The sequence below is a fragment of the Cajanus cajan genome, chromosome 11 (assembly GCF_000230855.2).
Source record: "Cajanus cajan strain Asha chromosome 11, NIPB_CcT2T_4, whole genome shotgun sequence".
NCBI lineage: Eukaryota > Viridiplantae > Streptophyta > Magnoliopsida > Fabales > Fabaceae > Cajanus > Cajanus cajan.
In genome coordinates this window covers 29,601,188-29,667,283 of record NC_138527.1, presented here as the reverse complement: position 1 = coordinate 29,667,283, position 66,096 = coordinate 29,601,188, and the positions used below count along the sequence as shown (strand labels likewise).

Sequence of the window (66,096 nt, the reverse complement as noted above, 5' to 3'; positions counted from 1 at the left end):
ATCTATCTTAGAAACCACAATTACTCCTCTCAATTGATCCATCAAATCATCTATCCTAGGAAGAGGGTATTTATTCTTTGTGATAAACTTATTTAATTGACGATAGTCTACACACAACCTAAACTTCCATCTTTCTTTTTAACTAACAAGACAGGAGCCCCCAAGGTGATACACTAGGACGTATAAATTGTTTTCCAAGCAGCTATTTTAATTGTTTCTTTAACTCAACTAATTTAGAAGGTGACATCCTATAAGGTGTCATTGAAATTGGTCCAGTTCCAGGCATTAAATCAATTAAAAATTTAATTTCTCGGTCCGGTGGCAAACTAGGAATATCATTGGGAAAAATCTCAGGAAAATTTTGAATAACAGTTATGTTTTTCAAATCAACTTCCTTTTTAGCTTCCATAGAAGATAATATTAAATATCCTTGAACCTTACTCCATGAAAATTTGTTTATTGGATTGGATAATGAAATCGATAGGTCCTTAGAATTATAGAATATTACAGACTTTTTTGCACAGTTGAGAAGAACATGATTGGAAAATAATCGGTTCATACCTAAAATCACATCTAATTGTGATAAAGGTAGGCAGATCAAATTTACAAGAAATTTTCTATCATCAATGAAAAGAGGACAATCTAAACAAACTTTATTAACAATTACAGATTTGTTTGTAGGGGTTGAAACAATTAGGTTAGTCTTTAAAGAAGTGACTGACAATTGAAGGTGTTGAACGCAATCATTGGAGATAAAAGAATGAGTTGCACTTGAATCATACAGTACATTCAAAGTTTTACCTTTAATGAAACATGTACCTTGTATTAGATCATTGTTTTGAGCAGTTTCAGTTCAAGTCAAGGTATAAACTCTCCCAGTTGTAGGAGGTCTTGGTTTGGGTCCAGAAGTATTTGCGCGTGTCTTTGGTTTACCACAATTAGAAAACACATGACCAGGCTTTCCACACTTGAAACAGACAGGTCCTTTGAGATGACAGTCCTTAACATAATGTTCATGTCCACACTTAAGACACTTAACCTGATTATTCATAGGTCTACTAGAATTTCTTGCAAATTGAGAAGATTGGGGTTTTCATTGAGGTTGATCATAAGGTTTTCCTTTATTATTCCTTTTCTTATTAAATTGAGGACCAAAATTTTTTTCTCTATTATCTTTATTGTGATCAAAACCTTCCAGAAAATGACACTTGTGTATTAATGTAAGAAAATTAGAAATTTCTAATATCCCTACTGTCTTTCTTAATTCTAATCTAAGTCCATCCTCAAATTTTATACACTTCATTCCCTCATTAGGATGATAAAAGAAAACAGAATATTTTCCTAATTCCTCAAACTTAGAAGCATATTCTCCTATTGTCATGTTCCCTTGTTTTAATTGCATAAATTCTATTTCTTTAACCCTCCTAACATCCTTAGGAAAATATTTTCAAAAAATTTAGCTGTAAATACTTCTCATGTAATAATTATTCCTCCTCCTTCTAAAAACCTTCTAGTACTATCCCACCAATATTCTGTTTCTCCTACTAACATAAACACTGCATAATTTACTTTTTGGTTATTAGGACAATTCATGGCTCGAAATATCTTTTATATTTCCTTAATCCATAATTCAGCTTTTTCAAGATTATATCCTCCGTTAAAATGGGAAGGTTTATTTCTCCTAAACTCAACCAATCCCTATGACTGCCCCATTCCTTATAGTCTTTGATTTCTTAACAACACTGCAGCCATGTCCTTAATAGCTTGTACAACCTCTGGCAGTTCTGTATTTCTTCTTCCTACCATTTGAATATTTTTTTAGGTTAGTTTATCATACTAAAAACATGGTTGGCACATTTGCCCAAGTTACACATGGAACGTTGCTCTAATACCATTAAAATGTAATATCTAATTATATAATATTAAATATATATTTTCTTAGATGTTATTATCACAATTATATTATTAATAGTATTTTACATAAAGACAAAGAAGATTTTGTAAACTTATTTACAAATAGTTAGCTTATAATTACATTACATACTATTCTAAAAAATATTTACAACATCATACTACTATACACACTATTTATTTCTCCCACTTCTACTATAATATTTACATTGATGGTGGAAATAAATTTACAATTGGATTAGCATGGTTGGCGAATGATAAAAAAAATTACTATAATAGGTCCATCAATAATAGTGGAGTTTTCTTGGTAAAAAAAAATATGAAGATAATCATATGTCTTGAAACATAACAGAGTTGGAAACAACATTCACATTCCAATTCCTTCTAGGGAAGATAGCAGTAATAACAACTATAAAAAGACCTGGAATCGCGGGTAGATCCATCTATTTTGTAATATATTTAATTTTAAAAACAAAGAAAATAAGGAGTGAAAACAAATATCCAATAAATACAAATAATTCAATAGAATGTACAGAATTATTTATAATCAATATTAAATATATATGTATATATTTATACATATAAATATATTTTAGACTTTCTTGTTACAATAAAATTTGAATTATTTTAGTAGTGACTAGTCAGTATAAATGAGCATAATAATATCAACCAACAAAAGGATATTTCACCTTAAGTCCCGACTCATTTAAATCCTTAAGGTTAAACCTCCAACTACAAATTAATTTAAACTTTATTTCTTATGGCCATAGAATAACATTTATCTTTATAATATATGAAAAAATAAATAAAAAATGAGCTTAGAATATTTTAACAAAGCTATATTATAGTTAGAATTAATATAAAATAATTATGCTAAATAAGTTTAAATATTTTTAATTATTTAAAATTTAATATAATATAGTTTACAAAAATGGAATGTATTAAAGAATATTAATTTATTAAATGACATTAATAAACATCATAAAATAATTAAACAACATAAACTAAGAACACCTCATTAATTATTAAGAGTAAAAAATATCTTAGATTAAGCAAGTAAATGAGGTTAGAGATACCTCACTAAATAAATATACATAAATATAACATAAATAAACAAACATAATAGTATATAAAATTTTAAAAGGATAAAGATCTCCTCCCCCTTACCTTAGTAGAAAAATGAAATGACTTAGAGGTATTCTAAAATTATATATTTCTTTTCTCCTTTCTCTCTTTTCTTTTTCTCTCTTCCTTCTTAATATTCTTTCTTTTCGTAAGTTCTCTCTTTCTCTCTTCTCAAATTTTTGTAGTTCCATATTCCCCCACCACATGGCCTATTTATAGCAAATTTGGTAATGATTACTTAGTTTGCATGTAATGATATGTTTTTCCTTTTTGGTTGATTTCCAACCATTATTTACTTGTAGATAGAATCTTTTTACTAATGGATATGTTTCATTACATAATCTTACCCATACATTTAATGTAGATAAGGTATCTCTCTCTCTTTTTTGTTTTTTAACCTTCTTTCTTTTATAATAATTATTTATATTAAACATTTAGTAATTTTAAATATTTATTTTTCATAATAGTAATTAAAATATTATTCTGAAAAATATTATAAACAAGGTTTTAAAATTTTATAATGTCATTATATTTTATATATTTCCATTTTAGTTTCTTGGAAATATTGTGATAAAAATTCTAATGCTTTAAAATTATATAAAAATATTGTATTTAATTTCTATTTATTTTAAAATATGACAACAAAAAATTTAGACTATTATTTTAAGAATAAGATAATAATAATAAAATTGAGAGTATTGTATCATAAATTTAGGATATTACAGGTATCACTTCCATCTCTGTTTTTGTTACAAAATGTGAATCTTTATGTTTTTTTTGTTTTTGTTTTTTTTAGTGTTTCTTTCTTTTTTATCATCCATTTCGGTTGTTTTGGAAGTAAGTAGTTTGATAATTGAAAAAAATTTATATATAAGGAGAGATTCATTAATATTTATCTTAAAAGTAACTTTTGATAAATTTATTTCATTTAATAACCTATGTTTTATATAACTACTCAATATATTTTTAGAATTAGTATAATTCAATTATTATGCTACTATAAAGTTATTAACTACATTAAAATTTTCATGTAGCAATCACATGTATATTCATATAATATGTATATATAGAAAACAAAAAATAGTTTAGGGTTTAGGGTTTCAGTAAACATAAAGTCTCTTATGAAATTTACATATAAATCATGTACTATGGTTTTAAATTGTGATTGTGGGTATTATAGTCATTGCAATGCGAGTTGTGACTATTGTAGTGTAAATTTATTAAATATATGTACACTAAATATAAAAATAATATTACTATTAATGTATCTAATACCTTTTCTTTATAAGGTTGTGTACATTTTTTGTTAATTCTTTTATTAAAAGATTTATAGTAAATTTATTTTTCCCTCTTCCATTAACCCAAAATTTTTACCAGCAACCCAATTTGACATCTCACAACTTCCTAAAATCCCTCCATAATTTAATATTTTTCTATCATTTTAATTAAAATAAGAACTTGAACTCTAGGTAATAGCCTAACTCACGACACACACATAAGAAAAAAATTAAAATATAATAATTAAGAGACAGATGTTTTGAAAGAATAACCACAAAAAAGGTATCTCTTTATGTATCGTTAATTTTTTATATGTTAATGAATAAAATTATATTTAATTAATATGGTATATATTTTTATAATGGTAAATTAATTTCCTTGTTACAAATATATTAAAAATTGTTAAATTTTTTTAAAAATATAAAATAAAATATTCCCCTCATGGTTTATTATTGTGTTATATTATGAGTTCACACTCTAATATGGAGATCAGTGCACATATTTAGGCTTGATTTATGATTGATTACACCTCTCTCAATTACTTTATAGTATGATATTTTGCTTTGTTTATAAGAATCAAATACTGCGTTAACAAAATTTAGGATACTGCTTTATTTAAACAAATGAGTTAGATCTTCTTTATTTTATAGTATGATGATATGAATGATAATTGTGTATTATAATTAATTATTTTATTAAGGAAAAAAAAGGATTTAAATTAAGTTTTCTAAGAAGGGTGAAAATTATGGGTGTTTGTCTATAACTCGCCGCAAAATTCTTCGAATAGAGAAATTAAGATAAACTTTGAAAATTATAATTTCTAGAAATAATGAAAATTTATTTAGTTAATTATAAATAAATTTAAAAGTATTTATAAACAAAATAAATACTTATTATATTAAAATTTTATTTTTAATTCGAGAAATTAACTTTCCACCTCTCCGTCAAGACAATTTTATGGAAAACTTATCTAAAAGTTAGCCCTGAAAAATAATAGTATATTAAATTTTGTTGAATATAAGAAATTAACATCTTAATATTTTATTTTTGAAAAAAAAAAAAACTTTTCGTTTATGAAAACGTGCTGTTAAAGTCACCTATGTTAAAAACTTTTTAAAATAGCAGCAAGAGGACCAAATCTAAATTTTTAATAATTGAAGACCCTTTATTTATTTATATAGAAGACAAATAGTTGATTACACATTTGATATACACAGGTAATCTAACGAGTGAAGCCGTGCACCCTTGTGCACTCTAGAGAACGCCACCTTCATTATATATAAACAATTATGACTATATGATTTCTCTCTCACACTCTCATACTCTTAGTTTTTCAGCTTCACCACATCGATCCATCAACACGTAATGGAATTTTTCACCAAAACCAACGTCGTCAAGCTGCGCAGCCACCTCGACAAGTACCTTGTGGCCGACAACGACGGCGAGCGCGTCCGCCAGAGCCGGAAGGGCTCCGGCCGCCGAGCGCAGTGGACGGTGGAGGAATCCGAGGGGAACAAGGTGCGCCTGCGGAGCTGCCACGGGAGGCACTTAACGGCGACGGAGACGCCGTTTCTGTTAGGCATGACGGGGAAAGCGGTGCTCCAAACGGAGTACGAGGCCGGCGTGGATTTCAAATACGAGTGGGAAGTCATACGCGACGGCTTTCAGGTGAGGCTCCGGAGTTGGAGCGGGAAGTTCCTCAGGGCGAACGGAGGCACGCCGCCCTGGAGAAACTCCGTCACGCACGACGAGCCGCATAGTTCGGCCACCAGGAATTGGGTTCTGTGGGACGTAGAGGCGGTCCAGGAGTTTTCTGCTGAGAGCGTCGTTTCGTCTTTTGCCTCCGATGATCTCTCCGTCGACTCTGAACCGGCTTCGCCGATGTCGGTTTTCTCTCTCAGCTCGCCGCCGGCCAGGCGGAACTCCAAGCTGTTGCTGCAGGTATGTTTTCTTCAATTGACTTTTCCATTCCAAACTCGTTTTCGTGCGTTGATTTTATTTTGTGTTGATTGAAAAAGAAGTCTAATTTCTTCTAATAGATTCTACAATTTATTATGTACTTTTTTAATTAATTTATTAGATTATAGTTATTTTCTTTATTTTAAAATCATTTTTACTTTAATTTAGCAGTATTTGATATGATAAACTATTAGTTGTTGTCAAAAAGCGTATATATTATTTTCTAATTTTTTTTAGTTTTAAGCTTAACTTAAATTTGAAAATATTCCTGTATTTCAGGGAAAGTTCCTAGTAATTTTGTTGTAGAAAACTACCTTGATTTAACTGCATGACTTGTAGAATGTGGTGTTTATTTTTCTAAAACAACTATTTGGTCTCGATTCCCTTGACTAAACTGAAAGCCCGTTCTACAGAACAAACAAAATTATTCTGCCTCCCCTCCTCTCTCTATTCAAAAGTCTAATCATATGCTAAATATACCTAAACAATGTGTTTTTAAGTTTAATTTTAATATAATTATAGGCATCACTTTTCATTTAATAAACTTCTTTCACCTCTTTAATGAATTTTAATCAATTAAAATATAGTTTTAAAGAATGTGTTTTTAGCACTTTTCAAAATGTATTTATAAATGCATTGTTTTATTTTAAGATTATAAAATAATGGGTAATACAATACTTGTAGTGTCATCCTAGAGAAAACCTTTTGCAGTAAAAATACACATTGGTTTGAAGTAGCTTGTAGATAAAACGATTTTTCATTAATTTGAAATTTTTTTCTTCGTATATTTAATTTTTAATTATTATATTATATATTCTTTTTATGTATTTATTTATTTTAAATTTTGATCATTAAATGATAGTTCTTACCATTATTGTTATTTACCTAAATAAGTGTCCTATTTGAATAGTCTAAAGTCATATCTTTTTAATTAAATAGCTTTTTTTTAAAAAAAAAAAGTCTTGACTTATTTAATAAATAATTTGACCTGATCTCTGCAACGTAAGCTTTATATCCTTGACAAGTTGCCTATCCTATTCCGTGATAGTAATGCACATCTTTAAGTACATTAGAATTTTAATAAGAACTTTAGTAAGAAGTTAGAATGGTTTGTTTAACATAACAGTCGATTATTTAGTTAATTTCCAAATTCTAGTAAAATATGTGGCCTCATTTGTAGTAAAATATTTGGTTTTTTTTTTATACAAGTCCAATGAAAATTTTGGACGTTCACAGGCCTAGTGTTTCTTAGACTTCCCCTATTTGAGCATGGGAGTCCACTATGAATTGATTGCCACTTGGTAGGATTTGAAGCGCTATGTCTAATGTCTTGCTTCAAGACTTCACCAACTTTTCTCCACCAACAAAAATGTCATCACACACTTCATTCATAAACAAATGCTTTCACATTTCAAATTCCAAACTCCAAACCCACTACTGAAAATTGGTCACTCGTGCGTAGCAAGATCTTTGCTGGGTTTTTTTTTTTTAAATACAAAAAACAATAAAGCTTCTTTGAGGAAGAAACTGAAATAATTGCAATTACGTAATGCACCTTTAATTCTCGTAATAATTTATTTATATAACAAATTAATTAAACAGAAATTACTTAATTTCCCAAAATATTTCATAAATCAAGGTGTGCTTGATAACTGATTTGATTCCCCTATCTTTCTTTATAAAAGTTTATTTAAAATTGATCCTTAGCATATCGCAAAGTTGTTGACTTGTTGGTGCTATATTTTCTTGGTGTAGAAGAGTACAATACTATTCCCGCAGTCAATTTATTTCTCCAACGTCCCCAGTCTTTTCTTTTTTCTTTTTTGTTCTTAAGATCAGAGTGCATACATTTGAACTTCTGATCCAACAAAAAAACAAAGTTCAACTTGAAATGAGGTCATTGGATGGTTGTGTGTTTCTAATTAATTAATAACTTGCGAAGTGATTTAGTAACTTGGAAACGTACTATGTATGAGTATAATAACATTGATTAAAGATGTCGATAGGCTGCTTATTCTTATTAGGAGTTATACGTCTACGTCAAGATAATTAATATACATGAAAACATGTATGGGTGAGAGTAGTAGGATATTGAATAACTTTTATGGAATATCTCTTTTTCTAACTCATCACCATCTCATAATTTTTTTTACTATTTTTTTATATCTTATTTCATATCATATATTACATATATCACTTTTTCTCTCTATCTTTTTATATTTTTTTTTCCCGTCTCAATCCAATTTATAATGGAATGAGTATAAATCTTTTTGAAATGGATTGAGATGAAAATACGCGAGATATAGAGAAAAAAAAAACAGAAAAAGAAAGTGATAAATGTGCTATATGATATAATAAAAATATTAAGAAAGATAAAAAAGTGAAAATGAGACAGAAATGAGTTTAAAAAATGAGATGTATGATAAAAATTACTTAATACTTTACCGATAAGATGGTTAGCAAAATATTAAATATATAGAAATAGAGAAAAGAGACTTTTTCATGCGATTTAATGATTTTGTCCGAGGATTAGAGCATATTCATGCGCGTGGGGGAAGGGGGTTGGAAGTGCATATTCATTTTATCTGACTTGATAAGGACTGGAGCCAAATGTGGATATTTTATGGTGAGTTTTTAATAGTAATTGAGAGTAGAAAATGAAGAATATACAACTTAACATTTTACTTATTTATACATGAAATCAATTCAATACACCATTGTCCATATGTCCAAGACATCTTGTGTAGACGTTATTTCATACTTTTGAGTGGCTTTTGTCTCTATGCGAATCTCCACAACTTCCACCCCACAAATTTTTTTTTTTTTTTGTCTTCCTTCTTCTATTGGTCTATCTTCCTTTATGCTTTATTTATTTATTAATTTCTTGTTTTTAGATTGAGTCTGCGAGAGGTGCCTTCTAGTAAAAGACCGTGTTGATTCTTTTTTGTTATTTTCTTTGGTATCCCCAATCACGCATCCATAGGATGCCGAGTATATCCAATATCCAGTGACTGATTGTGACTCTTTATTGAATTGGGCTGAGTCATCAATTCAACCCAGTTGCCATGGTATATCCAATACCCAGTGATTGGTTATGAATCTTTATTTAATTGGGCTGAGTCAGCAATTCAACCTATCTCCAGTGGTAAAATGATTAGCTGGATTGGGCTGTTACAAATTTTGATGTGCACACGTTGCGGGGGAAAGTTGTGCGTGAAAGAACATTTTTTTAGGATGAATCAAAACCAAACTTTCAGTTTTATGCTCAATGTAAGTCAATTTATTTAATCAAAGCCACAATTTAGATATGCTTGGTCTATGTTCGAAAATCTCTAAATTACATTTTGGAAAAAGTTTGTCTTATACTTAGTAATTTAAATTTGATGTATTGTCAAAACAATATTTTTAAAGTATTTCTGAAAAAAAAAAGTGAAGGCTACTAAGTCGGCTCGATTGATGACGACAATAATTGCGAGTCGTGTCATTTCATTTTCATTTTGATGATATGAAACTTAACTGATGAAGCATTCCCCTAAAGTCGTAAACCCACATGTGAACGTTAAATGTCCATGATCCCACCTTCACCTCTTTTTCCATCTAACCTAATCCCTTAGAACTTAGAAGCACCCAACACGTAACTGATGAAAAGCAAGACATGAACGCGTGCAGCCAAACGCGTTGTCCCCAAGTCGCCACTGCTGACTGCCTCTCCCCATTTTTCACCTCCCACAGCACAAACAACCGGTCACCGGTCACGCACACTAACTCTTACCCAACCCCCAACATTATAACTTTCAAACCATAATAATTTAATTTCACAATGGCCCTCCTTCACGTACACATATAAATACCCATTCATTTCTTCTGCACTTAACAAACAACAAACATACACATCTTCTCATATTATTCCACACATGCAGACGTTAAGCTCCAACAAGTTCCGCACCGGCATGGACTTCTTCCACCGCGCCAAGGCGGTGCGCCTCCGGAGCCACCATGACAAGTACCTCCTCGCGGAGGACGACGAGGAGTCCGTCACGCAAGACCGGAGCGGCTCCTCCAAGAGCGCGCGGTGGCTTGTGGAGTACGTGCCGGAGTACGAAAACATAATTCGTCTGAAGAGCTGCTACGGCAAGTACCTCACCGCCTCCAACCAACTCTTCCTCCTCGGCATGACGGGCCACAAGGTGCTCCAGACGCTCCCGCCGCGCCTCGACTCCTCCGTCGAGTGGGAGCCCGTCAAGGACGGAGGCCGCGTCAAGCTCAAGACCCGCTACGGCAACTTCCTCCGCGCCAACGGCGGATTGCCGCCGTGGAGAAACTCCGTCACGCACGATATCCCGCACAGGACCGTCACGCAGGATTGGATCCTCTGGGACGTTGATGTTGTTGAGATTTATGTGGACTCGCCGGCTCATGGGAATAGACCCTCTGCTCCACCCTTGCCTGTCACGGACTCTGTTCACACATTGACCACCGCGCCGTCGCCGCCCACCGTGTCTGCTAGCTTTTCAAGGCAACAGGTATGTGGGTTTTGAAAAAGGTTTTATATTTTTATCTGGGTTGCTTTGCTTTAGGAATTAAGATGATGATAAGATAGAGTCTGTTTGTTTGAATAAACTTCCAACAGAAGTATTTTTAGGAGAAAAAATGAAACTGGCTTCTTCATGAACTAAAATTAGCTTACACATGAGTTAATTTGTAATAACTTTCTGGGTAGAGTTAATTAGTTTTAGGTTGCAGAGAAACTTCTGGATAAGCTAATTTTAACTTACTGAGAAGTTTGTTTCATTTTTTCAACCTAGAAGTGCTTTTGGAGCTGAAGTGACTGCATTTTTGTGATGTGGTTTCTGGGAATCCAAAATCCTTGCCATTATGATTCAAATCGCGGTAGCAGATCATATTTTAAAACGTTGATCCGCGTGATAAACTTTTTTTTACTAAATATATTGATGAGGAACAATACCGAAAATGATTCAGCAGATGAGAGTAACTAATTAATCCATTTAAGGAAGGAAATTGTTTACAAGTTTAAAATTTGGTAGGATAAGTTTGGTTGTGTTGTGTTGAACATCTTTTTGCGGGACCCATTTGTATAAATGCGTGGTTTTTATAAGGATATTGTTATATAACGGGTGTTTACGAGTATTGGCCAAGGAGTGGATAAATAAATTACTTGTTTTTAATGGAAATTAAGGTTGGGTGTATTGGAAATCATTAATGGAGCTGGTTGATGCATTTGTTATAATATTTGTTAGCGGTTTTCCTTTTAGGATTAAAAATAACATAAGTTGTCACTTTATGTTACCTTTTATTCTCTGTGTTGTGGGTGATGATTGTGTTTGGTTTTGTTTGCAGACGAATGAATCACCGAAGGCGGAGGGGCGAACTATATACTACCATATTGCTGAAGACAATGGAGAGGTTCTGGATGAAGATGTGCAGGGGTATTCTTTGATTTTCAAAGGAAATGGAGTTGAAGATTTGACTCGAAAGTTTGAGGAAGAGACAGGGTTAGAGGGAATCATTGTGTGTAATCGGAGTCCTTTGAATAGAAAGCTTTATCCACTTCGCTTGCAGCTTCCTCCAAACACTGTGACCATGCGGGTTGTTTTGGTTCTTCCCATGTCAAAGGGTGAGTTTTATTTTTCCCTTTTCTTCCTTTTTGCTGATTTTCTTTCGTCTGAATGCTCACTTGCTTAGTACATTTGAATTATAGATTGTACCCCCAAACCCCAAATATAGTTTGGAGAGCGTTAACTTCGTTTTATTCATATTTGTCAAAATTATGTTTGAATTATTGTGTTTAAATTTGATCACGATGTTTCGTTAGAAGTGAAAGAAAGTTACTTTTCTTTAGGAACAAAACTTAGTTTTCCAACTACAATTCAACTAGTCTACTACTATGCATGAATTATCATTCATAGAAAAATGTTTTCTTGTGAGGAGGAGCAAGTAATTAGAAGCAAGAGTAAATTTCGTGGTGGACCAACTAGTTAAGCGAAGCTTCCTCAAATGTCACAAATGTTATACAACCAATAATTAATATCTGTCGTATTCGATTAAATTTTCGTAGCTGATAAGATATCAAGTAATTAAACTTTGAGAAGAATTTGGTGACACTGGTTTGACTGCTATGTTTGCGCATTAGACATCTTATTTCCGTTTGTTCCAATTTCTATCTTCCTCTTCTTTAATTACCATCCATGCTATCGTGTCACGTTAACATTGGTTTTTTTTTTTTTTTTTTTTTTTTTTTTTTTTTTTTCTTTTTCAGTGGCAAGGGACTTTGAGGCACAAGGCTTACTATGAGAAGCCTAGAGTTTTGCAACGAAAGCCTATATATATGTACTGATTGAAGCCAGTGATTATGTTTCGCCAAAGCATTCAGGAATATGTTCTAGTACATTGCATTTATTAAGCAGAATTTATCATGGTCCTGTGGGGGAAGCTTAAAGTTGCCGTGGAATGAAAATCACAACAGCAATATCCATTCATCAATGTACTTGGTTATAGGCGACTCTGATGGGGGATTTTGTTGGGGATTGTTTTTCATTAACAACAGCTTTAATATAAGCTTGCGTTGCATATGGATTGCAGGAATTTTGTTGTGTGATGGTTATATAATTTTCTGTGCTTCATGATTTTTCTCTAGGCAAAACTACGAGATGTAAATAGTATAAGTTTTGTCAGTAATAGATGATTTTTTTTATCAGATATGAATTTATAATATTGTTCGGAAATTTAGAAACATTTTTTTGTTAATCAAGAGTTTATTTGTGCTTAGTTGTCTCTGAATGAAATATATTGATTCAAGCCAAGTGAGTTTTATGAGTGAGTGGTATCGCTCAGGTGAAGATAATTCCAAAGGATTGAGTGCATTACAACCTGTGTTGGGTTCATTAGGTGGATAAGCCCGGCATGTGCCAAAAAGTGACAATTGTTTCAGCTACATATTTCATTATTAAAGCACATAGAAGCAGTGCACAGTTCATATTATGAACCATATAAATAAAACCAAAAACTACTAACAGTAATAGTATTAAACAATGTGTCTACTCCAGCATATGGGGCAAGTAAAAAACAATGAACCAGGAGCAAACATTCAGAGAGTAAATAAATACAACATTACAACATCTCAAGGTAGTTTGTAACATTACAACATCAATCAAAATTTCCAGTTCCGATCAGAACAACTTAACTTGAGCATTAGCAATTAGCAAGATCAGCCATGTTAGTTTGTAACCAGTGTACAATTTTTAGTGGTAGTGGAAGTTTCACTTGTAAATGAAAGGGTGGAGCTGCTGGAGCATCTCAAGGTAACCTATTTTTCATCCCAAACATTTTCTTCAATATGAAACAATCAAGGTAAAGCAGAGCATATTTCAAATATTATTGGACATCTTGATTAGAAAATGTGAACTACAAAGGATGCTGAATAAGCATAAACGTATTCCCATACCTGAAAATGTGATTAAAAGTTTAATACCTTTGTTATTCTATATATTTGTATGTATTAATATTTGATGGATTTCACATACATAACCTTCATTCTTGGTTAATCATAAGTCTGAATTCAACTCTCCATACTATTAAGTATTGGCGCCTTTTATCTCCAAGTCGACATTCCCCCCAATCGAGGGCCTAATTACTAAAGAGCAGGCAGCTATGAATACTTTTATTTTGTCCTCTCTTACTCTTATGCCCTTAAATCAAAATCATGAGCAGTGGCAACTTCATAGGTGGGTTATCTTCCAACATTGGATATTGAAACCGTTGGAAATATGCCTAAATATCTTTAGGAGAATAAATTAGATTTTAATAAGAATATTTTATTTATATTTTAAATATTTAGATTTAATCTGTTTTAATTATTTTAGGATTTGTTTCCTTATTTTTAGAATAGGATAATATCAATATTTGATTTTGTATAACAAATTTTCTCTATAAATAGAGACTCATGAATAAAATTAGAGTATGCTCTTCTGATAAAAAATAAGTCTTATAAAATATTCTCTCAAACAAATATCATAAAATAACCTCATCGGTGGTATCTAGAGCTAAGGTTACGATCTTGGAGATGGAAGCAGAAACAAACTTTTCACAAATTTTCCCACCTATTTTTGATGGAGAAAGTTATGATCTTTGGGCGGTGAGAATGGAGGCATACCTAGAAGGTTTAGATCTCTGGGAAGCTGTAGAAGAAGATTATGATGTTTCCGCGTTGCCAAACAATCCTACCGTAGCCCAAATGAAAATTCACAAAGAAAAGAAAATCAAGAAGGCAAAGGCAAAAAGTTGTCTCTTTGCCTGTGTTTCACAAAATGTTTTCACCAGGATTATGACTCTCAAATCGGCAAAAATAATTTGGGATTATCTAAAGGAATAATATGCTGGAGATGAAAGGATTCGAAGCATGCAAGTATTAAATTTAATGAGAGAATTTGAAATACAAAGAATGAAGGAGACTGAGACAATCAAACAATAATCAGACAAATTGCTTGCATTGCTAATAACAAATTGCTTGGCATTGCTAATAAGGTACGATTACTAGGAACGCAATTTCTTGATTCTAGAATTGTTGAAAAAATTCTAGTAACTATACCTGAAAGATATGAAGCTTCAATAGCGGCTTTGGAGAACATAAAGGATCTGAGTAAGATCACTTTGGCAGAGGTGTTACATGCATTGCAAGCATTAGAACAAATGAGGCTTATGAGAGAAGAAGGATCTATGGAGGGGGTATATTTAGCCAAAATAGTGGCAAAAACAAGAAGAAGGAATTGTTTCAAGAGAACAGTCAATATAATAACACTCAAATTTTTCCACCATGTCCTTATTGCAAAAAGACTAATCATCCACAATAGAGATGTTGATGGAGACCTGATGTAGAATGTGACAATTGCGAAAAATTAGGACACCTAAAACATGTATGCAAATCTCATGAGCAACAAGAAGAAGCCAACATTGTTGAAGATCATCAAGAAGAGGAAGAAGAAGAACTACTTTCAATGTCATGCTTTATGACCAAAAAACCCTCAAAAGCTTGGATTATTGCTAGTGGTTGTACAAATCATATGACTTATGATCGAGAACTCTTCAAAGAACTCAATAAAACTGATATCTCTAAAGTTCAAATGGGGAATGAAGCACACCTTGCAGTAAAAGTCAAAGGAATACTTGCTACTAAGAGTCATTCATGTTTTAAATTAATATCTGATATTTTATACGTTCTTGATATTAACCAAAATTTGTTGAGTGTTTCTCAATTATTAGGAAAAGGCTATAAAGTGTTATTTGAAGATAAAAATTGTGTGATTAAAGATATACACAACAAAGAAGTGTTCAATGTTCATATGAAAGGCAAAAGTTTTGCTTTAAATTTGGAGAAGGAGAAGCCAATTATAAATGAAAATACAAGTGAAGAGCACAAAGATGCATGTCTTCAAAAGAAGTTTGATGATCAAGAGGAGAATGATGATGAAAAACTACCTTCAAAAGAGAAGTTCAAGACAAATGTTAAAGTGGTCCTACTCAAGAAGAATTAAAACAAAAATCACAAAAAGAAGAAACTAATCAAAAAGAGAAAAGACATATTTTGAAATTCAAATTTAAATTAGGTAATAAAGATATTCTGTTAAGGAGAAGTGTTGAGAATATGCCTAAATATCTTTAGGAAAATAAATTAGATTTTGATAAGAATATTTTATTTATATTTTAAATATTTAGATTTAATCTGTTTTAATTATTTTAAGATTTGTTTCCTTATTTTTAGAATAGGATAATATCAATATTTGATTTTGTATAACAAATTTTCTCTATAAATAAAGACTCATGAATAAAATTAGATTATGTTCATCTGATTAAAGATAAGTCTTATAAAATATCTTCTCAAATAAATATCATAAAATAATCCATCAGAAACGTAACACATGTTGTGTTGTGGGGGGAATCTTCCATGGTTTGTGCCTAAAATGTTGAACTTCTGAATCTAAGAAATTGGCTATAAATAGTGAGCTAGGTGACATCTTAAATTATGTCATGTCGGTGTTATATAGCAAACACAGAAATATCTTTTCAAAACTTTATCATTCTTTATAATAAGTTTAGATAAATTTCTCGGTAAATATTTACACCAAAAGAAAATGAAAAAAAAAAAAAACAAATTTCATCAATCAAAATCAATTTATGCAACTCAATCTTTTTAGTAACTCTATTTTAACATATTCATTAGTAGATGTGTATTTTTTTAGTCTATATCATATGTGTCTTTTACTTGATGTAATATTATTTGAATCAAATAGGTGATAAAGTTGTTCCTCTAAATATTCAAGACAATTATAAACTCACGATTCAAACTTGACATCATTGACTAAACTGAAATAATCCATATTAGCTGATCCACACACTTGATAGTTAAATAGACGTGAATAAGTTTAACTAAGTATAATTTATTTATTTTTTCTTATAAATGGTTATCCAAAAATTTATCGAAATTAACTCTATTGTTTTTATGTAAACAATAAATGTTTTCAATAACCATACTTTATTGTCAATTTTGATGGGGCTCTCGACATTTGTAGCTAGTGAGTAAGAAGAATCTCAAAGATTCCACTTTGATGATACAAGATTGTTTCCAGCTACTCATGGTTCTGGCGGTAAATAGGTTTGGGTTAAAAGAATTTTACCAATTGCATCCTTGTTTGCTTAAATTCTCACGTATACCTATGTTGCTGCAGGGTGCAAAAGGTAGTGCTTTTTGAAATTTTATATTGAAAAGGAGGTATTTGATTTCCTAGACTTCCTTAAATATGATGTATTAGCAAATGGCTTTTTGTTTCCATTTCTGATTGCTGTTCTGTAAATATACAAGTAGGATACAATTCACGTGTCTGACTTAAATATATTTGTGCACACAATACAAGATGAAAGCAGTTTTACTTTAGAGATTTGTTAAAAATGTAGTATAGGTTGAATATCAAGACAACACATGAAACTAAGTAGTTTATTAATTTATTAGTTATGCAGTGCATAAAATGATACATCAATTGACACCTTTTATTTTTTTTTGTAAGGCCTAGGTATTGCATTATAATGGCTTAGCAGAAAGAAGGGCTAATGGTTCGTAGTAATGGGGGTGGATATCAAACCTTGTCAATTTAGTATTTACTGATGATCCCCATATTAACAAACTTTAATATATAGTTTGAAATGTATTTATATGAAGACAGAAATAAAATAATGAAATAAATGAAGTTGCAAATCATACAGATTCACTTTTAATACATCCATAAAAAATCCTACAGAGGTCAAATAAACAAGGAATAAGCAACACAGATAGTTGAACATTGTCTAGCGACATGTTCATCAAAGCATATTATACTGAACTCCATTGTGAACTCGATTGAACAAAAGAAGAAGCACTGAAATCTTCAAAAACATTTAGCAGGCTGTAGGAAGCTTTGGATTTTGGATCTCAAAGTTGCAAGAGTTCTGATCACAAGAAAGAGCAGAGTTTTGAATCTTCTGATCACAAGAAAGGATAATTTAGTTTAGAATAAAACACATTTTGTAAATAAAAAATAGGAGAAATTTGATTCCAATAAAAAGCATTAGATTTTGATTACTTGAGCCATTTATACAGGGGATGAAAGAGAGGAGAAATGAGTAGTTAAACAATGAATTAATTATTTTTTTCATGCTTAAAAATTATTCTTGTAGGTTTAAAACTCTATAATTCCCTCTTTCCGAATGTTGGATAGAGAAGACATTGATACAATTCGCCAAAAGATATTAAAAAAGTCCTAAATGGAAGGGGAACGTTGTAAATATACACACACAAGAAGGAATAACATCCACAATATAATATTCATGGCCAACTCCGAATCACAATATGTGGAATATGATATATTTTTGGCCAGTCCTCTCCCCTTTCTTTCTGACATCGCTTCGCTAATTCAGGGCAATTGTAAACTGTCAAACTATTCAAACTAGTAAGTCTTAGGCTCATTGAAAGACATGCCAACTTGGGACAATTGGCGAAGCAACGGATGATTTGCAAAGCAGTTAGGCAAGGATTTGAAGTTTTGAAGATTTGTTAATGTTAACTCTTTCGGGGCAATCATATATTGTTAAGTCTCATGCAAATCTTCCACCTCTCTGCAGCCTTCAATCTCCAAGTCCTCAAGACAAGTTAGGACCTGAGAACCTGCTGACACATTTAACTTGGGACACCTCTTAATTTCTTATTTCTTAAGGTGAATAATGTCAGTTGGGAGTACCTCAAGTTTGGGGAGCCATTTCATACGCAGTGTCCTAAGAGAAGTAAGCTTTTGTAGCATCCCATTTGGAAAGTGTTCAAGTTTGGGGAGCCAATTCATACGCAGTGTCCTAAGAGAAGTAAGCTTTTGTAGCATCCCAAAGTGTGCTAACTCTTCATTACATTTAATCCACAGGGATTCAAGAGTAATAAATTTATGAATTGAACTTGGTACATGTTGATTTGCATTTTCCTTTTATACATAGATCATTGATAGATGGATGGTTAGGGTCTTAGAATTATTAAAGTGGATAATTCAATCCGATTCGACCTAACCTATCATGGATTGAATAACAAGTGGACTAATTTAATCCAACTCACCATTAGGTGAGTTTAAAAAAATCAACATGTTAACTTATTTAAATTAATAAAATTATAAAAAAATAAAAAAAAAATTATTGAACTTTATAAAAAGTATATATTATAATCTTATATTTTAGAATTAACTTAATCAACTTACAAAATTAATTTTGTGGATAAAATATTGACAAATATATCAAATTGATACTAATTATTATAATTTCACAACTAATATGTACAAAATTTATATAAATTAACATTTGGGAATCTAAAAAGTAAAATAAAAAAGTATATTAAGTGAAACAAACCGATTCACCATGAGTTGACTCATAGTGTTGATTCATAGTGATATGGATTGTAAGTGAGTTAGACCAATTTTTTCTTATAAGTAGAACAAGTCAATTTTATAGTCCAACTTAGGTCAAACTTATAGTGAGTCAAGTTGACTCACGAATTTTGATCCAATTTGATAGCTCTAGGATAGGCAAACCCAACAATTTAGGACATTAATCAATTATAAGTAAAGAAAGGTATGTGAACATGTTTTTCTCATCCTTTCTTGATAACCTTATTACGTTTGGCTGCTTCCTAAGTAACACATATTTCAGGGCCATATGAGTTACTCCACTGCCATTCGACTCTTCATGTAGATAAGGTAATTCCCCGAATGTTGGAAGTTCTAAATAGCTTTTGCAATCTGACAACTCTAAAAAAGTTAAATATTTGAAAGAAGGATATGCATCCATCTCGGAAAATAGGCACCTTTATATCCTTCCATGCCAAAACTCTGAAGCAGTTGGATATTAGGTTGAAGCACTTTAAGAATCTCTTGAACATTTTCTTGTAATTCTGACCTTTATTTCTATCTCACAATAATCACATCTGCTTCAATTCCTTACATGACATGTTGATTTCTTTAGCATCCATTATACTTTTCACTCTTCATATTCATGATGTGAAGATATCCTTTAAGCTTTAGTGGTCCCAACTCTCCCAAAAGAAATCATTTTCCCTGGCCAACTATGTAAGTACTTAAATTCCTTAGAGAAGTCAACTTCCCTATTTGAGGAGACAAGTTTGATAATGATAAACAACTAATCGAAGATAGCTTTTGTAGAGCTTTTAAGCATATTAAATTGGTAGATAACTTTTGGAGACATTCATAACTGTTTGGGTTTAATATCTACAAATTTCATAATTTATATAATGATTCTAGAAGAGTTTCAAAGATACCACCCAAAAGGTTCAAGTATCTTAGATGTTTTAGATCATCAATTGAAGATGACAATTCTTTTCTTTGTTCATAGTGAAGCACCCACAAAGAATAACATTTGAACATAGGAACAAACAATTGCCCAATATTATATCTACTCGATATCCATTTTCTCAAAGATTTGACTTGTTGCAATTAAAATGAGTTGGCTACCTCATATGAAATTGACTCATGAATGGAGAGATGGTGGATATTTTTAGATAAATTAGTTACAAAATTGTCATTTGTAGCACAATAAACATCTTCTACAACAAATTATGTAAGATCATGAACAAAATCATGCATCTTGAATTTTGTAACTTTGTCATATTCATCTGTCTTAATATCCTAAAAAAATATCTCCAATATAATTCATTTTACACATCATTACTAATATCTTCAACATTTAATACTTTATTAGACGAAATGAATCCATGAGCCATACAAAAGTCAATTAAATCTTGTCTTTTTTATTATGTCATCTTTGGAAAAATATTGCACAATAAACAAAACATTGTCTAAGTTTGATTGTTAAGTTCAAGTAACTTAACCTTAAGGCTAACATTACAAAGTTCTCATTGTGTGGTAAATTTCACATGTTGCTTTCCTTAACATAACATAACATTACTTTTTTCTTCTCTTTTGAAGTGTAAAAGATCTCCTTGTACTTTTTTTTTTTTTTTTTTTTTTGCAAGAGGAATCCCCCTACACTTCTTTACTATCTCCTTCTCTATGACAACAACTTGCACTTGCTCTACTTCATTTGGTCCAAAGGCTTGATGTTTAAATAACTCCCAACAATCATTTTTAATAGCATTGATAATTCATGAGGAGGTACTTTTCCCATTAGTGATGCAACAGTTGGAAGACGAGTATTGACAAAAATAGAAGCAGCTTTGGTCCCACTAAACGAATACAAATTCTTCTGCCAATTTGGTTGCTTATCATCCCACACATCATCCAAAACAAGCAAATATCTTTTTCTTTTAACCAAATCTAGAAGTTTTCAACTTTTCATTGTAATGGATTCAGATCCAAATCCTCACATGCATGTCTAGACACTACTATGATGATAGTTTTTGTTAATATCTTCAAACTAAAATCTTCAAAAACACATCCAAATTCTTAACTCAAAGTGATTTTTACCTGTTCATGATTAAAGATGAGTTGGGTAAGTGTTATTTTTCCAAGTATTGATCTTAACCCAAAAATTGTCTTAACTTTTTTCAATGAGAGAGGTCAAATTTCCAAAGAGCACCTTTAACTACAGTCTCGACCATCTTCTAAGTTCCAAGTCTCAAAAAGAAAATGCAAGAGAGGGGAGGTTGTTTGATTCAGAAATGGCAATGCAATGACATTGGTATCATCAAGTGAGAGATAACTTGAAAAAAGAAGGATAGGACTCGTTTTGGGTAGACATTCGAAGTCAACGAGGAACCCACTAAGAAATGTTTTATTGAAATTTTGCTCAAGTTGCAAATTCCTCACATAATTGATTCGTCATATTTTATGGTTAACGTCCTGTTTCTACTATTAATTATTGATATTTCATGGAAGCTAGCCACTAGAAGTTGGAAGAAAAACAATTAATGCTGACACGTTAAAAATATATTGTATTGTAGGTTGTTACTTGCACAGTTGCACTACAATTACTTCAATCAATATTGTTAATGGTGTTAAGTGAAAAAATTTTGTAAGCTAATTTTGTCCAAAATAAAGTAATATTTCCACGTATGATTGATATAACAATCTAGCACCTATATAAAAATAAAACAAAAAATATAGCACGCTTCTAAAAAAAATGATCAGGCACGTTAATGTTTAACTACGGCTTATATTTCAATTTTCAACTACAAAAATTAACGTCGTTCTTCCTACAAAAACTAACCATTAACGTATTTTTAAATTTTAAATTAAAGAAATCAAACACATAATAAATAGACATTCACATGACGTGAATCTAACTTATGTGACTGCTTTTGATGAATAATATTAGTTGTCCCATCCCTTTTCTAAATTACAAAATTGTGTCCGAAAAGTTTTTTTTAAGTAACAAATTAATGCAAAATATTTATCAATAAAAATAATAACTAATTTCTGCAACATACAATACAAATATTCTTTTTTTAATATGAAATAATAATTTATTTCTACAACATACAATACAAATATTCTCTATTTAATATGATCTATTTCATATGTTGATAAGTTTTAATATAATTGTTAAAAAAATATACTTAACAAAATATGAATAAATAAATAATTAATTAAACTTGATTTTACAATGAGTGAATATTTCCAATATTTTTCACTTATCAATCAAAGGTTGGATCTTCTCTTGGTTATGACTCACTATATTTCTTAAGAGTGTGCTTGGGGAGAGAGAAATTGTAGAAAAGGGAGAGAAAGTGTAGGAAAGTGAAGAGAAGTTGAAAAATAGAGTGTGTTTAAAATGAGTGAAGAGAGAAAAAAAGAAGAAGTAATTTGAGACGAGTTCTGTAAAACTTCTCCATATTTTTTTTTTTTTTGAAGAATTTCACTTTTTAAATAAATAAGAGACCTTTTATGTATAATATATAAATTATTATAATAAAAATAATTCTTGTACTATCCGTATTTCGAAGCCGAGTTCCGAATTCGGTACCACAGCACGAGTTAACTTCGGACACGCGTCACGCGGTGTCAGCTCGGCACTTAAATAGATCGTAACTGATCTCGGGGAATCCCGGTCTAGGCGAGATCCTCTACCTAATCAAATCACAACTAATCTCAGGCCCAAGGCCCAACGCAACCCTAACATACATCAAGGTACGTGCATTATATATACGAGATTCATACTCATACAAATCCTAACTTTAGCATCGGAGTTTCTTTTGCAGATACCACCCCCATCTTGGAACATCAAGCGTACCAGCGAAGGAGGCTCACCAATCTTACTTAGAGGATCATCTCTACAGTAGATTTCCGGTAAGAACAATTCTTATTTATTATTTTTATAGAATTTTTTATAAAAATTAAACTTTCAACACCACCACCACCAATAATAAAAAATAAATTATTTTTAAGTAAACTTACTTAAAAATTAAGCTTTCAATAATAATAATAAATAAATATAATAATAACAAAAATAAGTTTTATTTATTATTTTTGAATAAACTTATTTATAAAAAATAAACTTCTAATAATATTAAATATAATAAAATAAATTTTATTTAATATTTATGGATAAAATAAATAAAAAATAAGCTTTCACTATATTTTCTTTCTATTTCTTCTTTACCAAATTAAACTTATTTCTATTATATTTTTTTAACTTTTTATTTATTTATTTATTTTACATTTCTTCGCATCTCTCTCTTTTTTCTCTTCTTTTTCCGTCAGTCATTTCTTTTTGGCTAAATACTTATTTTGGTCCCTTATAATAATTATTTGTTTCAATTTAGTCTCACTTTTATTTTTTGTTTCAATTTGGTCTCAAACTAATTAATTGGTTTCAATTTGGTCCCTAATAAATTAATTGGTTTCAATGTGGGAGTTCCGTCCAAATTATTTAAACGGAGTTAACTGTTCGCCATGTGGATGCCACGTAGATGCATAGGTAGATGCAATGTGGATGACAAATTTTTTGAAAACAACTGAAACCAGAAAGGCCCGTTCTGAAACCAGAACGGGCCGTTCTGGTTCCAGGTGTTTTCAAAAAAATTGGCATTCACGTGGCATCCACCTATGCATCGTGGCCAACAATTAAGACTGTTAAAGAAATTTGGACGGAAATCTCATATTGAAACCAATTAATTTATTAGGGACTAAATTAAAACTAATTAATTAATTTTGGACCAAATTGAAACTAAAAATAAAAATGAGACTAAATTAAAACAAATAATTATTATAAGTACCAAAATATGTATTTACCCGTTGTTTTTTACGGCACAGGCTAAGAAGTACGCAACAAACCAGAAGTCGGAACCACCTTGTTAACTCCTCCCATTGTTTCTATCGCAATGCCCAATCCAAGACTTTTCCTCCTTATTTTTATCCCTTTTATTTCTCCATTCTGTTTCTGTACACAAAACTAACATAAAATTAAAGAAAAATGATTCCAAACGATTAATATAATAATATAAATTATAAAATATTAAATTAAATAATTATTTTATAATAAATTTATTAAAAAATATTAATATTTTAATATGATTTGGAATAAATTTTTGGACTATGTATCATTGGTCAAAATTAAAACCTACCATAACATCACTTTCCCCTTTAATTCAAACATTTTAGAAGAAGAAAAAAAAAAAGCTTTCTATTCTCTGTTAAAAGAAAAAACTTTAAATAAACCATACACACAACAACAGTATAAAATTCCATCATCAAATCGCAAATTAAATACATCATTATCTATATATTTTCTATTCTCTTCAATTCAAGCTAACAAAGTTGATAATATATAGGGCATTTAACCTTAGCCTCACTCACTCAAAATGATGAACCTGAATAACATACTTTCTCACTCATAAGTTCCCTTCCCACAAATAGAATTTTCATTTCCCCTACTTGTTGGGTTAATGGCTGCCTCAGCTTTGTCACTAACATCCCCATTCCACCTCAGAAAACCCCACAACGGGATTTCACCTTCCAATGCCCATCCTCTAATCCAAAGGGGCAAACTTTCTCTTAAACCAAACTTCTTCTCAACCCTTCATGCTTCCCCTTATTTCAGGCACCCTTTTCCAATTGCTCCATTTTCACCGACCCAAACAAGAGCTTCTTCTGATGAAGGCTTTGACCCTGCTGATGAAGCCGAAAGGTTTTTGCTTTCTGAGGAAAAGCCAGTCAAATTCGCTTTGTGGGTCCTGTTATGGGCCTCTCTTTCACTGGCTTGGTTTGCTGTTTCGAGGGATGCTAATGCTGCTGTTGATTCCATCAAAGCCTCTGGCTTTGGCCTCAACATTGCCAATTCGTTGAGGAAATTGGGTTGGCCTGATGGGGTTGTGGTGTTCACCCTTGCCACTCTTCCTGTGCTTGAGCTTCGTGGGGCTATACCCGTTGGTTATTGGATGCAACTCAACCCAACCACTTTAACACTGTTATCCATTCTGGGGTTAGTCTTTTTTTTTTTTTTTTAATTAACTTATTTTAAGTACCCTTCTTTTGCTAACTTGCATGAGATATTATTGATATTCACTGCAATCATGTTACCCATTTGCCCTTGCTTGGTTTTCTAGGATTTCTCATGGATAATGTGTTTGCTTTGTTCAGTTGTTGTGAACTAGTGAATTGTGATATTGCACCATCAGGTCCATCACTTGGACTAGTTATGAGTGTATGACCTTGTTTGTTTACTGTTTCTAAAATCTGTTTTTTTTATTTCTAAAATTTATTTGTCCTTTCGGCATATTTGTGATGAACACAATTCCCAAAAATATATTTGTGATCATAAAAAGAAACAATTTTTGGCTATATCAATACTATACCAGTATCTATGGTAGAATTTAAAACAAATATTGACTTTATACAATATCCTACGACTCAAATGCGTCACTATTAAATTAGTGTCTAATGCTAATTGTACCACTCTTCTATCTTTTGATACCTTCATCTAGAAAAAAAACACAGTTTCTAAGGCTGGTTCATCAAGAGACAATAGACAACACCAATTCAAGAAGTCCAACCCCATCATCAAATGGATGGTATATATGTCTTCATGTCCCCACTAATGTCTTGCTACCTTGTCTCTCTTTTTTTATAGCTATCATTTTTCACCAAAAAATGTTGAAGGTTGAAATGTACACAAACCAAATGTTTTACCCCTTTTGGATCCATTTTTTTTTCTTCCAATGTTGAATAAAGGAGTATGTACTTCTATTTCTATCACAGCCTTAGGAAGAATATGACTGCACAAGAAGCTTAAGGCGAGCTTTTCGGATACATATTTAGATGTATCCTAGAAAAAAGGTTAAAAAATAAATAATAAAAGATTGGATACTTTTTGAATACTATCTAAAAGTTTTCCATTTTTGCAGTATCTGGACTTCATACCTTAAACACATTTGAAGATTGAATGAGAAAAATATTTATGGTTTCAAGACTTCAATTAAATTTGGATGAGAAACTGACTATTGTGTAGCACTGTAGTGTAAAATTATTTTAAAAATCAGTTTTTAAAACAAAAATGTATATTATGAATCAAACAAGCTCTATATTTTCCTATGTAATTTTAACTCACGGGGAGAAGAGGGTTTGATGTTGGCTTGTTAGAAGATGTTTCCTTACTGCCTTTTAATGTGATTTAGATTGATTTTCGGTAGTATTGGAAGTTCTCCCATGGTTGGATGAACCAGCTTTGGGTAATTGATGTAGGAACATGGTCCCTGTGCCATTCATCGTGCTCTACCTGAAAAGATTTGCATCTTTCCTTGCTTCGAGGAGCTCTTCTGCATCGCGAATCCTTGACATGCTGTTTGAGAATGCCAAGGAGAAGGCTGGTCCAGTGGAGGAGTTTCAGTGGCTTGGTCTGATGTTGTTTGTGGCTGTTCCTTTTCCTGGGACAGGAGCTTGGACTGGAGCCTTTATAGCATCCATTCTTGATATGCCATTTTGGGAGGCCGTATCTGCTAATTTCTTTGGTGTTGTATTTGCTGGGTTGCTGGTAAATTTGCTAGTGAACCTTGGTATGAAGTATGCTATCATTACTGGTGTCATCCTTTTCATTGTTTCCACATTCATGTGGAGCATCCTTAGAAATCTTAGAAAAGGTTTGAGTTCGTCAAATTGACGTGAAATGTCTGATTTTCCTTTAGTAACACAAAGACAAGTGTTAAAGTTTAGTTGTTCTTTTTCTTGGTTTTCATTTGCTTATGTTTTCATAATAGAGCATCCTAGTTCAATGATATGTAAAAATGACTTTTTTGTATATACCCTTTTTCTGATTTTATAAAGCTAAGAGCCACTGATATCCCTTGTTGCAGAGAATCCTGTTCTGATAATTTTTTCTTTTCTCATGTGGAGTATAACTTAAATTGGGAAACCTAAGACCTAATAAAATTATAACTCTGTGGTGCATCTTTTGTTTCTTTATTTCATTTTTTTGTGTGATGTAGTTTAGCAATTTAAGATGGAGCACACCGTATCTGGCTCTTTAAATTAAAGCCGAGTGTCCTTAAAGCTTTGTTGTGCATCTTAAGTCTATTTTGCTATTCGATTTATCTGCTGTTGGGAATTTGATAAATGACCTCTAATCTGAATATTCATTTGTTAATGGTTGTCCGATAAAATTTTGTATCTCAATTGTCAACCTACTTTTCCTTATATGTATGTAGTGTTAACAAGCACCTCCACTTTTTGTTTAAATATTTATATTGCAGCATCCCAAAACCTCAAGTTCTTTTAGGTATGTTCATGTTCAAAGTGTATGTTGTCTTGTATTGTCCAAACTTCATTGCATTTTCGATGAAAAGTTTTGTCTAGATAATACCCATCATGGTTGGAGATAATACCTCTATAGGTTGATTTCTAGTAACAACATTGGTTGTATTATAAGGAATACTGATTTTACAGACTGGAACTTGATTTTGTTGATCTGATTAAATGTCTTTAACAAGCTACTGGTTACAGCTCTTGTGAAAGGAGTTTCATTTCAGCCCATTTCTTCAGAATCTCTCTCCCTTCATCAGAATTTCAGCCCATATCCGTGATCAATGTAAAATATATGCTGAAACTTTATTGGGAGCTCCTAATATATAAACTGCTTGTGAACCTTGAATTTAACACTTAGAACACGGTTAAAGAACTAAGGATCGTTGGTGTAACTAGTATTGTGGTTGATCCTCAATTTAAGATTTTGAGTTTGTGTTTTAAGTTTGATAAAAAAATGACATTAGGAGAAATAGTCTTAATATAATCAAAGTTTTAAGAGAGACTAGTTGTTGACTAAGCTGATAAATATTTTTGTCAATACCATGGTATAAAAAAAAAAAAATACTGTTAAAGAAATTTTCTTAGCCATGATATAGAATTTTTTATTTAGAATAAAAGTTTGGCCAAATTTATGATAAATCTTAAAACTGTTATCATAGACTTTGGTCAAAGTCTTCTGCAGTACTATTGTTCTAAGGGTTTATTTATATAATTTTTTTTCTATAAGTTATTCTAGAAGAAGAAAACAAGAAAGAAAAATAAAATACTTATTTATAAATTAAAAATTAGCATTTAAAGTTGATACAGAGGAATTTTTACAAATTAATTTATGTATAATTTTATTTTAATTTTTGAAAAAGTTTAATTCTTTTTATTTTTTTTTCCTTTTTGCTATAAGTATTTATAGATAAACTTATTTGAAGAGAACTTGTTTCTGTAAAGCCTTGAAATTGAGACTATTGTGTGTGAAAGACTGGTTTCTCTAACATTATTATGTTTTGAGAGGTATTATATAGCTTCATTTGGCAATGACAAAACCCTGGTATATGGTGACAGAAGTCGAGGAAATAAGTTTGACCTTAAAACTTGTTAGTAGTCATAGTATATGAGGTAATTACATGAAATAACATTCTTGTTAAGACTTCTAGGAGGTGTTGAGTGAACTGATTGCTTCAGCAAAAGAGATGGTATGTGAACTCAAATATTTTGTTTTTTCAAATATTACATAGATAGATTACAAATTTTCAAACATATTTAATTTTTGCAGCAGTACATAATATGTCACTGATAATATTCATAACATTGGACGAATAATTTCTATTAAAATGACGGGAAAAGATAATCATCATCATCATTATCATTATTCTGATTCATATATGAGAGCATATCAGGAGTGAGACGAAGCAAACGGATGCTCCTCTCCATTTTAAGTTCTCTGACACGTTGAATCGTTGCGTTACGGTTTTTCAAATTTTCCACAGTAATTATGCTGTGATAAAATTGATCCTGAAGCCGTGCAAGTTGTTCCATTTTAGCTATCTGCCGATCCAGGTCACTCACGTTCGCACGATCCAGCTTTTCCAACACATCCTTCGTAATTTCCTCAACAATCTCAAATTCTGTCCTGTTCACCAACATGACACATACTAAGATATCAAATTCTCACACACAATACATGTCATAAAATTAAAGAAAAATGTTAACAACACACTCTAACACCACTTAGAATCCGCATAGGAAATTGTTATAAAAATGTGAGTAATAGAGTCTCTAACACATTAATTCTGTTTATGATAGAGTTACCTATTGACATCGTTGCAATCCCAACCAGAATAATTGGCTGCTTCCACCAAAGCATTCCTCCATTCTCGCACCTTGGTCTTATCCTCAGAATTTGTCTCATGTTTGGCAAATGCCTCAGCATAGCTTCCTCTCTGATTCCGCACGTCGGAAGGATCTACACCATAGAAAACAGGCACTATAATTTGCCTTTTGGTCCTTCCACGCTCGAGTATTTTCACTAACTCATCCAAACACCACTTAGAATCCGCATAGTTTTTGGAGAAAACAATGACTGACAGCTTGGCTTCCTCAATGGCCCTAACAAGGGTTGTGGGTATTTCATCTCCTCTCTCAAGATTCTTGTCTACGTAGGTTATGATATCTACTCTTTCCAAAGCACCGTTAAGATGGCTTGTGAATGTCTTGCGGGTCTCCTCACTTCTAAAGCTAATGAACACCTCGTGCTTTTGTGGAGTAGTATTGGAGGAGGAGGATGATGACCGTGCCATTCATAAATATGTATACAATAGCTATTGAATATGTGACTCTATATCACTAATATATATGTATATTGTAAAACTCTTTAATACTATTCCTTTCATAGATTCATATATCTATAACCAAATTAAGGAAGAAAGAAGAGCAGTGAACTGTGACAACCTGGAGTTTGAATTTCGTGGTTGCTTCGTTCTAGAGTGAATAGATGAAAATGTACAAGCTTTCCGGTCAAATGAATTAGCAGGGTACAAAAAGTCAAACTTATGCATGTGAAAAGGATATAAAAGAGTCGCAAAAACTCGGCGTATTGCAACTTGACACAAACCGTAGAAATATATTCCGGTTTTCGGAAGTTTGACTATAATTTTTTAGTGATAAATTAGTCGGTTTTATCATGTACAACACTCTAGTTAGTTAGTTTTGCTTTTATTAATCTACTTTAATTATTTAAATATGAAAAATATAATCTATGGATGAATTTGACTAGAACAATTGCCCATTACCAATTAGATTCAACACAATTGTTATTAGATAACTGGCCTCTTTAAATATCATGATAGAAAATTAGAAATTCCATTTTACTATACATGTAAATAAGGTCGACTTAATATATCATTAGGTCTAAAGTAGATCTTAATTAAATTGAAGTTTTTTAAAATTAATAATAATACTTTTTTAATAAAAATAAAAATATTTTGGATATAGGTTTTTAACAAAATAATTATATTTGTATATTTTTTAGATATGAACTTTTTAGAGTGATTTTTAAAAATACAAAATGTGACTTTGAATGTAGACATTGAAAAAGTTATGTAAATTTAATGCAAAATAAATTTCTTTTAAGTAGGCTCAAAGCAAAGGCATTATTAACCATATGTTTGGGTCACCTTGCCGATAAAGAAGATTTTGTTGAGAAATATAAGATTTACTTGAATGATCATTGCCCTTTGATCACCAAGATTGAGGGTCTCCTTGATATTAAATTAAAAAAAAAAAAAAAAAAAAAAAAAGCTAGCCGATATCCTTATAAGTTTTTCACCCTTAAAACCATGACTTTTGTGTACATTTTTGTTCTTCAATGCATACATGCACTTCAACTTGCTTCCGCCGTGGGGCATAACTTAGGAAGAGTACTTAGCATTGTAGGAAACTAGTGGGTAGGCAATAAATCTATTAATATATATTTAATTTTATTTGACAATATAGATATACATGTAAATATCAAATAAATTATTTAAACAAGTTATATAAGAGGAAGTTCACAAAGACATTTAATTGGCAGCAAGAGGCAAGAGTTAACAAAACCTCTAAAGTCAAAATCCTTTAACCAAGAGTTCGTCCCATACACAGACATGGAATGGTCAACCTCTTCCGCTGGAACCCCTCAGGAAAAGCACGACGTGTTCCTCAGCTTCAGAGGCGAGGACACACGCTACACTTTCACCGGCCACCTCCATGCCACCTTGACCAGACTCCAAGTCAACACATACATTGACTACAATCTTCAGAGAGGCGAAGAGATATCATCCTCACTTCTCAAGGCCATTGAGGATGCAAAACTCTCCGTCGTTGTTTTCTCCAAAAACTACGGCAACTCCAAGTGGTGTTTGGACGAGCTCGTCAAAATACTTGAGTGCAGGAAGATGAGGGGCCAAATTGTGTTGCCCGTTTTCTACGACGTAGATCCCTCCCACGTGCGCAACCAGACGGGGACATACGCAGAGGCTTTTGCTAAACATGAGGAACTCTTGCAGGGTCAAATGGAGAAGCTGCAAAAGTGGAGGGAGGCTCTCAGAGAAGCTGCTAATTACTCTGGTTGGGATTGTTCTGTTAATAGGTAATTAATTCATTCTCAAACATTAAGAGTTTGATCTCGATACAAGCTAGAAGTATTTAGGGTTTGATGAAATCACTAATAATATATTAACTCTTCAACCAGTGTACCAGGTAATTTTGTTTAGGGTTTGAGGATATTATAAACACATATTAAATTTCACATGATTTATAGATTTGTGATTATTTCTTGGTAAGTTTAGGTTTGACTGTTTGAGTTTGAGCATGATTACATATATGGTGTACAGGATGGAATCTGAACTGATTGAAAAAATTGCGAATGATGTGTTGGAAAAGCTGAACCGAGTGTATGTTGGCGACCTAGATCAGCAGATTGCAAAGCTAGAGCAACTTGCGAAGCTTCAACATCAGTTTTATAAAAAGATATGTTCCGTTGAAAATCTGAAAAAACATCGTGCAACTGTTGAGCGTCTCACAGAGCTTAAGATGGAGAGAAGTGTTCGCATGCTTCGCTTGTCGCCTGACATGCTTTCGCATTTGGAGAATTCAAAAGACACTGATAATTATCTTGATTTATAATGTTCAAGTTTCATCAGATACTATATGAAGTTCCAATGGAATAAGATTTCTTATTGTTAATTTTGTTTCCATAACTTTTGTGTAATTTTGGTTTGTGATGGCTTAAATAACAATGAAGAATATGATTTCATATCGGGATCCACATATCGAACCAACATATATATTATTTGCCTTTTAAATTTAGACCTATGGAGTCTTTCCAATGGTTTATTGAGCATATAATATAACTGATCATAGTAATATCCAATGAATGATTTTCATAGTAATATTACATTCAACGTGGCAGCCTAAGTAGACGAACACTTCTCTCCATTCTGAGTTGCTCAAGACGCTGGTTTGTTGCCTGTAATTATCACGCCAAAGTTGGGTATTAAATCCACTCCCCATCATCAGATGTTGTGCTTGCAGGTTCGATAATTGCTCATACTTACTTATCTGCTCATCTAGGTCACCAACGTACACATGATTTAATTTCTGCAACACATCCACAGCAATTTTTCCACCAGTTCCTATTCCACGCTATCAACAAAAACACATGGAAACAAAAACATTACAAATACAATCCCTATTGAATTACTTACCTATTGGCCAAGCAATGCCAGCCAGCAATATTGGCTACTTCTGCCAAAGCAGCCCTCCACCTTTGCACTCTGCTTACGTCACCCCTCAAGTGGTGTTCATGTTTAGCTAAAGCAACAGGCACTATAATTTGCCCACTCATCCTTTTACATTAAGCAATAAAATTTCCATTTATAATTTTTTTTTTTAGAGAAATCACCATTTATAATATTTATAAAGTTAAAATTTTTTTTTCAGTAAAGATAGGAAAGATTACAAAGATGATCGCAATGAAGATTGAACTTAGGTCCTCGTACTTCTAACTACCTCAATCCCTTCATATAGGATAAATTTGTTTTTAATTCTTCAAATTTAAAGTTATTATTTTTAATATACGATAATATTTGATAAATTTTCTAATAAAGTTTTAGTATAAAAATTAAAATGATTTTTTTTAATTATAGAGACTAAAAATACTAATTTTTAATTTGAGAGAGTAAAACAAATTTATCTTAAATTTAAAGACTAAAAACATATTTAAACTTATTTATAAATCATAGATATATAAAAGTATTGAGTTTTTTCTTTTATTTATCCAAATTATAATAAAGGCACCCAAATTTGAAATTATGGTCAATTCAAGAGTGAGATTAATAAAATCTTCGCTTCAAAAAAAATATATTTTACATTAATATTTATATAATTTTTTTTTGAAGGTTTCATAATTTAAAAAGTCACTTTTTACATTATTAAAAATTTACTTAAAAAACTTTATCTCTAAAATAATATATAAATATATTTATTTTTAAGACTTATATTTATAATATATATATATATATATATATATATATTTATAAAATATTATTATTTATTTAAAATTTATTTTAAGTCTAATAATATATTGTGCAAGCAGTTTTAAAACTAAATCTTTTCAATTCCTTGAATTGCGGAGCAGTTCACAAATGAAAATGTCAACGATCAACATTCCATGTTTATGAGTATTTATTCTCACTCAATTTGTATATTATATAATTCTTATTTAATTATATTTTATAAAATTTACTTTAATTATTGGTTTGATTAACAAAGAAAATAAAATTTTTAAATGAAACTTGTTTGAATTGGGGTGATAATATAATTTATTTGAAATTTTAGTCCAAGTGATTACTTTACATAAGGAAATCTAATATTTTAATTCATGTTAATTTAATTATCTTTTCGTTCGTATATATGATTCTATGAACTTTATTTTTTTTCTATATGATAAATTATTTTATGTTAAGTTCTTATACAGATTATTTTATTTTTATTTTAGTTTAATAAAATAAAATTGATGGTCTAATAAAATTTAATTTTTTAATCCTCATAACAATGAATGATAGGTACTAAAGGGAAGAAGAAAAACATGTTTAGATGCTAAAATGAAAATTTTAACTATAAAAATTAAGGAGACCTTAACTAAATACAAAATTTTCATGTCCAAAAATTATGATAACGAAGAATCATAAATTTTAAAAAATTATAATTCCTAAAAATGATTATATCTATTTGGTCAGATTGTTTATAAGTATTATTTTTGAAAATTAAATGTTTTTTTATATTAAATAAAATATAATAATTTACTATAATAAAATATTTCTCTTAACCATTGTATTAAAAACATTTTCAATTTTTTTTTATGATAAATCAAATTTATGAAATTAACATTTCCAACTTTAAATTATTAAAAAAGTAAAAACATTTGGGACACTAAACGCCACTTTAAAAACAAAGTTCATCAAAGCTATAAAGATAAAAATAAAAATAAAAATTTAAGTCTTAATTTAATTTATTTAAGAAAATAAAAATAAAAATTCCAGTTTTTTATTTGCCTCGAGCTGTTGACTCTTGAGATGCACGGCAAAAGGAAGCTTCGTGTCTGTCTCCGTTAATATTTTATGAGTTATGTTACACAGTTGGAAAAGATCTCCGAATTATGATCCAAGTCTTTAAAATATTAATATTTTTGAATAAATTTATTATAAAATAATTATTTAATTTAATATTTTATAATTTAAATTATTATTTTATTCGTTCGGAGAGAATTTCAGTTCACCTTCGGAGGCCGAATCATTTTCCATATTTTATTCGGAAACATTGGGAATGTCATGCCATACATGTTTGACTAGTCAAAGGAAAGATTACTTTAGAGTAAAATCAAAGTTCCTTATCTTAATCAAATAACTTATCCTTCTACTTGTGCTAGTCAATGAAAGATTGTGTGCTATTAATTATAGGTATGTGTTCTTACCGGGAATCTGAGGTAGGGATGATCTGCTGGGTAAGATCGGTGAGCCTCTTTCACGGGTACGTTGATGTTCTAAGATGGGGGTGGTACCTGCAAAAGAGACTCCGATGCTAAAGTTAGTGTTTGTGAGTGTATGAGTCTCGTATAAGTAATGCATGTACCTTTGTGTGTATTAGGGTTTTGTTGGGCCTTGGGTCTGAGATCAGTTTATGACCTAATTGGATAGCGAGCCGACGTCGCCTAGTGCGTGTCCGAGGTCACTCCGCGCTGTGATGCCGAGCTCGAGCTCGGCATAGCGGTACGGATAGTACACTAGCCCCCTGAGCTCCGAAGATCGTAGGTCGAGGAGTTAAGACTGAGCTCGACAAGGGGTCGTGACTTTTCGCGTACGCCTATTTGTCATGACGCCATGTGTCATAACCGTCACCTCGTTCCCATAACGCGTGGGCGGCGCGGTGACAAGATTGTATTTTTATTTGTTTGATGACGTGGCCTCTTTGGGCCGATGTGGTGTTCCGATGTCCATGTTTCATGGTCGGGCTGAGGAGCTCGGCAATAATGAGCTTACTGCTTGGTTAGGCTGGTAAACCTTTGACCGAGTCAGCAAATTGGTGAGGGACAAGTCGGCAACTCGGCTGGCCAGTACACTTGCCCCCCAAGCACCGAGTGATGTAAGAGCAAAGGGGCTTTTAAGGAGTTCCCAAATTTGTTGTTTGAAGGTTCAAATTCGACCTTGTTAAGTAGATGTGATCTCAAGGTTCGGACTCGACCTTGGCATATCAAGGTTCGAACTTGACCTTGGTTAAGAAAATGTGATCTCAAGGTTCGGACTCGACCTTGGCATATCAAGGTTCGAATTCGACCTTGGTTAAGAAAATGTGATCTCAAGGTTCGGACTCGATCTTGGCATATCAAGGTTCGAACTCGACTTTGGTAACGTAATTTGTATTTGAAGGTTCGAACCCAACTTTAACATCAAGGTTCGAACTCGACCTTGGTTAAGAAAATGTGATCTCAAGGTTCGGACTCGACCTTGGCATATCAAGGTTCGAACTCGACCTTGGTTAAGAAAATGTGATCTCAAGGTTCGGACTCGACCTTGGTTAAGAAAATGTGATCTCAAGGTTCGGACTCGACCTTGCACTAGTACATAATACACATTTTACGTCGGTTAGTTTAGGGGATTTTACGTCAGAAAAATGTCCGACGTAGAAGCGGGAGACGTAAATTTACGTCGGGGCGCGAAAACCGACGCAAATTTACGTCGGACATGTGAAGGTCCGACGTAAAAAGTCATAAAAAATTTAAAAAAAAAAAAAGAAAACAAGTGCAGCAGAACGGCCCGTTCTGCTTGGAGAACGGGCCGTTCTCCAAGCAGAACGGGCCGTTCTCCAAGCAGAACGGGCCGTACTTCTTGGAGAACGGCCCGTTCTGTTTGAACAACGGCCCGTTCTCCATGGAGTACGGGCCGTTCTGCAAGCAGAACGGGCCGTTCTGCTTGAGAGACCCAGGAGCGCGTTCTCAGGTAGACTTGGTCACTTCCTTCTCCATCTCCAGCTTCAAAAACTTGAAACAAACAGATGAAAAAAACATCATTTACGTCATAGAACCTCATAGAAAAGCCCAGAAACAGAAAAACACAAACTTGAAGATGGTACCTCGAAAAATTATAAGGAAGGAAAATACACATTTAGTCGTATGAACGCAAACTGCTTGTTTTTGTCGTATGAACGGAGACTGAATGATAGAAAAATTATAAGGAAGGAAGGACCGAAGGAGTAGGAGGCGGAGGGATTTACACAACGAAGAGGGAGAGGGTTTACAGAGAAAAAAAATGAAAAGTGATGAAAAGTGAATGCGCGCGGTGTGCCTCGCGCTCTCTTATTCAAATTTGCGTCTTTTTTACGTCGGACCTGGTAGGGTGCGACGTAAATTGGACTTTTTACGTCAGACCTTCCCAGGTGCGACGTAGATTGGACTTTTTACGTCGAACCTTACCAGGTGCGACGTAAAAAAGTTCGCAAAAATTACAAAAATGCCACCGCATTTTTTTTACGTCGGATTTTCGTATTTCCGACGTAAAAGGGGTGACGTAATATACTTATTTTCTACTAGTGTTGGCATATCAAGGTTCGAACTCGACCTTGGTTAAGAAAATGTGATCTCAAGGTTCGGACTCGATCTTGGCATATCAAGATTCAAACTCGACCTTGGTTAAGAAAATGTGATCTCAAGGTTCGAACTCGACCTTGGCATCAAGGTTCGGATTTGACCTTGGCAAGTCGTCATGGTTAATGTGCCAATACCGAAAATGTATGGGAAATGGAGTTGCTTTGTTGATTTATTTCTGAGGCGTGCCTCGTTAAAACCTTCCTTGGCCAAAAACCTTTTTCTTTAGTGGGAAAAAGGCTGAGGAGGAAAAAAGAGTACATCACCTGAATTTACAAGTTAAGAGAAATAAAATTTGAGGTGGGTGGAATTCCAAGTTCCAAATTTTCCTTTGGAGGGGTCTGTTCTTACTTCTCCTAGTAATCGCCAAACAAGGTCGCCAACTTTAAATGTTCGTGGCCTGACCTTGGTCTTGCTTTCCTTGTGGTTTGTCACGAATTGCCTTGTGAAACTCGGCATGCTCCTTCATCTGGATGTACCCAGCAGCGCGAGCTCGGAGCTCGTCCATGTCGAGAGGAGGTCGTCGGCAAAAGGTCCTGGCTTCAACGCCATGAGCATGGAGTGCAGTGCGACCTCGGGATTCAGATTTCGGATCTTTACTGAGATGGCGGCGAATCGTTCCATGAACGTCCGGAGTGGCTCGTCGTCACTATGTCTGAGACTGGCCAGGGCAGCTGATGTTATGTGATGAGGTCGGCTCGTCGCATACTGTGTTGTGAACCGTCTGACCAGGGTGTCGAAGCTGTCAATTGACTCGGCAGGTAGCTGAGTGTACCAGTTGAGCGCGACCCCTTTGAGCGAGGTCGGAAAAACCCTACACAGGATAACATCCTCATTAGTGTAAAGATTTACCTGTGTGGTATACAGATCGATGTGCTCGTCCGGATCCGTGGTTCCGTCGTAACGGTCGATGTGGAGAGGCTTCCACCCGAAAGGGAGAGGTGTTTCCATGATGCCGTCCACAAAAGGATGACGGCGAAAGGTCGCCTGATTTCCCGTGACGTGGGCAGGAGTGTTGCTTACGTCATGTGCCGACCTGTTGGTCGGTGTGTGAGACCGATGTGTGGCAGGCCTGGGGGTTGGTGTCCTAGCCGCTGTTGGGGGTTGAGAAACCGAGTGCCCTTCCTCCTTATGCAGGTTGCTTTGTTGAGGGGGTTGATCAGAGGGACGCCGAGGGAGTTGAGCGTGAATACGCTCGTTCTCGGCGCGTAGCACCGCTAGGTCAGCCTCATTAGCGGTACGCATCGCGGCTAGGTCAGTTTCGTGCTTGACACGCATACTTTGTAGATCTGCGGCGTGTTGCTACCGCATCTGCTCGACTTGCTCGATCAATCGTCTCAATGTTGCTTCGTTATCCATGTTAGTGGTGTGATCTAGGTCGTCTGTTGCGCGTCTGCTATGGCTTCTGGTGAAAACCATAAGCGTGGCCGATAAGAGCTGTCTTGATCGGCCCCACGGTGGGCGCCAAATGTTCTTACCGGGAATCCGAGGTAGGGATGACCCGCTGGGTAAGATCGGGGAGCCTCCTTCACGGGTACGTTGATGCTCCAAGATGGGGGTGGTACCTGCAAAAGAGACTTCGATGCTAAAGTTAGTGTTTGTGGGTGTATGACTCTCGTATAAGTAATGCACGTACCTTTGTGTATATTAAGGTTTTGTTGGGCCTTGGGTCCAAGATCAGTTTATGACCTAATTGGATAGCGAGCCGACGTCGCCTAGCGCGTGTTCGAGGTCACTCCGCGCTGTGATGCCGAGCTCGAGCTCGGCATAACGGTACGGATAGTATAGTATGAAATGATAATTTTTAATTTAATGTAAAGAAATAAGAATTTTTTAAAAATAAAGTTAATATAATTTTCATATAATTTATTTTTCAACAGATTTTTTAATATTTTAAATAAGCAGAGAGAATTTTCTTCACTTTTTTTTCTTCTGAATTTTATTTATCCATTTACTTCTATTATTTTTCTTTTCAATTTATTTCTTCTCAATTTCATCCTATTCTAAAAAGAAAAAAGTATTTGTATAACTCACAGTTAGATTAAGATTTGGATCCGAGGCAACCATCTCACACATCTCTATTTCTTTTTCGACTTTTATTCATTATTTCTTTGTCTATCTTTTAGTTTCCTTTCTAATGAAATATCAAAATTCACTTTTTACCCCTAGTCTTTTTATAATAATAAAAAAAATCAAAATTTAGAATGATGAATAATTAAGAAAAATTATACAAGACCCAAAATTAAAATTTACTCATTTATATTAACTAAAAACATATTTCACGTACCTATCTTTCAATTGTATTGTACTATGCACTCTACACTAAGATTTAATCTACAATTCACAATCTCATCTTAGAAATCTTGCACTTAGAATATTTGTCGCAACTGAGATCGTAACGGGATAACAAAAATAAATTATAAAATAGGGAATCGTTACTAATATTATTTTTTTACGAAAAAATATTAGAAAAATCATAAAGTAGAAAATAGTCTACGAAAACTAGATTTTGAGTTCGGGAGTCGATTACGTATATGGAAGGTATTAGCACCTCACGACGTTCATCCTAAGATGATTACTTTTAATTAATTAAACAAATTATTTATAAAATATTTATCTCACCCTAGATTAATTAACATTAAAAAATGTATTTAATTTAACTAATGCATTAAAAGGTTAAAATTATTATTTTTATATAAAAAGGAAGATAATATATATATATTTTATTTTTTTGGCTCGACAAGATTTATTTCTTACTCTTACGTATCTCCATATGTAATGAAGAATCAGAGTCCGTAATTCTTTGGTAGAAAATACTTGTGTGTTGATATTTTTAATTAAATTTTATTTTTGTTAAATATAGGATTCTTGAACTATCTCAGCTCATTCACCCTAAAAATATAAAATTGACTAAGGTGTACACCAAAGTCAATTCAATAGAATTTTAATTATAATTATTGCTATAGATATTATTATCTTAAAAGATTTTTTGGTTGGACATTTTGTTTTTAGAGAAAAAATTTAAAGATATCAAGTTATCACAACTTGTATTTTAAATTCAAAGGTAAGATGTCACATCTAATTAACCATTCCTCCAATAAAATTTTGATACAATACTTCAAATATTTATATTGAATATTCTAACATTATATTTTGATACTTAATCATATTTTGAATTTAAATAAGATTTTAAGATGACAAATAATCTTTTTTAAAATGACAGATATTACTAAAATAATAATAATAATAATCATAAAAAATAATAATAAATAAAATAAATAAAATAAAATAAAAATAAATAAACAAAAAGAAGTGAGTTCAATATACTCACTTTTCTTCACTCAAGAAGTGGTAACTTGTTGGTCTCTTCCTCTAGATTCCCTCTGGTCTTCAGAGAGTGTAGAAGAAGTTCAAAGTAGAGATGTGTGTGTGTCCTTTGAGAAGGCCAAGGTGATGCTATTTATAGACTTTTAGGAGTAACCGGAACGGCCGTTCTGGGGTTGCATCTTTACTCACAACGGCCATTTTTGGAACGGTCCGTTCCAATTAGGGAACAACCCGTTCTGCGCTAGAATATATAGGTATTTTGATAATTTGGGAATGGTTTGTTCTGGACTATAATTTATAGGTCTTTTTAATAGCTTGGAACAACCTGTTCCGGGCTAGAATTTATAGGTCTTTTTAGTTGGTTGGAACGGCCCGTTCTGGGCTAGAAATTATAGGTCTTTTTGGAAGGTTGAAACGGCCCGTTCCAGTTTGGGAACGACCCGTTCTGAACTACTAAAATCATATGAAAATTACTAAATTACTCTCCACAAAAGTATGAAAATTGAGGTATTACATTTAGCTTCCATATTTTTGTCTTTTTTATTTTTTCTTGCATATATCTTTTTTGCTATTTTTTTTAAAACAAAATTAATATTTTCTGGACGAAATTGGATTACTACAATATTGATTTGGGACCAACACATATAATAGAGTTTGTTTAACTATATAAGTTGAGATAGTATATTTGTCTAGAGTTGATTAGAGGGCTGGTGTAAAATAATTGGTCCTAGTTTGACTTACTCAACCTTTGAGTATGTAAAATTATATATCCTCGTAATTCAATTCTATTTGATTTTCAAACTTGAGTAGATTCTTCATAATTAGTTATTTGATCATTCTATTATTATAGGATGACCAAAGTGATTAAATTAATTTAATTAGAATCATGTCTCACATTTAGGCATGCACTGGAGAAGAAAAATGGTAAGTGATTCATCATTTGAGACTATAACTGTAAAGGTATTACTTCACAAGAAGAGTTAGGATTTCTTGGAATGACTAGGAAAATTAATTGACATTCATCCCTATATTCTTTTCCAATTAGTGTTGAGTCTGGTCCAAAATTTCATCCTTTAAAAGACTCTTTGTCAAGCATAGTCTTATCTATTGTATCGAGTATGTAGAATTATTACTATAGAGTGTCTTAAGGCTAGATTTCATACTGCAACAACCGTAATCCACATTATAAGAATGACAATACCCACAATTGTAATTACAAATACAATTTAAAACCTAGCTAGATAGCATAGGCTAACTAATTTAAGTGATTTTTTTTAATTTATTGGAACAATTATCATTAATAAAATAACTCAAAATGATAAATCTCAAATACTAAAACTACAGTCTGAGTAACTAGACCCTTTTAACCAACTACAACTTTGAGCGACATTCATAGATTCTTATAGAAAAGCACATATGCGATATCATGTGAAATTATTTTAAACCTTGTGATATTCGGCTATCTTTCAAAAACAAGTGCAAAAGTGGTGTCAGGACTAAAAGAATTAAGAGAGATCGAATTCAATAGACATATTTGCTTTAGAAACAATGAGATGAGTATCGGTTAATTAAAAGTATTTTTGAGAACTTTTTTACCGAAAAAGTTTGGAAAAAAATCTTTTAAAGTAGTATCCAATAATAATCATATTCATATTCAAGCTCCATTTCCATGCACAACACATACTACTATATACATATTGCGGGTCCATTCTGAATAAGATGGTTGATTTTAGTTGGAGAGTAACTTTCAAAGAAGGACAAAAGCTAAGGGATCCGTAAATAAGTAGAAACTTGAAAGGAAGTCATCAAAGGCATGTGAAGAAGGTGTCATATATACCGGATAAATGAAAGACAAGATGCTTAATTTTAATGAAAACATAGATGCATATCTTTTTTTTTTTAATACATTAGAAACTAAGAGAGATAGAGAGAGAGAGGTAGCAAATTCTAAGGAGAAAAAAAACAGTCAGCAACATCTACAAACACAAGGTTATTGATATGTATATCTCTGCTGACTCTATCTTCAATAATTTCATAAACTACATTAATTGGACTTTAATTTCTATTTCTACTGATGAAACTACATCAAATTTGATTTCATTTTGCAACAGCCTAATTTAATTTGGAAGAAGCAATTTATTATCTCATGGTTAAAAATTTGGAACATATCAAACTGAAATTTGAAGGAGCTTTCGAATGTAACGGCCTGGTGTGTGTTTGGTTTTCATTAAAAACTTACAAAATTATATTCAATGAAAAAGACAGAAAATGTTATTTCTTGATTTGATGCTTTAGAATGTGTGTTTTTTTGTTCAACGAAACTTAATAATAAAACAATCATGTTTCTTTTTTTTTTTTTTGGTAAACAAGGGGGCTAAAAGCCCAACTACAAGATTCTCAAAGGAAAACTACCAGACTTATCTGCATCTAACAAACTATGAAGAAACTCAGGAGGGGAATTGAAAATTGTCATAACTTCGCCCAATGGCAATTTATATTTAGCCAAAAAGTCAGCAACTTTATCCGCTTCCCTAAGAATATGGGTAAATGAAACGAAATTCACTTGTCTTGTGAGCTCTACTATTTCCTGCACCAAGGTGGAGCATGGGTGTGCCGAAGAACAACCTTCAAGGATTAACCGAATTTCCAATGAAGAATCAGATTCAACCATAACTCTGCCACTAAGTTTACGAGATTGAATAATGCGAAGTCCATGCAAAATGGCCCATAACTCAGTTTGAATAATGGAACATCTGCCAATATGACAGGAGTAAGCTAATATAAAACGTCCTTCCTCGTCACGAAGAATCCCTCCACATGAAGCACCTCTCGCTTGCGAAACTGAGCCATCACAGTTGAGTTTGAATAAGCTTCTAGGAGGGCAACACCACTGATACTCAGGGGTGACAATCAATGGAGGTTGTCTTAGTGAAAATTGTTGGATCTCTAGGGAGACGCTAGAAGATAAGGAAGATATTCTAGCTTTTATTTTTGCTATAAGTTGATCAGATGAAGTTTGAGAATTCTGAAATAAAACTTGGTTACACCTATGCCATAGGGAATCAAGAGCAAGAGCAAAGCAAGTCTGCCAACCTTCCCACCGAGATCCTGAACGTGAGAGATTGCGAACCAGCCATGCATGAAGCTCGTCAGTAAAAATATGCTCATCAGAGGTTGACCCAAGTAGCTTTCGCCAAACTACTTTAGCAAACGAACAGTCTCTCAAAACATGTAACGTGTCTTCTGTATCGTGCATGCATAAACTACAAGATGGGTTGTCACTTAAACCAAGCTTAAATCTGCAAGCATTAGTTAGTAAACTATTATGAGCTATTTTCCAAAGGAGAACACGTACTCTTTCAGGACCCTTCCAACGCCATATCATCTTGAAGATTGGAGGGGAGTTTGTCACCTGCATGGAACTAGAGATCTCATGCGCAGACCTTAAGGTAAAGTTACCATCAGTTGTATTATCCCATACTACCCTATCCCTTCCAACGCCTGCATGAGGAGGAGCAAGTCGTTGAATACAAAGCCAAACATTGGGAGGTAAATAACTTTGAATTTGATCGATATCCCAACCACCTAGGTCGTCTACATAGTCACTCACCGCCTTTAATAATTCTCCAGGAGGTACAAAAGACAAAGCCGATTGTATTAACGGCTCTAGTCCTGGCACCCACCTGTCGTACCAGAATTTCACCGTGATACCATCACCAATAACCCATCTTAGGTGCGGTTTCATAAGCTTCCAAGCCTCACACATCCCACGCCAGAGGTTTGACATCTTTTGTTTCTTTTCTACTCTTGGGAGTTGTTCATCCAAACAACCATATTTGGATTTAATAACTTGAACCCACAACTTCTCCTTCTCCGTGATCAGACTCCAACAGTTCTTCATCATGAATGTTGTATTCACATCTCGCATCTTGCGAATTCCAAGGCCACCTTTATCCTTGGGTAGACAAAGCATCGACCAACCAATAGTATGAATTTTTCTACAATCTTCACTATCACCCCAGAGGAATTGTCTGCATTTCTTATCGACCTCATCACAAATACTACGAGGTAAGCGTACCATTTGCATAGTGTAAGAGGGAAGAGCAGCAAGAACCGATTTGGTTAGTGTTAATCTTCCAGCAAAGGATAAGTTTTTGGCTTTCCAATTACTAAGCCTTTGAGTTATCTTGTCCATGATTCCATGATAAGTATCCCGATTCACTCTAGAGTGATGGAGGGGAATGCCTAAATACTTCCCAAGATTCTCAGCTCGTTGAAAACCAAAGGCTGAACTAATTTCCTCCCTTACAGTCCTAGCCACATTCTTGGAGAAGAAAATCCTTGTTTTTTCTTGGCTAATCTTTTGTCCAGAGCTGCTACAAAAATGATTCAAACAAGATTGAATGATCTCTACTTGGTTCATATTGGCTTCTGCAAACAATATCAAATCATCAGCAAAGGCCAAATGGGTTAGAGAAGGTCCTCCTCTAGATAACCGAATAGGTTTCCACAATTGTTGAGTGACAGTAATATCAATGAGATGAAATAATCGCTCCATGCACAAAACAAACAAGTATGGAGATATCGGGTCACCTTGTCTTATGCCTCGAGATGGAGAGAAGGCTTCCAACACCTCTCCATTCCAAAGCACCTGAAGACTAGCAGTTGAGATACATGACCAAACAAGGTCAATGAACTTAGATGGAAGCCCAATATCTTCAAGGGTATCTTTAATAAAGAGCCAATTTAATCTATCATATGCTTTTTCAAGGTCAATTTTGATGGCCAACCAACCTTACCTGATTTGGAGCTCATTGAATGAATAACTTCCTGTGCTATAATTATATTATCCTTGCTATTTCTATGGGGCACAAAGCTACATTGATTCGGATGGACTAACTTATCCATGACTCGCCTAAGCCGATGAGATAATAACTTAGTGATGATTTTGTAAGAGACATTGCATAGCCCTATAGGTCGCATATGTTGAAGCTGAGTAACATTGTCTATTTTTGGAATTAACGTAAGAAGAGTGTTGTTAATATCAACCACTTTCTCAGGATGAGCTTCAATCTCAAGGATAAGATTACATAACTCTGTTACAATAATATTCCACTGAGATTGATAAAAAATAGCTTGAAGACCATCAGGCCCAGGAGCTTTAAATCCATTCATACTCTTGATAGTTAAAAGGATCTCCTCTCGAGTTATATCCCTGCCAAGCTTTTAAATATCAATCCTCGAAAGACAAGGAAATGAATTAGATAAACAGTAAGGTTCGTGACCACCAGGTTCATGGAAAAGATCTTTATAAAACCTAGTCACCATTGTTTCCAATTCAGATTGTTGGGATATATATCCACTCTCCATTCTCGTTAAGAAGTTTCTCTATCCGATTCTTCCTACGTCGTATTATAGTTGAACCATGGAAAAATCTAGTGTTTCGATCTCCCATAAGTAACCATTTGCACCTAGATTTTTGAAACCAAATTAATTCTTCTCTTTGTAAAACTGTCTCTAGTTCCTGCCATAACTCAGATTGAAGTTTTTCCAAGAATTTATTTGGTCCGGAGAAAAGCTTACTTGCAATGCCTTGTAATCGACGAAGTAATCGTCTCTTGGTAAGGAAGACATTACCAAAGACCGATTTATTCCACTTAGTAAAGGCCTGTTGAATATTATTAATCCTCATGTTCCAACGTGCATTGGTAGTCCATTCTTTTTTGAGTAACTCTTGAAAGCTAGCATGAGTCAACCAGGCAGCTTCAAACCGAAATGGTCTTCTAGAGCAACGCATATAACCATTACTGGAGAGCTTTAACAAAATAGGGACATGGTATGACTTCAAGGGATTCAAGTGAGTGAGGACAGCCTCAGGAAAAGCAATTCGCCATTCATAGGAAGCCAAGACTCTATCTAGCCTTTCAAGGAGGGAACCACGTCGCCAAGTATAAGGAGATCCTTGGAAACCAATATCAATGAGGTTGCACTGCTGAACAAATTGTCTGAATGCATTATCCCCACATCTACTACTAACTCTAGAACCATTACTTCTTTCATAGTCTCTTAACACTGCATTAAAGTCACCCATAAGAGACCAAGGTCCATCCCTCCCAGAAGCCAATCTGCATAAGTCCCGCCACAACTCAATACGGAATTGAGAGTGGGGGTTAGCGTAAATGAAGGTGCAGTGCCACTGTAAAAAGTCAGAGCGAACTTTGACATGTAGAAACTAGGAAGATTGCTCCACTATTTCTAGGTTCCACTTTTGAGAATCCCAAAAACACCAAATACCCCCAGCATGCCCATGCGCTTCAACAAGAAAATAATTGTCAAGGTGAATTCTATGAGCTACATGTTTCGCTCTTTCACCACTGATGTGAGTTTCAAGTAGACAAAGCACACCCACATCATACTCCTTGATGACATCATTCATTAAAGAAGAGAAACCTTTACTGCCAGCTCCCCGACAATTCCATGAAAGAAAATTCATTGAGAACGGTTTTCATTGTTGGACTCCGAGGTCCGATCAGCTTCGTGGTGCACCTCAGCAACCAAATCCATAGATGGAGATTTTGAGATTTGGTCCTTGGCAAGACCAGGATCAAGGTGATGACGCAAGGCTGCCGCAAAAGCTTGGGTTTCTTCATCGGGATTGATCACCTGTGTTATAGTGCAATCCAAAGTCAAATTGGCGTTTTTATTATAATTCCTCGATGAAATATTACGCAAACCTTGTAAAACCAATTTGGTATTCTCTTGTTGATTTACAGGTTCATGGTGATGACGTGATGATCCAAGTGGTTTGGAGGGCCCCACTTGATTTATTCCTAATGATTGGTTTCCGTGATGTGTGACATGTTGCACGTTAGCTTTTTGGTGCAAGATACTTTTTTTATCCATTAAATGACCCAATTGCAATTGTTTGCCACGTTGACCTTGCGGATTTTTTCCTCCCAATGGATTACGTAGTTTCACTATATTACGTGGTTGTTGTATGTCAACCCCGGATATTGTGGCAACCTTCGCATTATCGGGAATAACATTTTTTGAATGATATTTTGCCAATTCATCAATGCTATTAGGTTGAGAGATACCCATCTTGTTAATATCCGGATCCTGTTGCGGTAAATCTACCTTATACTTAGAGAGAATATTCTTTCCTGATTTTCTCCTGCGTTTTACCAACATCCATGGCCCGTATAACGCCTCCGAATCCGGAACAGACTTGGTTGTAACCAATTCTGGTTCGATCACTGCCTCAGCACTAGGGATAGATTGTGAGGTATGGTTTGAAGAAGGACCACCATTGTTGCCAGCATCCACATCCATAGCCCCTTCTCCCTTTGTTGCTGTCGTTGAATTCATGGTTGGGATCGAGCCTTCTGAGTCAATACATTGATTCTGACGATGACCATATTTCCCACATGAAAAACAGATGGAATGTTACCCTTCGTATTCGAGTTGAAGAACATGCCCCATAACATCAATCTTAGAAACTAGCTTTTTATTTAAATTGATTTCCACGCAAATTCTTGCAAACTTTCCACGTGAATGGATGGACGTTAGTTTATCAATCTTTAGCATGGTCCCTAGTTTGCTTCCTACTCTCCATAGGAACCGATCGTGATATAGTTCTATCGGTAGCCCAGGAATACGAATCCATGCTGCAATCTTTCTAATCTTTGTTGCTGTGATAGTGAAAAAGGGCCTCCACCTTTGAACAACGATATAATGGTCAGCAATTCTCCAAGGGCCTTCATAGAGAGCATGGCGATAATCATTCTCCTCCCTAAACTGCACTAAAAAATAGTCATTAGGCATATCAATGATCCTCACCTCACCATTCTTGGTCTAATCCCGATGAATCTTGTTTTCTAGTGCTTTGAAGGAAACCCGTTTTCCTAAAACATTAATAACCAACGCATTCTTCCATGGGGCACACCATTCCTCAAACTCTTCTTGCGAGACATTGATCTTGGGGCAAGGATCGAGTTCTCCATCTGAATCCACTGCATCTTCTTTATCTGTCAAGAATACATCCTCATAATCCTCCATCTCTTTCAAAAGGCACGTATAATCAGCAAAAACCTTGTTTCCACCAGTGAGCAAACTGGCAGCATAAGATTTTTTTGAGCCAAGCTCTTGGACCTCTTCGTCTTGTTCTTCTTCCATAACTGCATCACTCGATTCTTCAGCAGCCTTCGTCTTGGCTTTCTTCGTGCTTCTCTGGATTGGACTTCCGTTATCTTCCTCCATCGCGATTTTTGATTAAAACAATCATGTTTCTAATAATGGGATACGTAATAATATGCAACATCTATATGTTTTAGATTTGAACTCGGTCTTTGTAATTATTAATGACCAGTAAGAAACAAAGAAGTTGTGTCTCTCAATTTTAAAAAGAAAATTAAGAAAGATAAAAATTGCGAGTAGTTATTAGAAGCTGGTGAGTAATTTTTAAAATAATTTAAAAAGTGATTGAAAGGAACATGTGTGTATACAAAAATTTTATCGTGTGTTATAATTATAGATTATAAATAAATAAATAAAAATAGAGAGATATAATTATGATATCATTGTAAATTAGGATGTTTTAATACGACTAATTTTTTAAACTAGTAAAAATGACATAAAATATGAATTTTTTTTCTTTTTTTCACTTTTTTTTTTCTCTACACTAACTGATGGGTTCTTGACAAATAATGATCTAAGTAATTAACTTACTTTTTTTTCTTGTCAAATACTAACACAAGTGTTTCAAATTGTTTTGTAGAAATCAAAATAACTTTAAGAAAAACACAATAGAATTCTATTTGTTAAAGTTGAGAGAGATTTTGTGAATTTTTTATTCAACTTACTTTGTATAATTTATACACAAGTGTAAAAAGTTTTAATTTATCATGACTCATAATATATCAAAAATATTTTTACCAAATCCAACCCAAACTAACTTCATCAGTGGGCTGTAGTTTGGCCCATCAACAACTGGGCGACGAATTCAACCTTTATTTTCTTGCTATACTATTGGCAGGGGAAAGTGGAATTATGAGCTTGGGTAAAAACACATCTTTTGCATTGAATATTAAATAAATAGTAAGGTTAATTAGTTTGGATAGATTTTCAATAAATATTATAAAATAATATTTTCAGAAATTATCTCATTTTATAAGAATTGAGATATATAAATTAATTTAAGGCTTAAATATGTTTTTAGTCCCTCAAATTTAAGACAAATTTGTTTTTAGTCCCTTAAATTTAAAACTGTTGTTTTTAGTCACTGTAATTTTTAAAAATCTTATTTTAGTCCCCTAGGTTCCCAATAACATATTTGAAAGTGATTAATTAAGATAGTTATGCAATATCAACCGGATTTAATGTAATATTTTCATTAATATGGACACCAATAGGTAGATTTTATGCAATAATATTTGAGAAATTTTTTAACAAAATTTGAATATAAGAACTAAAATAAGATTTTTTGAAATTACAGGGACTAAAAATAACAATTTTAAATTTGAGGGACCAAAAACAGATTTATCCTAAATTTGAGAGACTAAAAACATATTTAAGCCTTAATTTAATTTATAAAAGATATTAAAATTTTTAAAATTCTCTTATTTAAGAAATAGGATAAATGCTTACTATATATAACTAAAATTTATAATAAATTATATATACAAATAAATATTATATATATTATATTTAAATTTTGTATAGTATATATTTATAAATATATAAATTATATTTATTATTTAAGATAAATAATTTATATTGTGATACAATTTTTTTTTATCTATTGATTATTTGTTTTTACAAAATTAAATTTTAATTTATAAATAAATATGATACTAAATTAGATGAGAAGTTGAGAAAATTTCTAAAAATCCTCTCATTAAATAATAACCTTATAACATTCTTATGCAAAATAGTGGTTTGCATTTAATATATAGAGTTGATTTTTTATTCATTTTACTAAAATATGTTCTACAAAATATTGTTATAATTTTTTTTTGCTTGATTTTATATTAAATTAGCATCACTATTATTGATATCATTATTTTTTGGTTTAAATATGTTTTTGATCTCTTAAATTTAGAGTAAATTTGTTTTTGGCCCTTCAAATTTAAAATTATTATTTTTAATCCCTGTAATTTAAAAAATATATATATTTTAGTCCTTATGTTTAAATTTTGTTAAGAAATTTATCAAAGATTATTACATAAAATCTATGTATTGGTATCTGTGTTAGTAAAAGCATCACATTAAATCCAATTGATATTGCATAACCATCTTAACTTGTCACTTTTATATATGTTATTGGTGACCTGAGGGATTAAAACAAGATTTTTAAAAATTACAGGGACTAAAAATAATAGTTTTAAATTTGAGTGACCAAAAATAAATTTCTCTTAATTTTAAGGGACTAAAAACATATTTAGTCCTTTTTTAAAAAATGTTCGTTCATACATCTTATATTATTTATATAATTACGAAATTTAAGGCATGTCTTAAACAAAATTCTCACGATTGCAACTATTTTTTTTAGAAGAAAAAAGATTGCTAGCAAAAAAAAAGAATATATATATATATATATATATATATATATATATATATAAAAGTGAAAAAGGTTATTTTAAAGGCAAAAAGACAATCTTATTAATTAGTCAACAAAAACAGTCACGGACAAGTTCCAAATATGGATGGAATTAGAAATAAATGTTAGGGAAGGCAAAAGAAAAAAAAGAAATCATGTTATAAATGTAATACTATTGATTTTATGATGTTTTAATCTAATTATAGAATTAGTCATTTTAGTTGTTAATTGTGTTGTTATTTTGGAATTCTAGGGTCAAAGGAACCCTGAGAGTTAAGTTGGTTTTGAGATAATTAGTACAAAACTATTTTGACTCGGCTTAAGGAAGGATATAAATAAGTTTTCTTAAGATAAAGATCTCATAAGTTAATGTTTTAAAAAAAAAAAAAGTTAAAGAGAAATTCTTTGGAGTTTGAAAACTTCTTCCCTTTCCCTAAACTTTTTTTTTTTGCACTTGTTGTAGTTGAATCCACTTCATTGGGTAGGAAGATCCAAACTTGTGGAGCTGAAGATCTTCAGTCAGGACTGTGTGAAGGGTTGCTTTGTTTTTCTCTTCTTTTCTCCTTTTTGGTTTTAACCTACAAGAGATAAGGGAAGTTTATGTTGATTGTTGGAGTTTCATGTTGATTGTTGTTGTTGGATTTCATTTATGGTCGATTTCTTAATTGATTGGAGAAGAAATTATGAGTTATTGTTTTGTTAGGCTTCCCTTGAAGTTACATTGAGTTTTATATGTTGATTCTTGATCAGTGAGGGATGAATGTTGTTTCTATTGCTAAAAATGAGCTTGGTATGTTGTATAATTGGTTGCATGAGTTTTGGCTGAGTTTCAAGTGGTTTGGGATAAAAATTGAGTTTTACGTAGGTGTAAAATTGATATCACATTAGACATGCCTTCAATAAGTGGTTTGTCTCACCATGTTGAGCGCAAAATTGGTGGCGTCAAGTGTGAGGAAAGAGAATCGTCTCAGACTGAAATCACGCCAAGCGTGATTTGAATGGTTTTGGGCGTGAGAAGAGAGAATCGTCCTGGGTTAAAATCACGTCAAGCTTAATTTGAAGGCATCGAGCATGAGGAGAGAGAATTGTCTCGGGTTAAAATCATGTTGAGCATCAATAGAGTGGCGTCGAGCGTGAGTTGTGTGGAGACCCCTACATGTTGGGGTCAAGCGTGGGCTTTTGCCATGCCAAACACAAGCTAGTGGGAGACTTTTTGCCTCAACCACGCTAAATGTGGGTATTTTAGCGTCGGGTGTAGACGAGATAGGGATCCCTCTACCTCAATGGCATCAATGTTCTCTAAGTGGTGTCAGATGCAAGTTGCATGGTAAAAAAAATTTTGTTTTAAGTTGTTTTCTAGTTGAATAATGATGAATAAGTTGTGTGAAGGATGATGTATGATGATGAATCTATATGTTGTAAGTTGATACAATATGTGATGATTTTTATGCTGAAAAATGTAAAGTGATTTATGAATGAGTTGTATAAGTTGCGAGATGTCGTAGTTGAATGAGTTGTGAAGTTGTACAATGTTAAGTTGCTTAAGTTGTTAAGTTGTTAAGCTACTAGATATGTGGTAGAAATACATGTCTTTATTAAAGATACATAAAAACTATAGTTTTCGAAGTTAAAATATTTTATTGTGTGAATATACATTGCGGTGCTCCAAGAGTCTAGTTAAAGCCCTCTAGTAAGTAATCTAACTTCTGAATAAATAGTTGTTTTAAGTTATCTCCTCTAGATTTTATGTAGTATCTATATATGGACAAGGTTGAGACATGTGTGTATAAAGTGACCAATTGAGTAAAGTATAAGGTTGGAGACTCAGTCCCTAGCCAAGTATTGAAGGAACGTAGTTTTTGGTGGGTAGTCAATGAGCTAATTTCATAAGTGAATTAGTGTTGCATGATAGGTCCATAACCAAGTTGTTCTACCCTAATAATGATACTAGACTTCCTAATTTAAGTGGTGAAACCTACAAAATCAAATTGAGTTGTTAGTTAACCTAGTTAAGATAGGCCACACGTTGTGATTCGATGGGGTTTAACACTTAAATTGTCCATCTTTGTTGTAAGAGATCTTCATAATTGATATGCGTGACAACATATTAATTGTTTTATGATTATTTGGTGTTGTGTTGTATGTTGTTGAAAGTTGTTATGATAAAGCTGGATGATGTTATGAACCATAAGTTGTATGTATTGCGGATGAAATAAGTTGTGTGTTACTTTCTTAAATGAATGTACATTGAGATGTTGCAACTTGTTTTAGTTTCAATATTTATGTTGATTCATTTCATAAGCTTATCTTGTATTTTCCTTATGGTTGTAATTGTGTTGATCATACTTAGTACGTAAGCAAGTTAGGATTAGCGAGACTTGCATAAATATCTTAGTGGTGAGTCATGTTAGTAGTGACTTATTTTGTTGAGATTACTCTGATGTAACTAGGTTGTGTATAGACACTTGAATGACAAGTAGAGCTTATTTTGCATGCATTTATGTATTTGATATAGTTTAATGTATATATTTATTTATATAGGAAATGTATATAGCCCATAAGGATTTTATTTCTAATTGTTTATTTTCGACCCTATATAGAAATAACTTACATGATTGCTTATATAATTGTTGAATGACAAAATTAGCTTAACTATTGTTTACTCTTTTATAATATGTAGTAGTTGAACTATAGTAAATATAAAGATTTGTCCAATCATTACAATAAACATATTTTTTCATAATGTTTTGGAATGCATAAAAATGATACCTTAAGAGATTAAGTAAAAGATAAAATATATTATTAAGAGTAAAAATTCCCCTAATTACCATATTCATAGGATCTACATCTTAATTACTTTTTTAAATATGCTTACTACTCTCACTCACACTGTTCAATTTCCCGATCACATAAACTTAAAAAGTTTCTTTAGCATTTGACTCCTTTACAGAAAACTAGCGAAAAACTTTTTATACATTTTTCATAAAGCAAGATATCTTATATTTAGTTCTTGACCGAAAAATTAGATTTGTACAAAAAGTTTTATCACTTTAATTTATATTCTTAATTTATACGTTTTTATTATATGGAATTTTTTTGAATTATACGGATATGATTCTAAATCATTATATGTGGCATTGAATTAATAAACTAGTGAAAAGTAATTGATGATTAAATTCTCAAAAAATATATATATATATATATATATATATATATATATATATATATATATATAAATTATGGAATGAAAGTAGACTTCAAATAAATAAAAATAGAAGTGAAAAAAAGGTGAATCTTGTAAGGTTATTTTTAGAATTTTATTATCCTAATAAAAATAAAAGTTGACCATTGTAAATTTTAGAAGAGAGTGTGAAAGCTATTATCAAAAGACATAAGTTTGTTTTGTTGAAAGAGAAACAATGCAGCACTACATGCATATTTCTTAGACAGAAAAAGTTTTAGTCCCAAATCAAAAGATATTTGCTTATTTCTTATATAGAAAGTAAAAAAAAAAAAAAATAAGACAATTTAGATACGAATCGACTTAATACTTAAAAAAGTATATTGTAATTGAAATACTGAGAGGATTTTAAGTTTTTGGGGGTGACTGCCCTCGGAACTTACACCTATTTCTATTTCTGATTATAAAGTATTATGTATAATAAAAAATAGGTTAAATTAAACTTTTCATCATTTGTGATATTTTTTATATTTATTTTGATTATTTATTATTAAAATGTTTATTTTGATTATTTATTTTTTTATATTTAATTTTTTTAAATAATAATAATTTTTAATTTTGTAATATTATTTTGAATCGATTTTTAATTAATTTAAGATTTGAAATTTGTAATATTATATTTATTTATATAAAAATTATGAAATATAATTAATATTTGAATTTAAAATGATTATAAATATAGTGAAAATCGTGTAAAAAATATATTATTTGAACGATTAAAAAATAATTTAAAATTAGATTTTTTAAATTTTTTTATTTTTGCTATGTTTATAAAATATTTTATTTGAACTTAAATTGTATTAAGATATAAGTAAATTTTATTAAATAAATTTTAAGTCTTAAATTAATCAAAATAAATTCAAAATAATTAAATTAATCTTAATTTAAGAGATAAATGATCAAAATATACATTTCAAAGATAAAAAAAAAATTAAAAGTATAATTTAACTTAAAAATATCAAATGCTAACTAATTTTCAACCATTACAAATTTTATAAACTTGAACTAAATCAGTGCATATTTTCCTCATGAGAGAAGCAACACACATAAATATGGAAACTAAGTTCCAACTAAAATGAACAAGTTTTCTATGCTTGAACTAAATCAGTGCATATCTTTTTCATGACAAAACAATACGAACATAAATAGGCACCACCATATGAATTACGAAATGCTTATAGTACATAGCAGTGATTAAACCTTCCAATCATATAAAGAAGAAAAACCAGCAAAATTATGTTTAGTTTTTATCCAATTCTATGCCCTTAATTACTTAGCTAGCTGAATCAACTCCACTGCAATATCTCTATACTAAAAGGTTTATCCTTCAAAATTAGTTTTATTCCTTTTTAGTCATATTGTCTAAATTGTTGTCATCCAAACTGTTTCCCATACTAAATACTCCATAAAATGTGTTCTGCTTCCCAATTGGAGGGACACAAGTGAAATTTGTAAATAACATTTTTTTAACTTAAAAAATAAGTTATTTTTATGAATTTGAAAATTATATTATTAAATTCAAATAAAATTAAATATTTTAAAAATATTTTTAAGCAGACTATTCAAATGAGATTCATTTTGATAACAAATGATTTAAAAATAATTTATTTCAAATATAATTAATTATTAAAATAATTTTAATGTGAAAAATCTATTTTGATCCCTTGCATAAAAATATTTTTAAGGATTTTTTTTGTTACAAGAGAATTTTTTAGAGATTTTTTTAACTTTTTATCTAAGTCAATTTTTATTTATCATAATTATTTATAAATTAAATTTTAATATTTTAAAATAAATTATTAATAAATAAAATTATATTATATTAGAATATAATTTATTTATCAAAAATCTAAAATATAATTTATATATTTAAAAATATCTATTTATATAAATTTTAAATATAATTTATATATTTAAACATAATATTTATTTGTATATATAATTTATTATAATTTTTAGTTATATACAAATTATACAATAAATATTAGGCTAAAATACTAGTTTTACTTTAAATGGGATTCACCTTATCACATTATTTTCAAGTAATTCACATTATATTTTTCAAATTTTACTTCAATGATGAAATTTTATAAGCAACTAACACTTTTTATAATTTTTTATTCATTTAAATTTTTTGATAATTTAAAATTAATGTAATTATTAAAATTAAATATTAATTTAATTAAACATAATAAATAATATTTTTTTATTTGTAAGAGTAATTTATATTCTCAACAATGATATACATTTAAGAGTTATAGCTTATTTTTAAGCAATTTTCTATATTACACTACAATTACAAATTACTAATAAATACATTTAGTTATCGGTAAGATATATTACAAATATTTTATGTTAGAGATGTTCTAAGAATGTAAATTAATAATTATATTAGTTTAAAATTAAGAATTGTGTAATTAAAATAATATATATATATATATATATATATATATATTTAAAGGTTTTAAATTATAGTAAATAATTAAACTAATAAACTTATTTAGTATTTTAAATACTAATTTTTATAGTTTTTAATTTCAAAAATTAATATGAAAATATTTTTTAAATCAAGGATTTCAATTGGATGTTTACCCAATTTTCACATCTTTCCATGCATACTCAAAAATACTTTTCACAAAAAAGTGCTTCAAAATTCAATCAATTAAAAATAATAATTACTTTAGTTAAAATATTTTATATACTTATTTTTATATATATATTAATTATAATTACAACAATGTTTTTAAGGGATAATTGCAACAATTATTTCATATTAAAATTTGGCTTGTGTGGTTCTCCCAGCCCAAAACACGTCGCCCAAAAAAATGGAAGATACGTTCGCCGAAAACAATGGAGGAGGATACGTTGATCGCCGAAAAAAATGGAGGTGGAGGATTCGTTTTCTTGGACTGGCGTTAAGTGAAGTGCGGAATGCGAAAATAAATGCCACGAACACTCTATCTCTTTCTTTCTTTCTCTGTCAGTCACCAATGTGCCCCTCTTCTTTCCATTACAGGAATAAGAACTGTTCGACGAAATGCCCCAACCATGCACTTCCTCACCGCATTCTCTTCTTCTCTTCTCTCGCCCCATTTGACCAGTTCGCTCCTCTGCCCCCCTCTTTACTTCTGCTCCGCCTCGACCGGGAGGCTGCGCCGGTTCGCGCTTCTCAAAGAACCGGGTTCGCTTCTCAACTGTTACAAGGGTTTGTGCTGGTCCTGCTCCGGGTTCTTGCGGTGCTGCAAGGATTGGGAGGGCGAGTTCTCCTCTCTGGAGTCCCAGATTTTGGAGTTCATGCAGGGTTCCGATAAGCCTGGAGTGTTTCCCACAAATGAGGAGTTGGTTGCTGCAGGGAGGGTGGATTTGGTCAACGCTATTGTTAACGAAGGAGGGTGGCTTGCGTTTGGGTGGGATTTGAATGATGGGTTGGGGGAAATTCGCGGTTTTGAAGATAGGGGTAGTTCTGGGGTTGCTTCTTCTTCTTCTTCTCGAACGGATGGTTCAGTGTGAGAATCCCGTTCTAATGATGCACCTCTCCTCTTCTTTTTTTTGCTTTTTAGGGCTCTGTTTACAGCTTTCCCGTGTTTCTGGATGTTTGGAATTTCTCGTGGTAAAGATTAAAGTGTTCCTTTTCTTGATGTGTAGGGGAGATTCGAGGGCCACACATGGGCTTTGGATGTTTGAATTTGGAAATGTTGTGCGCGATTTTAATCTTGCAGCTTGATTCTAGCAGGATGGATGGAAGGGAGGAGTGACTTGAAAGATATAGACGAAGCTTGGGGGGATTTTACTGCATAATTATAAGGCCTTCAATGTTGTTATGGAACTGGATGTTGGGTGATGCAAAACCAACGAGATAATAAATTCAATGTAGAAGAAATAAGAGTGTTGCTTTAGATGAGTTGACATACTAGAAGTGGTACGGTTAGGGTGCATTGTAGAGAGTCTGGTGAACCTATTAGAGGAAGGATGGCAGAAGCTTACCGTAGGTAGATTAAGCATGTGTGGAGAAAACATGTGGAAGCCGCCCCAAGTGGGGAAGGTAAATCAAACAAAGGGTAGCCCAATTGCTAGAGGTAGAGGGAGACCCAAGCTATAGGGAAAACCATTGTGTGAGAATTAGGTGACAGTTGTTTCTCTGTAGATATGATTTATGTCGAAACATTATGGTGTCGCTTAATCAATGTGGCCAGTGGGGGAAGACTTTGTTGTTGTTCTTTTAAGTGTTCACTGTTTATTTTTCTTGCCATTGTACTGTTCTGTTCCTATTGCCCAATAGATCAATTATATGTAACTTCAAGTGACCAGCGGTATCCTGAGTGTTACTTTCTGTTATACAGGAAAATTGAAACTGGTGAATCTGGCATTAAGGGTATATTGAATCGGTTGGAGAAACAAAGAAATAGTGTTTTTGGACTTGACTTAATAGAGAAAGAAGATGATGTTTTTAGCGAAAGTAATGAAGATAAAGATGAACGGGATCATAGAACAGCAATGAATGCAGTAAGTAAATATTATCCCCTTCAAATGCTCTGGGCTGTTCTTTAATTTCCATTACTATTTATGTCATATGCCAAAAGTATAAAGAAAAATAAAAGAAAGATATTATTACCTATATTGGAGATCTGGAGCATTTGAATATTGAATTTTTTTTATCTAACTTTCATATTTCCAATGTTTATTCTATTATATATTTCTACCTATTAGTTTAAGCTATAGTTTTAATGTTTAATACCCTGAATCCGAGAATGAATTTTTGAAATATCGCATTTGATGTTTCTCATTATGTTGAAATTTTAAAATATCTTTTTTGGGTATTTCCTGTGTTGTAAAGTTAGCTGCTGGCCTTGAAAAATAAAAGAAAGATATTATTACCTATATTGGAGATCTGGAGCATTTGAATATTGAATTTTTTTTATCTAACTTTCACATTTCCAATGTTTATTCTATTATATATTTCTACCTATTAGTTTAAGCTATAGTTTTAATGTTTAATACCCTGAATCCGAGAATGAATTTTTGAAATATCGCATTTGATGTTTCTCATTATGTTGAAATTTTAAAATATCTTTTTTGGGTATCTCCTGTGTTGTAAAGTTAGCTGCTGGCCTTGAAAAATAAAAGAAAGATATTATTACCTATATTGGAGATCTGGAGCATTTGAATATTGAATTTTTTTTATCTAACTTTCACATTTCCAATGTTTATTCTATTATATATTTCTACCTATTAGTTTAAGCTATAGTTTTAATGTTTAATACCCTGAATCCGAGAATGAATTTTTGAAATATCGCATTTGATGTTTCTCATTATGTTGAAATTTTAAAATATCTTTTTTGGGTATCTCCTGTGTTGTAAAGTTAGCTGCTGGCCTTGAAAATAGTAGTAGAGCGTCCTCATTGAGCCCTACAAGCACTCATCTCAGTGGTTCTCAGATCAAACATGATCAGCATGGATTAGGTTCTGAAAATTTAAGAAACTCGCATGAGCCACAGATGTGGAGAAGATGGATTATTCAGAGAACTGGTGTTTCGGATGCAGATTTTGAAGGTAATCTTGTTTACATTTTTAGGTTGTGTCTTCATAATTTGAAGTTGGATTGTTGTAGTTGGGATCAACTGATATCTTCATAATTATGATATACAGATGCTGAAATTGTTCCTGGTGAAACTCAGAAAGGAGGCATCAGTGGTGCTTCCGGACAACCTGATATCCTCATTGGAAGGGAGCTTTCTTCTGAACTTAAAAACAAAGAAACAGGATTATATTCTCTTGATGGAAATGCAAATAACAATGACATTAAATCCCGTATACAGCATCTGAAATCGGAGCTATCTTCTGTTCTTTACTTGTTGAGGTCTAGCACAGATATAACTGCAATGCAGACGGTGAGTGTGTATAATAAACTAGTAATGGAACTTGTCAGTGAATTACCCCAACAAAAAGAAAAGAAAAAACACAAGATTTACCTATTTGATGACCTGTGAGTTGCAGTTGGCTATGATCTTACTATTTTTTTATTGGTGGGGAGTTTCTTATTTACAAATTATTCGAAATAAACAACAGTGAAGTATATCCAATATTTGATCTCATTTATATCTTTTCTATACTTTGCAATAAGTTAGGACCTGACCGGTATGTATTATGAATAGAATTTGCTGCCACTTCTATTTTTGAGGGCAGAGGGGAATTTCACTGTTCGACGTGTTTTAGGCTGGGAGAACCACACAAGCCAAGGGAGTCAACAAAGGATACAAACACAATCTGTTTATCTTTCATCTTATAATAACATATTATACATCAAGAAATTGAATGTTACTAAAACTATGCATTAAGCCTATCCAATATGATTCATAAAAAAGAAACTTAATTGATGCTTCTCTTCTATCCAAAATCTTTTATTTTTTTGGGCATCTCCCTTTATCTCTTGGGTCTTAGTATGGACTTACAGATATGTTGTATGTGTGCATTGACGGGTGTTAGCAAGGAGTTTCACAGGCTCTGTGGGTTGATAAATTGAGAACAATTAAGATACTGAACAGTTGTTTAAGTGATTTAATTCGTGTAGGTAGAGCTAATAGTTACCACAAATTTAGTTTTATTTACTGCAAAGAATCTTGGTGAACGGTCCTCTTTCAGTAGAATAGTTTTTCATTTATCGTTAATTGTCTACATTAATATTAAGGCCTTTCCTTGGGATCCTATGCTAGTCCTGATCAGCTTGCTGTATGTTCTTGAATAGGACCCAAAGCACTCTTCTGATAATCTAGCAAAGCTTTCCAATGCTTGGGAATTCCAGGAAAATGAGATGATAAATGCTCAGGACAGGTTGCGTTCTATTCGGGCCAAGTTGGCTGTGTTAGAAGGAAATATGGCACTGGCAATAATGTATCCCCAGACACCATTCAATTATTGTGTCATATATTCATAGATAACATAAATCTTGACAATATTCATTTCTCCCAGGGATGCACAGAAAGTTGTTGAAGAAAAGCAGAAGAAGATTAATAATGCTCAAAAAGCTTTGCAAATGCTAAAGACTACTTGTGTAATTTGGCCAAATAAGGCCGAAGAAATATTTTTAACAGGATCATTTGATGGTTGGTCCACCAAGGTCTACTCTCCTTCCGAGAACTTTTTAATTGTTAAAGTGGATGTTAAAACAAATATGTTCAAAATATTTTCAGCAGAAATAAATTTTATAAAATAAAAAACATGTTTAACAAATATAACAAAAAAAAAAAACAGTTTGTGTTTTTCTCTTAAAGCTAGAAAGAGTATATTCTGAAAAAGAATAAAAGGTATAAAAAATTATATCCTGTTTTACAATATATCGTTTGTGTGAATAGATGTAGTAAAACCATTCATATGCCGCCACCACTTTCTCAAAGTTTCATGGTTCTCACCTTAGCATGGGTTTCATACCATTTAATGCCTTTCGCATGGGTCACGGACTCACGGCACACGCACAACCTTGCTCAAGGATAAACCACTTAGGATTTATGCGTACAATATGGCTTAAGGATTCATTAACCACTATTTTTTACCTGATAGGTCTGCCTGTGTTATTTATCTAGGATTCGGTCAATTGGGTGGTTGATTGATAAAAATTATATTGGTTTCCTTTTTGTCTTTTGTATTTTGCTAAATCAAATCTGATCTGGAATGACGGAATGCATTAAGTAAGCATAACTATATTTTTATATAGATTCCCGGGATGCTTTTCAGATTACTTATATTGAGCACATCAGACGTAAATACATAAAATATTTAGCAAATAGTAATTATATTGCAGAGAAAGCTGGAGAAGTTAAGTAGTGGTATATTTTCTGTGAACTTGCTGCTGTATCCCGGAAGATATGAGGTTAGTTGTATTTTATCTTGTAATGATGTCTTAAACCTGTAGATGTAGTGCCCATTATGAAACACGTAGCAGACATTTTAATTACTTGTTTTTCTGTTGCAGATGAAATTCATTGTAGATGGAGAATGGAAAGTTGATCCGTTACGCCCTGTTGTTACCAGCCATGGCTATGAGAATAATCTTCTCATCATTAGTGATTGATGTAACATAGAGTTAGCATGAGATAATGTTTGTAAAACATAGAAGATGATGACATGCTCTAGGTTAGTCACCAATTTTTTCCCCCATTTTTTCGCTTTTGTACAAAATATTCGGCGAGTAGTTCATTGATTCTTTTACAAATTTTTTACCGAAATAATATTATTTTAAATTTTTTATATCTAAATAGTAATTGCGAATTTATTTACCAGACTAGTACTGTTTACTATTCACGTTTAGAACGGGTCGTTCTGATATCAGAACGGGTCGTTCCAGATTTAAAATTAAGATATGATCAGTGGAACCAAAATAGGTCGTTCTGAATACGGAACGGCCCGTTCTGGCCACTTATGGGTCGACATATGGAACAATAGTCGTGACACAGATAGGAAATAGATGAAATTGACCATGTACCATTCCATATATTCTCGTGTTTGAAACAATGAGCCTTGCATTGGAAGACCCATCAATGTGTGTTCACGTTTATTGTTCCATATGTCAGCTCATCAGAAGTGGCCAGAATGGCCCATTTCGGATTTAGAACGGTTCGTTCTGATTCCACTGATCATGTGTTAATTTTGAATCTAAAACGGTCCATTGTGATATCAGAACGGCTTGTTTTGATCCATTCATCATGTGCTTTTTTTTACATTTGGAACAGTCCGTTCTGATATCACAATGGCCCGTGCTAAACGTGAATAGTAAACGGTACTAGTTTGGTAAATAAATTCACATAATTGCTATTTGGGTAAATTTTTTCTAAAATAATATTATTTCGGTAAAAAAACTCTTCTTTTACTTAGTCCTTGTACCACTTTTAGAAGTAGATAGCTTGATTGTGTCCAACTAATCCCATTCAATTATTTTTAACATGTTCATGTAATTGTGTCATAGCATGTTCTATCATAGTCTATAAATTGGAAAGACGTGAATATTTATCCTCTATTTTTCTAAGAGGATCATTCATATTCACTTCCCTTCTTCATAGTTGTCAAATTTTTTAGGCGTCCGTGGAGTCAAGCCTATGGCTTTCCGGAACAATGCATCCTAAATCCAAAATAATATTTCAAAAGCAGAACTTTCTTGGCATGTATCATTCTGTATGCTGACACTGAGGCTTTGTTTGGATTTGAGGATGGAAAATGGGGAGTGGAAAAGGAGGGATTTGAAGGGAAAGTGAATGGAAAGTGAGGTTGTTTGGATTAAGGGAAAGTAAGTGAAAAGTGTAGAGAAAGTTTGTGAAAGTTTGTGAATGAATTGATTGATGTGATAGATAAAAATAAATTTTTTAATTGATAATTGTGAAAGATTACTATTTTGCCCTTAGGTTAAAAAAAGTTTATAATTATTATAATTAAAAGATAAATATATAAATTTTAACTAAAAAAATTATAAAATATTAATTTAAAAATAATTTAATTTAAATATTTGCTTTAAATTTAATGATAGATAAAAAATAAAAATTTAATAAATGAATATATAATTTACTTTTACCCTTGGATTAAAAATAAGTTTAATATTATTTATTGTAATTAATAATAATTACAATGTAATTATATTAATAGGTATAATTTATTAAAAAAAATAATAAATAATGATAAGAATAATAATAAATATTAGAAAAATAATAAGAATCATAATAAATAATAATGATACTAATTATAATAAATAATAATAAATAATAATAACAAAATATATTATGATAATTATATTTTGTAACATTATTTTATTAATGTTTATGAAAATGTTATTATTTTAATTTTATAAACATTTATTACTTTATTTTTTTTTATATTTCCACTTTTTGATGTCAATATTTAAATAATAGAATTTTGTTAATATAAAAAAATGTACAATAAATTTTTTGAAAGTTAATTAATAAATTAAAAAAATTGATAAATCATTAACATAAATTAGAATGAAATGAAGATACATTTGTTAATTGTGCAAGTTAATTTTTACCAATTAAAAAATTTATAACATTACAAAGTAGATGGGTAATAACATATTTGTAAAATGAAACAGAAAATACAATTCAGTCATCAATTAAGTAAACAATAATTAAATATGACATAAAATAATAGAAAAGAAAAATGTTGCAACTAAATAAAACATATTTAAATTACAATAATAAAAAAGAAAATAAGATAATGTAGTTTATTCAAATGAACTCTAAAAGTCATCAAATTTTTGTTCGAGGTTATCAAGCCTGTTATGTATTTGATTAACATTGATAGTCAAATTATTTAATCCTTCTTGTAACCCTTGAATGCCAGTCCATATTTGGGAAAACATTTGACCATCATACTGGACTGGAGGTTGTTGTGTGATGTCGGCAGGCTGCTCCTCACCATGGTCCTCCGGCATTGCATGGTCTTCATCTTCAACATTTTGGCCATGATGATGATTATCCCTGCCATGTATCCATACCCCGTTGACATTCACGACATTTAATTTTTTCAAGGTATTTTTATTAAAAAAATGTGCCCACCCTAATTCGACTGCAACATCAATTGATAAGTCTACGCCATAAACAGCCAAAATATGTGAAATTAAAATGGGGTATGGAAGAGGCATCCCATTGTCCTTGCATTTGACCATGTGTTGCATGATATAATGGAGCCAGTTGATCAAAATGTTATTTTTTAAGGCCCATAATAGAAAAATGTCTTCTTGCAAAAGTTGGGAAAAGTTACTTGATCTGGGAGCCAATATATGGACCCAATATATGGACGTAGACATAATGTAGGAGTCTGTCGTTAATGTTAAGACTTCCTACATTTATGACATTTCGGCCCTGCAGCTCTAGTCTAATCATAGATGTCAGTGCTATGTGACAGTCGAATTGCATCTCCTCTGGGATGTTTGGAAATGCTAATTTATGCCCCTGATACTTCAAACCAGCCAGAGTTAACCAATCAGATGGTTTTATTTTTATCTTTGTTTTGTTCACGTCACTATAGAGGAAACCAGCTTCAGATACTCTCAAGTTGGAATAGAAGACCTTAATAAGATCTTCAAAGAAATCACATTTGAGAGCCACAAAATGCTGCAAACCTTGATATTCTATATGGTGGTGAAAATACAGCCCTGATGTGGCAAAGTAGCTAAAGTCCATAACCTTTGGATGAAGGACTATCCTGTGGTAAAACTCCTTGCCATATTTAATCATCTGATCACGCTCGCTGAAAAACGTGTCTGATTTAAAACTTCTTCAATTTGTGGTAATCTAGGACCAGCTGCTCTGTCCGAGGTGGCAGGAGTTTTTCCTTTTCTTTCTTTTGAACTTCTTTTTCTTGAACCGGATGCCATACCTGAAAATTATATATAAAATAACCAATAACAAATATGATGTTAAACATAAGACATATTCCATAAAACATAATTGCAAGTAATAACATTAAAATGTATCTTTGACCATTAATAAATACTTTTATAATATTATGGTCAAGTTTACAATGTTTAAACCATTAGTAAAACATTAAATACAATAACTACGAATCATAAATCAACCACTTTGACCCATGAACTTTAACAATTGGTGAGGCGGAGATGTGGGGGTTTAGGGTTTATATTAATATATAAATTAAATATTAATATTAAATAATTATATTTAAGGTATTATATATTAAATATTAATAT

The 66,096-nt window shown here is 32.2% G+C and overlaps 6 protein-coding genes and 1 long non-coding RNA gene across 14 annotated transcripts; 4 read left to right on the top strand and 3 right to left on the bottom strand.

Annotated features, from left to right (window-relative positions):
* Positions 1-5,552: 5,552 nt before the first annotated feature.
* Positions 5,553-12,990, top strand: LOC109799838 (uncharacterized). 2 transcript variants are annotated; one of them, XM_020360475.2, is made up of 4 exons: positions 5,553-6,255; positions 10,194-10,796; positions 11,632-11,908; positions 12,551-12,990. In XM_020360475.2, exons 1-4 carry the CDS (start codon positions 5,680-5,682, stop codon positions 12,583-12,585), a joined length of 1,491 nt encoding a protein of 496 aa, XP_020216064.2. In that variant the 5' UTR covers positions 5,553-5,679; the 3' UTR covers positions 12,586-12,990. The 2 variants fall into 2 exon arrangements, with proteins under 2 accessions (XP_020216064.2, XP_029127446.1); XM_029271613.2 differs by lacking the exon at positions 5,553-6,255 and adding an exon at positions 9,286-9,543.
* Positions 12,991-24,564: 11,574 nt separating this feature from the next.
* Positions 24,565-27,116, top strand: LOC109800686 (small multi-drug export protein). 2 transcript variants are annotated; one of them, XM_029271614.2, is made up of 3 exons: positions 24,565-25,245; positions 25,748-25,834; positions 26,505-27,116. In XM_029271614.2, exons 1-3 carry the CDS (start codon positions 24,710-24,712, stop codon positions 26,917-26,919), a joined length of 1,038 nt encoding a protein of 345 aa, XP_029127447.1. In that variant the 5' UTR covers positions 24,565-24,709; the 3' UTR covers positions 26,920-27,116. The 2 variants fall into 2 exon arrangements, with proteins under 2 accessions (XP_029127447.1, XP_020217102.1); XM_020361513.3 differs by lacking the exon at positions 25,748-25,834 and having other exon boundaries at positions 24,571-25,245.
* A 1,636-nt stretch (positions 27,117-28,752) lies between these two features.
* On the bottom strand, positions 28,753-30,061 carry LOC109801650 (toll/interleukin-1 receptor-like protein). The gene is made up of 2 exons (XM_020362767.3): positions 29,364-30,061; positions 28,753-29,184 (listed from the first exon to the last, which is right to left on the bottom strand). Exons 1-2 carry the CDS (start codon positions 29,849-29,851, stop codon positions 28,881-28,883), a joined length of 792 nt encoding a protein of 263 aa, XP_020218356.1. The 5' UTR covers positions 29,852-30,061; the 3' UTR covers positions 28,753-28,880.
* Positions 30,062-31,100: 1,039 nt separating this feature from the next.
* Positions 31,101-32,351, top strand: LOC109800357 (toll/interleukin-1 receptor-like protein). The gene is made up of 2 exons (XM_020361145.3): positions 31,101-31,677; positions 31,922-32,351. Exons 1-2 carry the CDS (start codon positions 31,193-31,195, stop codon positions 32,211-32,213), a joined length of 777 nt encoding a protein of 258 aa, XP_020216734.1. The 5' UTR covers positions 31,101-31,192; the 3' UTR covers positions 32,214-32,351.
* Positions 32,194-32,932, bottom strand: LOC145952986 (uncharacterized). The gene is made up of 2 exons (XR_014430497.1): positions 32,795-32,932; positions 32,194-32,687 (listed from the first exon to the last, which is right to left on the bottom strand). It is a non-coding gene; the product is annotated as an uncharacterized LOC145952986 (long non-coding RNA).
* A 12,960-nt stretch (positions 32,933-45,892) lies between these two features.
* LOC145953497 (uncharacterized) lies at positions 45,893-46,863 on the bottom strand. Its single transcript, XM_083067466.1, has 2 exons — positions 46,849-46,863; positions 45,893-46,750 (listed from the first exon to the last, which is right to left on the bottom strand). The coding sequence occupies exons 1-2, from the start codon at positions 46,861-46,863 to the stop codon at positions 45,893-45,895; spliced, it is 873 nt and encodes a 290-aa protein (XP_082923592.1).
* Positions 46,864-57,159: 10,296 nt separating this feature from the next.
* LOC109801281 (protein PTST homolog 2, chloroplastic) lies at positions 57,160-63,346 on the top strand. Of its 6 annotated transcripts, XM_020362311.3 has the most exons (9): positions 57,160-57,316; positions 57,409-57,898; positions 58,733-58,895; positions 59,753-59,942; positions 60,039-60,280; positions 61,135-61,280; positions 61,359-61,506; positions 62,188-62,256; positions 62,359-63,340. In XM_020362311.3, exons 2-9 carry the CDS (start codon positions 57,441-57,443, stop codon positions 62,455-62,457), a joined length of 1,515 nt encoding a protein of 504 aa, XP_020217900.2. In that variant the 5' UTR covers positions 57,160-57,316; positions 57,409-57,440; the 3' UTR covers positions 62,458-63,340. The 6 variants fall into 6 exon arrangements, with proteins under 6 accessions (XP_020217900.2, XP_082922620.1, XP_020217899.2 ...); XM_083066494.1 differs by having other exon boundaries at positions 57,173-57,898; positions 62,121-62,256; positions 62,359-63,346; XM_020362310.3 differs by having other exon boundaries at positions 57,173-57,898; positions 62,359-63,334.
* The last annotated feature ends 2,750 nt before the right edge of the window (positions 63,347-66,096 follow it).

What these genes read in the sequence shown, in the direction of transcription:
- LOC109799838 (XM_020360475.2), top strand. Translation starts at nt 5,680, where the DNA reads ATGGAATTTTTCACCAAAACCAACGTCGTCAAGCTGCGCAGCCACCTC. An exon ending in CTAGCTTTTCAAGGCAACAG is followed by an intron (nt 10,797 to 11,631) that starts GTATGTGGGTTT and finishes TTTTGTTTGCAG; the next exon opens with ACGAATGAATCACCGAAGGC. An exon ending in GGTTCTTCCCATGTCAAAGG is followed by an intron (nt 11,909 to 12,550) that starts GTGAGTTTTATT and finishes TTTCTTTTTCAG; the next exon opens with TGGCAAGGGACTTTGAGGCA.
- LOC109800357 (XM_020361145.3), top strand. Translation starts at nt 31,193, where the DNA reads ATGGAATGGTCAACCTCTTCCGCTGGAACCCCTCAGGAAAAGCACGAC. An exon ending in TGGGATTGTTCTGTTAATAG is followed by an intron (nt 31,678 to 31,921) that starts GTAATTAATTCA and finishes TATGGTGTACAG; the next exon opens with GATGGAATCTGAACTGATTG.
- LOC109800686 (XM_029271614.2), top strand. Translation starts at nt 24,710, where the DNA reads ATGGCTGCCTCAGCTTTGTCACTAACATCCCCATTCCACCTCAGAAAA. An exon ending in ACACTGTTATCCATTCTGGG is followed by an intron (nt 25,246 to 25,747) that starts GTTAGTCTTTTT and finishes ACCTTCATCTAG; the next exon opens with AAAAAAAACACAGTTTCTAA. An exon ending in ACCCCATCATCAAATGGATG is followed by an intron (nt 25,835 to 26,504) that starts GTATATATGTCT and finishes TAATTGATGTAG; the next exon opens with GAACATGGTCCCTGTGCCAT.
- LOC109801650 (XM_020362767.3), bottom strand. Translation starts at nt 29,851, where the DNA reads ATGGCACGGTCATCATCCTCCTCCTCCAATACTACTCCACAAAAGCAC. An exon ending in GATTGCAACGATGTCAATAG is followed by an intron (nt 29,185 to 29,363) that starts GTAACTCTATCA and finishes GTTGGTGAACAG; the next exon opens with GACAGAATTTGAGATTGTTG.
- LOC109801281 (XM_020362310.3), top strand. Translation starts at nt 57,336, where the DNA reads ATGCCACGAACACTCTATCTCTTTCTTTCTTTCTCTGTCAGTCACCAA. An exon ending in TTCGGATGCAGATTTTGAAG is followed by an intron (nt 59,943 to 60,038) that starts GTAATCTTGTTT and finishes TATGATATACAG; the next exon opens with ATGCTGAAATTGTTCCTGGT. An exon ending in AATATGGCACTGGCAATAAT is followed by an intron (nt 61,281 to 61,358) that starts GTATCCCCAGAC and finishes CATTTCTCCCAG; the next exon opens with GGATGCACAGAAAGTTGTTG.